Source organism: Rattus norvegicus, chromosome 3, assembly GCF_036323735.1.
Source record: "Rattus norvegicus strain BN/NHsdMcwi chromosome 3, GRCr8, whole genome shotgun sequence".
Taxonomy (NCBI): domain Eukaryota; kingdom Metazoa; phylum Chordata; class Mammalia; order Rodentia; family Muridae; genus Rattus; species Rattus norvegicus.
Window position 1 is genome coordinate 40,757,544 of NC_086021.1, and position 72,089 is coordinate 40,829,632.

The window sequence follows — 72,089 nt, forward strand, 5'->3', positions numbered from 1 at the left end:
ATAATTTGGTATACAAGTCAATTTATAAATACAAGTGCTCAGTGTCCTCAATTTAATCCTCGAGAACTTACCTTAATAAATAATATCTTTACTATATCTTAATAAATAAATAGGGGGAGTTATCCCTGTATGCTAAATAATGCTCCTTTTATTTCAATTTTAAAATTTGGATGCCAAAGTTTATGGCACCTTACAACTAGGCATACTTCTGCCTAGGTGAAATAGAGAGATCCACATATTGACATGATCCTGTCCAGATATTTTATATGGGGAAGAGGGAATGTTTGTGTTTTTTTCTACACGATGCTACAAGAGTGTGCCAGCTGCCTGAGTGGTTGCTGAGACTTGCTGATCCTGGTTACATGAAGATTCAGCTCTCGTGGTTTGGGTCCCTGGAGTCATTCCTCTGCCCTGAGAGGAAGATAGAAGATTCCCCTTCACCTTTTGTCATCACAGAGATTTTGCCGTTGCTGCAGTCAGTGTTACCGCTACGTGTGTCCCATCCCACTGTGGCCCACTCTCTGACCCTCTGTGCACTGCTGCTTTTCTGGAGAAGATTGGACTCCAGACGTTGCTGCCTCCCTCATTTCCCTGGTGACTCTTGCTGCCTTAACTGGTCATTTTACATGCTGTAACTTCACAAGAATGCTACCTGCGTAAAGCTGCTGTGGACTGGGGAACTCTGCCCTGGTTGTACAGATCTCAGAAATGGTTCCATTGTCTGCTGGTTGTTCCAGAGAAAAATGACTGATCCTGAACTGTCCTGGAAAAGACCTTGACACTTTCGCTGCTATTGTAGCAGCCATTACTGCTGCAGACACTGTGTCTACAGTGTCTGAAGTTATCCTCCCCCAATCTATTGTTAGACAAGCACAGTGGGTAAACTTTCTGGAGTAGTTACTAACAATTGGAAATTCTTAATTCTATTATAGGAGCAGCTTGACTACGGCCCTTGGTGGTAACAGCTGAGGTGAACCAGATGAGGTGCCCACTACTTATCGGGAGTGGCTCTGTTGGTGCAGCCCTATGCTGTGGATTAGTGTTCATACTATGGTTGGTTTACAAACTCAGATCTCAACAGAAACGTGACAAGGCTGTTATCACTCAAGCACTTGTGGCCATTGTACAAGGGGCCTCCCCTGGAATTTGGTTATTTATGCTCAGGAATTAGTCGGTATCTGAGTTCTCTGCTCTTGCACCCCATGGATCTGTGGATCCATTGCACTGGGATGAGAGAGACTCTCTCTCAGTATCTGAGTTCTCTGCTCTTGCACCCCATGGATCTGTGGATCCATTACACTGGGATGAGAGAGACTCAATGATCCTTTGATCAGCCCCTCCACATCGCTGAGGTTTCCTCATTGCACGCAATAGGGTGATCAGGACTGTTATAAAATAATATAAAATAAATCAGGACTGTTATAAAATAAATAAATAGGGGGAGATGTAGAAGGCCGCAATAACATTCACCACCACTAGATGGCGCTGGCTTCCACTGCGCCCCACGTGGAAGGCCAAGCTAGACAAGATGGCACTGGCCTCCGCTGCGCCAGTCGACTTCCTTTCAGGAAGTTAACTGTGTGCACATGTGCAAGAGTGCCTTCGTGCCAGGTCTTTGCCCATTCCGGGGCGTGCCTTATGAGATCATGGGTAAGCGACCAATCAGGTGTGGATGCGCTGCGCTAGGGTGTATATAGCCGCGCGGGCGCGCGGGAGCTTCTCCTTAAGATATTAATAAAGTTTGGTCGCAGCTAGGATTCCTATGTCCACACATGTTTTCTTGCTGGCGAGGTCGCGCGTGAGACAGAGTGTTCCTCTTTCTCCACATCCTCACCAGCATCCGCTGTCACCTGAGTTTTTATCTTAGCCATTCTGACTGGTGTGAGGTGGAATCTCATGGTTATTTTGATTTGCATTTCCCTGATGACTAAGAATGTTGAAAGTTTCTTTAGGTGCTTTTTTGGCCATTCAATAATCCTCAGCTGAGAATGTTTCATTTAGCTCTGTACCCCATTTTTAACAGGGTTATTTGGCACACTGGAGTCTACCTTCTTCAGTTCTTTGTATATTTTGGATGTTAGACCTCTATCAGATGTGGGATTGGTAAAGTTCTTTTTCCAATCTGTTGGTTGCTGTTTTGCCCTAATGACAGTGTTTTTTGCCTTACAGAAACTTTGCAGTTTTATAAGGTCCCATATGTTGATTCTTGGTCTTAGAGCATAAGCCGTTGGTGTTTTGTTCAGTAAATTTTCCCCAGTTCCCCGGTGTTCAAGACTCTTCCCCACTTTTTCTTCTATTTGTTTGAATGTATCTGGTTTGATATGGATGTCCTTGATCCACTTATACTTCAGCTTTGTACATGGTGATAAGAATGGATTGATTTGCATTCTTCTACATGCTGACCTCCAGTTGAATCAGCACCATTTCTTGAAAATACTATCTTTCTTCCATTGGATGGTTTTAGCCCCTTTTTCAAAGAGCAATTGACCCTTGATGTGTGGGTTCATTTCTGGGTCTTCACTTCTGTTCTACTGATCTATCTGCCTATCTCTGTACCAATACCACACAATTTTTATGGCTATTGCTCTGTAATACTGCTTGAGTTCAGGGTTGGTGATTTCCCCCGGATGTTCTTTTATTGTTGAGGATAGTATTAGCTATCCTTGGTTTTTTGTTATTTCAAATGAATTTGCAAATTGGTCTTTCTATCTCTATAAAGAATTGAGTAGGAATTTTGATGGGCATTGCACTGAATCTGTAGATTTATTTTGAAAAATGGCCATATTTACTTTATTAATCCTGCCAATCCATGAGCATGAAGATATTTCCATCTTCTGAGATCTTCAATTTCTTTCTTCAGAGACTTGAAGTTCTTGTTATACAGATCTTTCACTTGCTTGGTTAAAGTCACACTGATATATTTTATATTATTTGGCACTATTGTGAAGGGTGTCATTTCCTTAATTTCTCAGTCTGCTAATCCTTTGAGTAGAGGAAGGCTACTGATTTGTTTGAGTTAATTTTATACTCTGACTCTTTGCTGAAGTTGTTTATCAGGTTAAGCAGTTCTCTGGTAGACCTTTTGGGGTCACTATCATATCATCTGCAAATAGTGATATTTTGATTTCTTCCCTATCACTTTGTATACCTTTGGCCTCCTTTTGCTGTCTGATTGCTCTGTCTAAGACTTCGAGTACTATATTGAATAAGTAGGGAGAGAGTAGGAGGCCTTGTCTAGTCCCTGATTTAATGGGATTGCTTCATGTTTCTCTCCATTTGGTTTGATGTTAGTGACTGGTTTGCTATATATTGCTTTTACTATGCTTAGATATGGGTCTTGAATTCCTGATCATTCCAGGACTTTTATCATGAAGGGGTGTTGAATTTTCTCAAATGCTTTCTCAGCATCTAATGAAATGATCATGTGGCTCTTATCTTTGAGTTTTGTTATACAGTGGATTACATTGACGAATTTTCATACATTAAATCATCCCTGCATCCCTGGGATGAAGCCTACTTGATCATGATGGATGATGGTTTTGATGTGTTCTTGGATTCTGTTTGCAAGAATTTTATTGAGAATTTGTGTGTCAATATTCATAAGGGAAATTGGTGTGAAGTTCTCTTTCTTTGTTGGGTCTTTGTGTAGTTTTAGTTTAAGAGTAATTGTGGCTTTATAGAAGGAATTTGGTTGTGCTCCATCTGTTTCTATTTTGTGGAATAATTTGGACAGTATTGGTATGAGGTCTTCTATGAAGGTCAGATAGAATTCTGCACTGAACCCATCTAGACCTGGGCTCTTTTTGTTGCGAGACTTTTAATAATTGCTTCTATTTCTTTAGGAGTTATGGGGTTGTTTAGACGGTTTATTTGTTCCAGATTTAACTTTGGTACCTGGTATCTCTCTAGAAAATTGTCCATTTCCTCCAGATTTTTTCCAGTTTTGTTGAATATAAGCTTTTGTAGTAGGATCTGATGATTTTTTTTTAATTTCTCCAGATTCTGTTGTTACATCTCCCTTTTCAATTCTGATTTTGTTAATTTGGATATACTCTCTGTGACTTTTGGTTAGTCTGGCTAAGGGTTTATCTATCTTGTTAATTATCTCAAAGAACCAGGTCCTGGTTTTGCTGATTCTTTGTGTAGTCCTTTTCATTTCTATTTGGTTGATTCCAGCCCTGAGTTTGATTATTTCCTGCTTTCTACTCTTCTTGGGTTTATTTATTTCTTTTTGTACTAGAGCTTTTAGATGTGCTGTCAACTTGCTGACATATGTTCTCTCCTGTTTCTTTTTGCAGGCTCTCAGAGCTATGAGTTTTCCTCTTAATACCGCTTGTATTGTGTCCCATAAGTTTCAGAATGTTGTATATTCATTTTTATTAAATTCTAAGAAGTCTTTAATTTCTTTCTTTATTTTCTTCCTTGACTAAGTTGTCATTGTTCAACTTCCATGTATATGTGGGCTTTCTGTCATTATTGTTGATATTGAAGACCAGTCTTAGTGTGTGGTGATCTCTTAGGATGAATGGGATTATTTCTATCTTCCTGTCTCTGTTGAGGTCTGTTTTGTGACCAATTATATGGTCAATTTTGGAGACGGTTCCATGAGGTACTGAGAAAATGGTATGTCCTCTTGATTTAGGATGGGGTGTTCTATAAATATCTGTTAAATCCATTTGGTTCATAACTTCTGTTAATTTCTCTTTGTCTCTGTTTACTTTCTGTTTCCATGAGCTGGCCATTGACAAGAGTAGGATGTTGGAATCTTTACTACTATCCTGTGAGGTGCAATGTGTGTTTTGAGCTTTAGTAAGGTTTCTTTTATGATTGTAGATGCCATTGCATTTGGAGCATAGATATTTAAGACTGAGAGTTCATCTTGGTGTATTTTTCCTGTGATGAATATGAAGTGTCTTTCCTTATCTTTTTTAATGACTTTTGGCTGAAAGTCAATTTTATTTCATATTAGAATGGCAACTCCAGCTTTTTTCTCGGGCCATTTGCTCGGAAAGTTGTTTTCCAGCCATTGATTCTGAGCTAGTGTCTGTCTTTGTCTCTGAGGTGTGTTTCTTGTCTGCAGCAAAATGCTGAGTCCTCTTTACATATCTAGTCTGTTAGTCTCTGTCTTTTTATTGGGGAATTGAATCAGTTGATGTTGAGAGATATTAAAGAATAGTGACTGTCGCTTCCTATTATTTTCATTGTTAGAGGTGGAACTATGTTTGTGTGTCTCCCTTTTGGTTTCATTGCATGGAAATTATATTCTTGCTTTCTTTAAGGTGTAGTTTCTCTCCTTGAGCATTTCATACATGAATACAATGTATTGTGGGTATATCTACCTCAACTCGCCTCTCGATTTCTTCCTGGAGCCCTCACCAACATATCTCCTCCCAAATTTGTGATGATTTTTTAAAATTATTGAAATAGCATGAGCTTCAGAAACAAGACATTTAAGTCATCACAGTAAACTTGCAGCTTGTTTCATTACCAACTATGAACAACAGTTCCCACAGGAGAACTAAAAAGGAAAAATCTTCATGAGACACCATGTCTGTAATCATTGTCTGTGGTTATACTATAATTTCTCCAAGGACAAACTCTCCCATGTCTGTACCAACATGGACAGGTCCTGGAGGAGCCAAAGATATTATATCCTGCTTCCTCTAATTTGGGACAGTTTAATGGTATTGTCCTTCTGAGTTCTCTCAAGCTTTTGAAAATTTGGAACTCATACCAATTTCCCAGGAGCTTTTACCCAAAGCATATTGATATATTGACCTAGAGTTGCTTGTTTGTGAGGTTACTGCTCTTCTGATTGCCACAATGCATTATGGAGTTCTCTAGAGACACCTTTGGTTTTACTGTATTCTATTTATTCCAGAAAGAAACAGAAGATTCCTTGTATAGCATGTTGCTCAAGGCATTCATCATCTCAGACGACAAGAGAAAGTGGGTGTAAAATGTAGACTTGATGTTAAGGTTGTGTGTGTTTATTTCTTTGTCTTCAGTGTTAAAAAATCCCCAGCATCTCTTTCCTACAATATGACAATGTCTTTGTAGAGCACTTCTATCTTTTTTCCCTTTAATTGCAAACATTTTTCTTCATGTACATTATTTCCTAATATCTCTCTCTCTCTCTCTCTCTCTCTCTCTCTCTCTCTCTCTCTCTCTCTCTCTCCTCTTCCTCCCTCCCTTCCTTCCTCTCTCACTCTCTTCCTCTTTCTCCCTTTCTCTTTTCTTCTCTCTCTCCCTCCCTCCCTCCCTCCTTCCCTTCCTCTCTCCTCCTCCTCCTTCTATCCTCCTCCTGGTTCCTCCTCATTACTCCCACATCAGCATCCACTTTCTGTCTCTTATTAGAAAAGAACAGACTTCTAAGATACAACAGCAAAAATAATAAAATAAAATATAATAAGATCAAGAAAAACCAGCACAGCAAAGTTGGATGAGGCAAATCAACAGATGTAAAAGACACCTAAGAGAAGGCCCATGAATCATAGTGCTACTTGTTCACACCCTTAAGAATCCCAAAGATACTAAGCTGAAAAATATAAATATGTAAGCTCATGTATAGCACAGACCCATACAATGGCCTGTGCTTGCTGTTTCAGTCTCTGAATTCATATAAGCTTTGCTCTTTACATGTAGAAGTCCTTGTTCTCCTGGTGTGCTCCTTCCTCTCTTGTGCTCATTCTGCCCCATCTTCCAGTATTTCCTGAAGTTTGAGGATAAGAATTTAATGGAAATATCCCATTTAGCATTATGTTTCAAGGTTTCTTTCCTTGTCTTATGTCTGGCTATGTGCTTCCATAACTGTTCCCATTTCCTGCAAGAGGAAGCTTCTGTTATGATAGTTGAACAAAGCACTGATTTATGAGCATAGCAGAATATCATTAGAAGTTATTTTGCATTAATTTGTTCACTACATCACAGTCACAAGATAATAGTCTCCCTCTCTTTCTAGTTCTCTTTCACACAGTTCTTCCCTGATCACCACTCCCATCTCCTAGGAGAGGGGTGGCTTCACCCCCAGGCACCTCAACACTGCAAGATTTGGCACATCCTCTCCTACTAGGCCAGGCTTGGCTGATAAGTTAGGAGAACAGGAATCATATACAGGCAACAGTCTCAGGGACAGTCCCTGCTCCAATTGTTGGGGGACCCACATGAAGACCAAGCTGCATATCTGCTACATACACAGGCATGCTTATGTTCAGTCCATGTATGCTCTGTGGTAGTGGGTTCAGTCTCTGAGGGCCCCCAAGTGTTTGAGTTAGTGTACATTGTTAGTCTTCTTGTGGAGTATCTATCCCCTTTGGGATGCTTATTCTTCATTAGAGACTCTGAACTTTATCCAGTGTTAGGCTATGGGTACCTGAATCTGTTTCAGTCAAAATCTGGATGGTGCCTCTCAAGGAGTGTTATGCTAGGCTCCTTTCTGCAAGTATAACAGAATATCATTAATAGTATCAGGGATCAGTGCTTCCCCCGTGAGATGGGCCTCAAATTGGGCCAGTCACTGGTCAGTCTTTAGTCATTTTTGTCTCTGTATTTTTCTGTAGGCAGGACAAATTTTGGATCAAAGGTTTTGTGGATGGGTTGGTGTTCTTATTGCCTCCACTGGGAGTCCTGCCTGGTTACAGGAGGTGACCAGTTGGGCTCCAAATCCCTCACTGCTAGGAGTGTCAGCTAGAGTCACTCTTAGAGTCTCCTTAATTCTAGATTTCTGGAATGTCCTAGAATCCTCTGCCCACCACCAATTTTATTCACTCTCCCTGTTCTCCCTATACCTGATCTCTGTCCCTCCTTCCCCTCTGTATTCCCTATCCCACCCAGTGCTCTTCCTCCATTCATGTTTGATGACTATTTCTTTTCCCCATCTGAGTGAGATTGCAGCACCCTCTCTTCTGTTCTCATTGTTATTTAGCTTTCTTGGAACAGTGGATTGTTGCATGGGTATCCTATACTTTATGACTAATAACTACTTAGAAGTGAGTAATACTATGCATGTCCTTTTGGGTCTGAGTTACCTTACTTATGATATTTTCTAGTCCCATCCATCTGCCTCCAAAATTCATGATGTTATTTATTTATTTATTTATTTATTTATTTATTTATTTATTTTATTTTATTTATAATCCAGGCATTTTCACCCTAACTGGTCACCCCTCTCAGAGTTCATCATCCCATTCTTCCTCCCCCTATCTCTGAGAGCATAACCCCCCACTTGCAGGTCTCCCCCCTCCCTGCAGTTTCAAGTATCATGAGGATTAGGCATATCTTCATCCACTAGAAACAAACCACAAATTCTACTGCTGTATATGTGTAGGGAGCCTTGAACCAACCTGTGTTGCTGCCTGGCTGGTGGCATAGTGTCTGGGTGCTCTGAGTTAGTTGAGACTATTGCTCTTTGTATGGGGTTGCTCTCTTCTTCTACTTCTTCAATTCTTGCCCCAATTCAACCATAGGGTTCCTGATGTCAGTCTAATGGTTGGGTGCAAGTATCTGCATCTGTCTCAGTCAGCTGCTGGTTGAGTCTCTCAGAGGATAATCATGCTAAGATCCTATCTGTAAGACATCAAAGCATCAGTGATTGTGTCAGGCCTTGTTTCTCCCATGAGATGGATCCCAAATTTGGCCTGTCACTAGAATGCCTTTCTTCAGTCTCATCTGCATTTTTGTCCCTGCAGTTCTTTTAGACAGGAATACTTCTGGGCCAGTATTTTTGACTGTGGTTTGGTAACCCTCCTGTTGAAGTCCTATCTATCTACTGGAGTTAGATTCTTCGAGTTCGCACTCCCCAGTGTTGGGCATTTCATCTAAGGTCACTTCCACTGAGTCCTGAGAGTCTCATACCTACCTGATCCCTACCTAGTACTTTCTAGATACTCTCCCTACCTCCCACCTTCCAAGGCTGATATTTCCATTCATTCTGCTGGCCTTCTGGTTTTTTCTTTTGTCCCCCATACCTGATCGTGTTCCCCCTTTCCCCTCCTGCTCTCCTCTACTACCCATGTCACTCCCTTTTTATGCTTTCCATGATTATTTTCCTTCCCTACTAAGTGAGATTGAAGCATCACCACTTGGTATTTCTGCTTGTTAAACTTCTTAAATTCTATGGGTTGTATCCTACGTATTCTGTACTTCAGGAAAATATCCACTTATTAGTAAGTACATAAAAATGTCTATGTTGCCTCACTCAGAATGATATTTTCTAATTCCATCCATTTATCTGCAACACTAATAATGTCCTCATTCTTCCTTTTTTGATATTTTATTTACATTATAAATGATATTCCCTTTTCCAGTTTCCCATCTGCAAACTACCTATTCTATCCCCCTTTACCCTGCTTTTATGAAGGTGCTCCCCCCACCCAAGCCCAACTCACCATCCTAGTATTCCTATACTTTTGGGGCATCATGCCTTCACAGTACCAAGGGCCTCCCTTCCCATTTATGCCATGTAAGGCCCCCTCAGCTCTTTCAGTTCTTTCCCTAACTGTTCCACTGTGGTCCATGTGATCAATCTGATGGTTGACTTAAAGCATCTACATCTGTACCGGTAAGGCTCTGACAGAGTCCACTCTGGTGGGTGGCTAGAAGTGCAATCACCAACTGGGAACTCAGTGTGGATTAACAATTTACCACTATGATGGCATGCAATGTTGTAGGAAAGAACTCACTATTAAAAATTATTTAGAGATTCTTGGATTGAATACACTCACACCATGATGTAGGGTTAGGAAGTAGGGAGAATTTGCTTCTTAGCAGGCTACAGATTTTGCTCAAGCCATGTAGAGAATTCTTCCTGTGGTTCGAAACTGTGCACAGAGTTTGGGCTAAGAGATGTTGGAGCACCTACTGTGAAAAATGACAGGCTGCTTGAAAATTCAGTAGAGACAAACAGTAGAAGCTTCCTGTCTCCCACAACTAGATAAAGAAATATATATATATATATATATATATATAATTTGATTTAATTGTTTTTCAGGATAGAATGGAGTATAATGATAATTGTTTAAATAGTTTTAAGTATGCATGAAGTAAAGAAATCCAGGCCTTTGATCTTAAATGTAGGAAACAATAGCATACAGATAGAAGGGAAACTGAATGAAAAAATGCTTTAAAGAAAATTTGAAAAGGTCTATTCCAGGGCAAATACTCATATTCTCTTGAATGTGGTCTATACAATAATTCTGGGATTGTTCAGCCTGGTATGACAAATTTAAAGTCTGGAAATAAGTTTATACAATAAGTAGAATGGAATTTAATTAAATCATAGAGGAATATTTTGAGACTTTGGATCTCAAATTATAGGTCAAGAGCGTGGGTTGATAGAAAAACCTTATTACAGATAGTAGAAGCTTAAGTTAATTCAAACTATATGTAGAGAAAGGGAATATATGTACCTACAGATATAATAATCTCTGTAGAAAGGAGACTCTAAGTATACAGATGGGCCTTGGTCTCATGTAGGTTAGGCAGAAGACAGTGGGGGAGCACTATCTCAACAGATAGGTTCAGCTAACCTTTCAGTTATAACTTCAGTCAAGCTCTGAGCCCTCTAAGCATACAGAGACTAGATAACAGATGCTAAAGCTAGCTTTCTTAACTCTAACCAAATTTTCAAATTTTCCTACCGCTCCCCAACACTTTAATTTTTGGAACCCCTATTCAGCAGGAAGAAATTTTGGAGAGTTGACATCCTAATCCCTTGAGTTTGTGTGTCTCCTTGTGGTTATTTTATAAGCTGTAGATAGGTTGTCATTTTAAGGGATAATTTGAAATTGATCATAATTTTGGAATGGATTGCTAATTTTATTCTTAAGTAAAGCATTGTATAGTCACAATCTTATAGTGGCAGAAATCTTTATAATTAGTGCAAATTAAAGTTATAATTTTTACATTAGTAGAGAATTTATAGATTAATGCAGATTTAAAATTCTTATATTGATACAAAATTTGAAATTAATTCTGGCACTCTTATATAGGCATTGTGCCTATGTAACTCATTTAGTAATACAAGGTTTAGATCTAGTTCTTCTAATAATTGCTATTACAAATTGTTTAGGATGATTAAGCAACTCAAGTTAAGGCCCAGATAGGAAACTCAAGGTTGTATTAGATTCTGATATAATCATATTATGCTGCCTACTACAATATTCAAATAGAAATAGCTAAAATCATTCTAGGTTTAACAATTAAATACATAATATGAATATTCTTCAAAAACATCAGAAATATACAGATTATGACATTTAATATTAATTCATTATTAAAGATCATTTGACTAGAGACATGTCTGCTCTTGACAGTAGCCCGTTCATGGTTCAAAGGAGAAATTGAGCGTCAAAGCCTCCATATGCAGTTGCTCCAGTTATGGCAATATAGGTACTAGACAAGAATTGCCCTAATTAATCAACAGACAAAAAATACTGTCCAAGAAAGTACATTGGATAGGGGAGAGTCAACAGCTTAGCTTTGCCAATAGAAAGTAACCTAGTTCTTCATAGTTCCTGCTTCATTCAAGGTCTGTCAGATTATCCTGGGGCAGAAGGCTAAAAAGACAGAATGGTCCAACATTCTGTGGAATAGGGGACGGTCCAGGTAGTCAGCTGTCTCTACAATTTGGTTAAGTTTTTGAAGCAATGTTTTTATGTTTCCTATATATTCAGGTAATGTTTAATTCATTCTGAGGTGGTTGAAAACTAATTAGAGTCTCATAATCAAACTTAAGTTGTTTAGCATTGAGGAAGATGATACAGATTTGAAAGGATGGTTTTCAGATGATAATGCAAGTTAAAATCAAAACATAATTCAAGTTTAGAATAGTAAATTATTTAAGTTAGGGTAAATGGTAGAGTACCTAATCGAATTGACAAATATGATGGACTGAGTGTTATTTATATATCATATTTTATAGTTTTCATAATTGCAATGGGTATGCTCAATTGATGTCTGAGAGAAGAGCCTTTTTATTGGACAAAAGGGTAAGATGTTGGGGATTAGTCCTAATACTTTTTCTTAATTTGCATGACAAAGTCACATTGGAATCTGCATGTCCAGGTACTAAGGGTTCCTGTGCCCAGTTCATTTTTGATTGATAAATAAAGAGCCAGTGGCCAGTGGTTGGGCAGGGTGAAAGAGGCAGAACTCTTAGGCTTCTCAGGCAAGAAACACAGGTGAGAAGAAAAGAGGTTACTGCCATGAGAGGGGTGTAGGATGAACCACACCATGATGGAGAAGCAGAAAAATCAGAATGAAGATCCTATCAATGTGTAAGAATCATGGAAGGAGCCCCAGGGGCCACTTCCCAATTCAGGTCTGGAGCAGCAAAGGTAAAATATAGATTTAGAAAATATTAACCAAGGAATACCAGAGGGGAGTATGTGTGTGCTAGCTACAGGGAAATTTGGATGTGCCCAAACACTGAGAGAGTCAGGGCATACCAAAATTAAGCTGATAAATGTATTTTGTTCATTCACGAATCCAGAGAACTCTGGTGGGTGTTTAGAAGCATGAACACTCACCAGGAGCTCAGTTAAAATTAAGAATTCTCCACTACAGGCTGTACTTCACAATCTTATTCTCTGCACTCTGACTAGGTATGAGTCTCTATGTTAATCGTATCTATTGCAAAAAGGCAATTCTCTACATTTTTAAAAATATATGCTAATTTAAGCTTTCAAGAATACGAAAGTTAAAAGGCTTCTCCTTCCACATAACAGATTTTTATGTTTTTTTAAGTGTAGTGATTGGCAAATTATACACAGTTGTGTTTTAAGTTTCAAATTCTCTGATCATTAACAAAGTAAAACACTTTACCTCTGTTCAGTAAAGCTCCCATCAGAGATGACTGATCTTTCACTCAAAATTTATGATCTGCAAACCCTGACATCTGTTACCAAGAGAACCTGCTACTAATGAAGGGGTCCTTAGTGTTGTCCATAGACAAAGAGAATGCTCTTTTTCTGAAAAGTGGTTTTGTCCTAAAATATTTGCTATGTGTATATACGTGTACCTGAGTGTATATGTGTTCACAGAGACCAGAAGATGAGGGTGTTGAATTCTCATAAACTGAACACAGTTGAAGCATTTCCCACTCTGAGAAGTTATTAAAATTCATGCTCCCCTTTCATGTATGTGTGTGTGTGTGTGTGTGTGTGTGTGTGTGAGAGAGAGAGAGAGAGAGAGAGAGAGAGAGAGAGAGAGAGAGAGAGAGAAAACACACCGGTGAGTGTGTGTGTGTGTGTGTGTGTGTGTGTGTGTGTGTGTGTGTAAATATGTGTGCATGTATTGGTATGTAGGTTCCATAATGTATATTTGGAGGTCATAGGACATATTGTGGAAGGTAATTCTCCCCTCCACCTTGTGGAATGAACTCAGGCCCACAGGTTTGGTAACAACCTATTGACCTGTCTAGCAGGTTACTAAGATATATTTTTGTTTGTTTCTTTGTTTGTTGTAGGACTGGGTTTATTGTAGCCTTGACAGGCTTGGTACTTACTGCATATCTAGGCTGAGACTAAACTGGACCAATTTTCCTAAAAAATGGTATTATAAAATTGAGAAACTAGGCCTGGCTCTGAGTGGGATTTTAAGGAAATGGTGCTTTTTTACTGAAGCAAGTTATTTGATTCTCTGATAAAATTGAGATAGAACTCTGAATTTTCATAATGAAGAGCTGTCTACTCCCATGAAGACATACACTGAACCATCAGAACAATTACTTTATCTTTATTTCTGTAGAATTCATTTTTACTAAACCTGTCTTTTTCTTACTTTTGCTCTTTATTTATTGTGTTACAGGCAACCTGGAAATTTATCTCTATTTAATTGCATATATTTAACCTGCTCTACTATTTGGAGATTGTTATGGCTCTTACTTTCATGTTACTTTAAGTTTAAATTATTATTATATCTACTTGCAATTGATATTCTTTACATTAATGTGACTTTATAAGGAAATCATCTTGACAATGCCAAGTGTCGTATTTAGATAACAGAGAAGGAGTGGGGGACCTCACTAAAAATACCGAGTCTGAGAAAAGATGGAGTAGAGTTTCTTATGGGGAGAACCTTTATTATCCTAAGTGGAGGGGGATCCTATAGGTGGCTCAGAATCTGGAACTTCTTATGTGATGCCCAACAATGTCTCCATCACAGCTCTTTAGTCCAGTTCTAGACCCACAGGCTCCAAACCCATGCCTTGTGGTCAATAAATGAATGGCATGATACATATGTTCACAGGGGTTTACTACTTAGAGATCTGGTTGTTTACTCTTTATTCTTTTTTTTTGTTTTGTGGTGCTGCTATTCAAATCCTCAAATACAACACAAGCAACCCATCATTGAGCTATAGCCCCAGACTTTCTTAGTTGTTTTTCCCCTTAATTACATACATAAAGATTGCATTTGCATCACATGTACTTCTCTTTCTTAGTCTCTAGTTCTTTTGATGTTTCTGCTTTATTTCCATCTCAAATCCACAACATCTTATTTGATTAACAGTACACACACACACACACACACACACACACACACATACTCACACACATACATACTCACACACATATGCACATACATGTAAGTACACACATGCTTGTGTACTTGCACACACACACCTTAATTAATCCACTTAGTAATACTGTCACTATAGAAGCGAAGGGGAAGAAGTAAATACATTTAATAAGAAAATATAATCTACAACAATTAATACCTGGAGTTTTGACTATTTCTCAGGAGAATGGATTTTCTTTGTGATGTTCTTTCAATCTTTCCTTAAGTGGGGATATAGATCAGTCATGGAATACTTGCCTAGCTCATATAAAGACCAGTTAAAATTTCTAGCAGAGAAATGAGGAAAAAGACTTAATTTTAAAAGATAACATAAATTTTACTTTGTTGAGAAATGTCCTCTTATGCTGAATGAAATGTATTTATACATAACTTTATCTTTGATAATATGTACTATAAATATGTAATTAATATATATTAAACTCATCTAATTCTTGTGTGACTTTTAGAAATTAGAAAGAATGAAGGTTCATTTTTACCACAGTGTCTAGTCTAGATATTTCCTTTCTTCCCATTGGTTATCCCTCTCTAAAGGCAATGCTCAAAAATAGAGAAAGAAATCATGATATGATAACAGATCATTTCTGATTCCCTTACTTTTCTAAGGTCTAACTTCAGCTGAGAGTACAATTTCATGGCATGGAGCAGATCAAGGAATAAGAAGTGAAAAAGCAAGTGCCAGAATGTTCCTTTGATAACTACTGCATTAAAGAAAGCATTTACTTCTTAAGACTGATTGGTGGTTAATCTGGTTCAGGAAAGCTGTGGGTATAACTCTAGTAGAGTATTTGCCACAATATCTGAGACCCAAGATTCGGTCCCCAGTGCCACCTAAACCCAAATGAAAATAAACATTAACAAATGATTCTCTTCCCTGCACTACTTCTTGATTGTGGATGTTCGGCCTCCTAGAGTACCTCTTCATAGTCCTGTGATATGTTCCCATCAGTTTTCCTTACTGTGGTTATTTCCTTTAAGAGCTCCCAATGTCACTGTGCTAGATTCCACATCACCACTTCATGCTTTTTCTTGGAATATCGTTGACTTCCCAAAGGTCTTTGTTGACAAGCATTGGATATTCTCTGAGTATCTCACTCATGGCCTCCCTGTGCTCTGCTAGTGTGTTTTAAATTTTATTACTCTCAATCCAAAATAAAAGTGATGCTCGGACATAACTGCATTGTATTCTCTGCTATCCTCTTGACCTCTCTTGTTTGCCATTGCTCTTTCATTAAAAGAAAATAAAACAAATCAAGCTACTTAAGTCTTTCTTTTGAAGTCTCTGTTATTTAGCTTGGTATAAGGAGGAAAGCACCTTTTTCCATGTTGGAAGGATTTGGAAGCTCATAGCACAGCTTTATCTAGAGAAATCAGTTCACAAGAATATTTTTTCTTCAATGCTCAAGTATTTTTTAAAACATCCATTGGGTTGAGATAGTTGAGACTCAGATAATGGATTACCTCACATTTACAATCAATATATTCAATTTGAATACTACAATCTTGAGTCATGTTTGTATATAGGTCAACCTTGTCTTTTGAAGTTCTAGTCTGATCAGCACCAGAAAATGGAAATTAGTGTGTCTGAAAATGTCCTATTTAAAATACACATTCCTAAGAATGTGTTTGCATCCTCTTTTAACAGAGTATGTTAAAATTTTCTCCTTAGAATAGAATTCCATATAACTGTTATAGGCCTTGCTCTAAAGAATTGCTTTGGAATACCAAGGTTTAAGCCTTACTTTTAATAACTTTGTGGTCATGAGGTGTTTGCTACCTCTCTGAACTCAAGCTTTCCTAAACAACCACTGAATGTTGTTGTCTGGATAAAATATGATGATTTTATTGCATATTAAACTGTTAGACAAAACCAAAGACAACTGAAATGGCATTTGAGACTAGATATATGCATACTTGAGTGAAGAAGTGTTGACTGTTTTCCCAAGGGAAAAGAGCTGTGCACTATTTATTATGTAATTTGAACTAAAATTCTTGGAGAGTTGTAGAAAACTTCAAAGTTCTTAGGTATCTGGGTGCTTAAGTGCAAAGGAATCTATATTTCATAAAACTGGAAATTTTTCAATAATAGAAAATCCGGACACAATTTATAATAAATTTAAGATTGGAGGAAGAACTAATCACAACATCTCCCATTAAAGATACCAGCCCCAATACTTACCAATCCCAATATCCAATAAACTAATATAACAAAATCACAAAATATCCTGGTTTAGTATTCTCATAGGTGCAGAAATAATGTCAGTAAAGAAAAACTAGTGAGATATAGTTTTATTAATCCGAATTTATATTATTCAGGACATAATATAATACAGAAGCAAAAAATTATCAGTTGGAAAACTCTACCTTCTTACTCAAAAGTTTCCTTAAAGCCCCTTTCATGTCTTTATTTCTCAGGCTGTAAATGAAAGGGTTCAGCATGGGAGTGACCACTGTGTACATCACTGAAGCAACTATGTTATTGTTGATTGTACTGTTGGATGGGGGCAGAAAATAGAGACCAATAATGGACCCATAATAGAGAGCCACCACTGAGAGATGGGACCCGCAAGTGGACAAGGCTTTGCAGATACCCTTGGTTGAGGGAACCTGGAGGATGGTGAACCCAATATGTCCATAAGAGATAAGGATGCATAGAAATGGAAGCATAATGGCAGCCAAACCTGCTGTGAAGATTACTAATTGGTTGAGTGATGTGTCAGAGCAGGACAACTTGAGCAGGGCACCCAGGTCACAGAAGAAGTGTGGGATAGTGTGGTCAGCACAGAAGGAAAGTTGGTCTAAGAGAAGAGTGTGCAAAAGAGCACAAGCAGAAGCTATGATCCAGGATATAGCTACTAGAGTAGCACAACGGCTCTGATTCATGATGGTAGTGTAGTTTAGAGGGTGACAGATGGCCATGTATCTGTCATAGGCCATTGACGTGATAAGGAAACTGTCCAAATCAGCAAAGAATATGAAGAAGTAGGTCTGTGAAACACACCCCTCATAGGTAATGGGTATGTTCTGGTTCGGCACTTTGGTTAACATCTTGGGTACAGTGACAGATGAAAATGAAATGTCTGTGAAGGCCAAGTGACTGAGGAAGAAGTACATGGGGGTGTGGAGGTGAGAGTCCAGCCTGATGAGCAGGATGATGAGCAGGTTCCCCAGCACAGTTGTCAGGTACATGGCCAGGAACATGGAAAAGAAGATGCCACTCTGCTCTGCTCTGATGGGAAGTCCCAGGAGAAGGAACTCAGACACACTACTATGATTCTTGAGCCTCATAGTTGTGTATCAGCCGGATACACCTACTGATGGAGAAGGCTGAAAAAATAAACGATTGTGACATATGACAGTAAAGATGTATATTAGACCTAGGGGTTATCTTCCTTTACATGCTTTTCTTTTACATTTTCCATATGTTTTGTTCCAAATTTTGTAGAGGATAAAAAAATGTAGATTTGAATATGAAGCCACTTTCTTCCTCAGTCTGATTCTAGACTCTGTGAATAATAATAGTTACAGTCAACATTTACTAAATGTTTTACTTATATACAATTCTAAACTTATGTGTGCACTAACACACTCAATAATTAAAAATAGATGACCTAAATATATACTGTTACCATTTCTACTGTATAAAAGTTGTGGTTTAAGAAAAAGCAGTCTCATAGACACCAAAGTATGACAAGGAGAATAGGGATTGTGTACTCATGAGTTTTGACTCCAAGTTTGTTCTCTTAAAGCCAAATAATTTTCTAGTGTCAAAATCTACCCTTCATAATTCTGCATGTGATGTTTTTCTTACTTCTGTACATCCTGTGTTGCTATGCCTATAATTAGCAATTAGTTGTCACTAGCTGTGGTCCAAAACGGAGCACAATTAATGCATATATAATATCAATTGATTTACAATACAGCTATAACATCCAAGTAAAACCACCATTGTAGCTTCAGTTAAATGCTTATATCAGACCTAGTTCAGCAGTAGGCTTGACCTTCCTAACACTGCCTTCTCCCCCAATTTCAAAGAACTGCAGTAAAAAATCCAAAAGAATTTTTAAAACAAATTTTAGTACTTTAGTATCTCTAAAATAACCAAGATTTGTTTTCTAGCATATATAAATATAAAAATCTTTTTAAAGAAGAAAATCATTTATGATAGTATATAAAAGCACATTATTACACTACAATTATCATAAGAAACAAAGTTAATTACAAAGGTAAACCAGAAAAGCAGTGGAAGAGGGAGCCAAAGTCCAGATAGGCTTATAATAAAGAATTTGCAGTGGATAAAAATGGTGTTATGGGTCAGTGTATAAATAAAGAATGGACTTCTCTATAAGTGGTTCTGAGGCACTTGTCTATCCACACAACATAGAGACAGTATTTTTTTTATCTCACACCATATGAAAGTTACAAATGGGTTAAAACATTATATAGCAACATTTCAGAGGTCTAGAGGCCCTGCCATTACTTTGTCGTCTGGACTTAAAAGTAACCTGGTTCCCTAGGCTATGGCCAAATGAAAGGAAGAGTGTATTTATAAACCAACATAGTTCAGTCAGTGATAATTCATGTCAAAAGAATAAGTACCAATGACGGCAGTAAAGTAACCAATCATGTCTACATTCCATTTGGAAGCAGAGTCTCAGTATGTGTGAACACTCCCATTTAGTCTCCCAGAAACATGTGAATGACATGGTCCATCACTTCATTCTAAAGGCTAAAGACTTTCTGCACAAATTCTTACATCTAGGGTTCAAATCTGGCTGCAGATACTTAACTGATTGTAGAATGAGTAATGGAGCACTCTTTCTGTTGCTTTCAATTCTGTCTGTTTTCTCCCTCAAAGAAACATGAAAAATCACTCCCCTGTGTAGCATAATTTCCATTGCAGCTTTGAGACTTCCATATCCCAGCCCCAAATACCACCTTCAGTAGGATGTCATTATTCAAAATTCTTTTAACAACATAAAAATATTTTAAAGTTTCAAGTGAAGATTAAGTTTAATGTAAATATTCCTTGGATAGAAGGAGGCTTATAACCACACTGATTCTGAGATGGAATCGATGAGAGTCATGGGTGAGGAAGCCTGGAAGGAAGAACAGTGGAACTGCTTTTCTTAATGTAAGCAGAGTGGGGAGGAAGGCAGAGGTTACAGGCAGAAGGAATGCATTGGCTAAAAGCAGTGAGAAGAAATTTACCATTTTAATTTGGCTCAGATGATTGTCACAGAATTGACTGTAGAACAGTGGCACTGATGATGAAATATAACAAGCACTTAATTTACACAATTTCTATTAAAGTCCTACTCACTTATTCCCGAAAGAACACTGGGTCTTTCTTCTTGCATTACAGTAAGAGCTTGTAGTGAACCTGTGATTCAATTCCAGGACTGCCTATCTTCAAAAACTGTATTCTCACATCAAAAGCCTTCAGCAAGCACATCTACAAGTAAGGTTATTATTGCCACATACTAACACTAAAGAGTTCCAGGAAATGTTCAGAGAACTTAAGATTTAGCCACAAATCTATGGTTTCAAGACAGAGGCCTTGATGATATTAATAACACTAATAAATTAGGTTAGCAATCATTCATTAATTACATAATCTATTGATTAGTATAGACCAGCTTCTATGACATATAGTTTTTATCATAGCTTAACATGACTACAAATATATATGTGAGAACCAGAGGGTAAGAGCACTGGGGTTGCTCTTCCAGAGGACCTGGGTTTGAACCCCAGCAGCCACATAAATGTTTACAACTGTCTGTAACCCTAGTTTCAAGGGATCCAAAACTATTGTTTAGTCTCTTTAGGCACAAGGTAGGCAAATGGTACTTAGGCATACGTACAAGCAAAATACTCATAATATAAAATAAAATTTTAAATTTTAAAATACACAATTTTTGCTTAACCAATTGAAAAATAAGGCTGAGAGAATGTAAATAATTTATATAAGCCCATGTATCATGGAAAAGACTGGGGGGCATTTAATATAAAAATAGTCTAATTAAAAAAATTATGCTCCCAACCATTATTTATGTTTAATCACTTCTAGAACAGCATACACTGATAGAATAGAGATTCCTTTTTAATAAAGCCATTGCACTGATGCATTTTACAAATCTTTAGTAAGATCATTGAAGTAATCAGAGAGTTTAAAATGTCCACTACTTGACATAAATTTTTATGACTGAGAGCTGAAATTTCCTGGTATCCTGACCAAAGGAGATAATATTCTAGTCAATCAAAACCATTTTTATTCATTTTTGTTTGTATGTGTATGTATGTTTGTATGTATGTCACATAATCACAGTGCCTATGTGATCAGAAGAGGGTGTTTGGTCCTCTGGAGCTGGAGTTACAGATAGCTGTGAGCCACCTCATGTCGGTACTGGGAACCAGACTCAAGTCACCTGGAAAATCAATAAGAACTCTTAACTCCTGAACCACCCCTACATCCTCATGGCAAGTTTTTTAAATGGACTATCTAGTTAATAAGCTTAGGGCCAATATAAATTCACTGGACATAATATGTAGTCAATGAAGTATATATGTGAAAAGTTGCAGTAAATGTATGTCACAGTAAACCATATATTGATATGCTTTAACTATGCAAAAATGTAGATTATTAACTATTGATGTACTTACAACTGGGATGCAGATCAAATATTTAATAACGAGAGGAAAATGATAAAAAGTTATGACAGAAAAATATAAACTTCAAAAAATCATTATGTTTACTGAGGTTACTTGAGATTCAGAATATTTTTCTTGTTTGATTATATTAATCATGTGCTAGATTTTATAACTGATCATCAACTACCCACATATATTTTAAATATAATTTAAGTAGAATTACATATGACAATGACCTGAAATATTGATCTATCTTTTTAACCCCTACTTCTTCTTCCAACAGTCTTTATGACCAGTTATAGATCACATACACACACACACACACACACACACACACACACACACACACAAACACACACTGTAATGTTCTTGGGTAAAACCTTATGAATACTGCCCTTACCAAGCTTAGTGACAGATAATCAAACGTCATTTCCATGAATTTGTTAATGTTCTTCAAATGACTTAGAGGCAGAGTGAACAGAGAAATCATAATATCATGCCTATCAAGTGGCACACTCTTTTCACCAGCTCCAAGACAGTAACTGAAGGATTTGTCTTTTAGAGTTGGTTTGTAAACCCAGGAGAGCACTGACACAGTTTCTGGTGAGAGACAATTAGGGAACGATCACTGTGTTCTTCTAATATTCCCTATGGACTTGAGCATTTGCTAGATACAAAGACAGTCAGCCCCTTTGGGAATATAGATATGTATTTAATCATTTGCAGATTAATTTACTTGTTAAGTTTTTTATAACCATTTGCTTATTTAACCATATCCATTATAACAATTCTTGAGGTAGACATTTGTCCAAATTGTACTAATCTTGAAAATGGTTCAAAAATTTCTCAGGTGAGTTTTCAAATCCAGACACATCAACTTCAGAGTGAAAGGGTAGATACCTTCATAACGGAGTAACTCCCCTTTAATGGTGGGCACTATAGATTATGAGATCATACTTCCTACATTCAGTCTGGAACTGGGAGGAGAGCTGCTACTTGTCCATAGGGAGTCACAAACTCTTGACAAAAGACAGAAAATTTTCATACTAGAGAAACATTTGAATAAATGTAAAGACTTTAATTTTGCCTTCAATTGTTAACATATTTTAATTATATATATATATATATATAAATTATATATACACACATATATATCAATAATACATAGATATGCATATTGAGGACTACATGCTTAATTTTTCTCCATTGTTTATATTTTATTCATATTGCATCCCAATTGCAGCTCCCCTCCGTCCGCTCCTAATAGCACCACCCTTGCTAATCCCTTCCCCCCATCACCCCATTCACTTCTCAGAGAAGGGAAAACCCTGTTTTGGTACCACTGAACCCTAGGACGTTTAGTCCCAATAGGACTAAGCACCTACTGGCCTGCTGAGGCCCAAACAGCAGTCTGGGAAGGGAATGGGGTCCAATGGCCTACAACAGAGTCAGAGACAGCTCTAGCTCCAAATGTTAGGGGACCCCCGTGAAGATCAAGCTGCACATCTACAAAAGTGTGGAGCTTAGGTCCAGCCCTTGAAGACTCTTTGGTTCAGTCACTATGAGCCCCCACGGTCCCAAGTTAGTTTACTCTGTTGGTTTTCTTGTGATGTCCTTGACTCCTCTGGCTGGATCATCCACAAGACTGCCCCAGCTCTGCTTAATGGTTGGCTATGGGTCTCTGCATCTGTTTCCATCTGCCACTGGGTGAATGCTCTCAGGAAACAGTCATGCTAGAGTCCTGTCTGCAAGCATAGCACAGTATAATTAATATGGTCAGAAGTTGATTCTTTTCCATGGAATGGGTCTCAAAGTAGGGCCAGACATTGGTTGGCTGTCCCCTCAGATACTGTTTTATCTTTATCCATGCACATCTTATAAGCAAGACAAAGTTGGGGTTGGAGATTTTGTGTGTATGGGGGGCAATGTTCCCCTCCTTCCATTAGAAATCCTGCCTGGCTACAGGAGGTGGCCACTTCAGTCTCTATATCCCATGCTGGTAGGAATCTCAGCTAGTGTCATCCACATAGACACCACATAGCACCTCTCATCCCAGGTCAACAGATAGTCCCAGAGATATTCTCACTAACATCCATTTTCACTCTCAGCCTTCCCAATAGGCCCTCCTGCCGTGCCTGATTGCCATACTCACACCCCTCCTGACCCTCTACCAAGTTCCCTGTCCTTATCCACATCTCAGGATATTTATTCCTCCTTCTGAGCATAATTCACATATCCTCCCTTGAGACCTCATTATTACCCCATTTCTTCGGAATTATGGATTGTAGCATAGTTATCCTGAACTTTATGGTTAATGTCCAATTATAAGGATATATATATATATATATATATATATATATATATATATTAGGAGATATATATATGAATGACATGTATCTTTCTTGGTTACCTCACTCAGGATGTTCCATTGAGTTGCCTGCAAAATTCATGGTGTCTTTACTTTTAATAATTTAGTATTCCATTTTATATATGTACCACATTTTCTTTATTCATTCTTCAGTTGAGAGACATTTAGGTTGTTTCAAGTTTCTGGCCATTATGTATAAAGCTGCTATGAACACAAGTTGAGCAAGTTGTCCCTGTGATATAGTAAGCAATCTTTTGAGTATATTCCCAGGTGTGTTATAGTTTCCAGGTTAGAACTATTCCCCATTGTCTGAGAAACTGCCAAACTGATGTCCAAAGTAGTTGAACAAATTTGTAATCACACCAACCATGAAGGAATGTCCACCTTGTTCCACATACTTACTCGTCAGCATGTGTTCTCATTTGGGTTTTTGATCTTAGTCATTCTGATGGGCATAAGACGGAATCTCAGAGTGGGTTTGAATTTCATTTCCCTGATGTCTAAGAATGTTGAACATTTCTTTAAGTGTTTCTTTGACATTCCAGGTTCCGCTACTGAGAATTCAGTTTAACTTTTTATCTCATTTTTCACTATTTATTTGTTCATTTGTTTGCTTATTTATTTATTCATTCACTTCATATCCTGATTGCTAACTCCCGTTTGGTCCCACCTCAGGCAGATATTCTCTCTGAATCCCTTTCCCTGTCTCCTTTGAGAAGAGAGGTGACCTGGATTCTTAACCCACCTTAGTAAATCAAGTCACTAGAGGATAGGCACATCCTCTCCTACCGAGGCCAAATGAGGTGGCCAAATTAGGGGAACAGGATCCACAGGCAGGCCACAGAGTCAATGACAACCCACAACTCCAGTTGTTGGAAACCCACAGGAAGACCAAACCACCACATCTGCAACATACTGTGCAGGGAGCCTAGGTCCAACCCATGTGTGATATTTATTTGGTGGTTCAGTCTCTGAGAGTACCCAAGGGTCCAGGTTAATTGACTTTGTTGGTCGTCCTATGTTGACCCTGTCCTTTTTGGGGCTCCTCAATACTTCCCCCAACTTTACCTCAAGACACCCAGAGCTCCATCTAATGTTTGAGTGTAGGTCTCTTTCCACTGGCTGATGGGTGGAGCCTCTCACCTGTCTACAGGAATAACAGAGTATCATTAAAAGCTTTAGGGATTAGTTCTTGCACATGGGTTGACTGTCAACTTGGGGTGGTCATTGGCTGACCCCTCCCTCAGTTTCTCTTCTGTCTTAATCCTTGCATATCTTGTAGGCAAGACATATTTGGGCCAAAGATTTTGTGGATAGGTGGTTGTCCTCATCCCTCTACTGGGTGTCCTGTCTGGCTACAGGAAGTAACTACTTTAGAACCCATATTCTACAATGCTAGGAGTCTTGGCTAGTATTGCTCTGACAGAAACCTTGTTTCCATGACTATGTGGGCTTTCTGTTGTTTCTCTTGATGTTGAAGGCCAGCTTCAATCCATGGTACTCTGATACAAGCAGTTATTCTGATTTTCTTGGATCTGTTGAGGCTTGCTTTGTGACCAGATGTACGGTCAGTTTTAGAGGAGGTTCTATGAAGTGCTGAGAAAAATGTATTCTGTTTTGTGTTTAGATGAACATTTCTATAGTTATCTGTTAGGCCTGTTTGGTTCACAACATCTGTTGCTTTCATTATTTCTCTGTTTAATTTCTGTCTCAATGGCCTGTCTGTTGGTGATAGTTGGGTGTTGAAGTCTCTCTGGCTATTAAAGTGTGGGGTTCAATGTGAGATTTAAGCTTTACTAATGTTTCTTTTATGAATGTGAGTACACTTGCTTTTGGCATAAATGTTCAGAATTGAGATGTCAACTTGATGGATTTTTTTCTTTGATAAGCATGAGCATTCTTCCACATTGGTTTTGATTAATTTTGGTTGAAAATCAATTTTATTATATATTAGAATGGCTACTCCAGCTTGCTTTTGGGGTCTGTTTGCTTGAAAAAACTTTTTTCCAGCTCTTCTCTATCTATATCTTTTTTGTTTACTTCTTTGATTTTGTTTTTGTTTCTATGCAGCACAATGATGGAAACTATTTTGGCATTTACTCTATTAGTCTATGTCTTTTTACTGGTGAATTGATGTCCAGAGATACTAATGACTAATGATTGTGAATTCCAGTTATTTTGATGGTGGTTGTGGTGGTTTACATATGCTTTGCTTGTCAAGTGGCACTATTTGGAGGTGTAACCTTGTTGGAGTAGGTATGGCTTTGTTGGAGGAAGTGTGTAACTGTGGGCATGGGCTTTAAGACCATCATCTTAGTTGCCTAGAAGCCAGTCTTCTCTCAGCAACCTTCAGAAGAAGATGTAGAACTCTCAGTTCCTTAAGCCCCATGTCTGCCTGGCTGATTCCATGTTCCTGTCTTGATGATAATGGACTGAATCTCTGAAACTGTAAGCCAGCCCCAATTAAATGTTGTAATTATAAGAGTTGCCTTGGTAACTGTGTGTGTTCACAGTAGCAACACCCTTACACAGTCATGTTAGTGTGTGTGTGTGTGTGTGTGTGTGTGTGTGTGTTCTTCAAGTTTTCTGTTGTGCTGGATATTTTTTATAGATATTCTTAAATTTGGTATTGGTTTGGAATACTTTGTTTTCTCCATCTATAGTGATTGAAAGTTTTGCCAAGTATGGTAGGCTTGTTTGGCATTTGTGGTTTCTTAGAAGCTATAAGACAGAATCTATCCAGGCTTTTCTAGCTTTTACACTCTCTGTCGAGAAGTCAGGTATAATTTTTGATAGGTTTTTCTTTGTTCCTTGCAGCTTTTATTAACCTTCCTTTGTTCTGTAGTGCATTCACAAAAAGGGACCTACCATGCCTGCTCTCCAAAAGACCCAACAAGCATCTATCTGAAAGAGTCAGATGCAGATATGTGCACCCAACCAATGAACAGAAGCTGCTCACCCCCGGGTTGAATTAGGGAAAAGCTGGAGGAAGCTAACAGGGAAGGTAACCCTGTAGGAGGACCAGCAGTCTCAATTAACCTGGACCCCTGAAACCTCTTAGACACTGGATCACCAAGCAGGCAGCATACACCAGCTGGGATGAGGCCTCCCACACATATACAGCAGAGGATTCCTGGGTCTGGGTTCAGTCAGAAAAGATGCACCTAACCCTCAAGAGACTGGAAACCCCAGGAAGTTTAGAGGTCTGGTGGGGTGGGTGAAGTGGGGACATCTGACATCCTTGTGGAGACAAATGAGGGTGAGAGTATCAGGGAACAGGGAGGAGGTATAGGATGTGGAACTCTCAGGAGATGGACCAGGAGGGGAATCAAATCTGGAGTGTAAAAAATAAATAAATAAACAAAAAACCAGGGAAAATTATCTGTTTATATTTGATTTAAAATAAAAGTTTATATGACAATAAAAAATGTCTAGTTAGAAATCTTTTCTTGAAGAAATCTAGATAAGAAGTTTATAAGGCAAGGTATCCCTAGTAGGATTATGAAAAGGAGAATGGGAGTTAAGAAAGACAGTACCCAATTGCATACTGGACTGTTAATGATTCAACAACAATGAACTGTTGCTTAGATTTTTGTAGTTCCATTTGTAGTTGTCAGATCTTGTATCTAACTATACATGATTTGGTAACATAGAAGCAAAATTTCTCCCTGAGAAAAGGACAAAGTCTACCTTTTTCTGCTGTTTGTAAATCTAATCTTCACCAACTTTTATAGTACTATAGCATCCAGAAAGTCTACTTGTCCATGAATGGTCTGAGCCACCTGTTGGAGATCCTAGATAAACTGTGAGTTAGGGAGGTAGTCAATCCCGCTGCTCCAGTGGAACACTAGCAGCCACCTACCCCCCAGGATTGTAAGAAGGAATAAGATCTTAATCACTCATTTACACCACTATAGGCCCTTTGTTAGAAACCAGCAAGGATTCTACACCTGGTATCACTCTTAATTTTGGATAAAGGAACACTGGAGCACATGTCCCAGGCAACCCAGAAGGTATGCAGCAGTTCACTTGAGCACTATTGAGGTTTGAAGCATTGTGAACATTTGAATATAACATCTGAGAGGCAGGGCTCAAGGTCAAGGTATTCCTATAGTCCAAGGAATTCAGTATACCCATAAAGCATGTCCTTGAGGAGTTAAAACGATCAGCAATACCAAAGAGAGAGATGTAAGAGAGATAAGGGTGATAGTAGTATTTGTCTCAAAGTAATTAATGAGCAGAAAGAATAGAGAGTCTAATAATCCAATGGATGAGGTCACAAATGATAGTGACATCAACATTCCCCAAAGCAGCCAGGCAGAGTGTTATTAAGGCATTTAGGAGAGCCAAGACTTGTCCCACAGTATTTGCAGGGTAAATATGAGCAACCCCAATAAATTTCTAGTTACTTTTTACAGAAATTTTCCTTTAGTTATAGAGAAAAGAGGCATAGGAATAATCCCAGATGAAAAGGAGATGGATAAGGACCTTGATAGGGAACTGAATCAGTCTTTGACAGCCTGATTTAGAGCAATTTTCCAATCTTATTACAACAGGCTATGATCTCTTGAATGATAGATGTCCACATGTTAGAACTACCCTGAATATGTATAGATATGAAGAAATAGAGGGAGGAGAGTGCAAATTTAGGTATAAAAGATTTTCAGGGGTTGGGGATTTAGCTCAGTGGTAGAGCGCTTGCCTAGCAAGCTCAAGGCCCAGGGTTCGGTCCCCAGCTCCGGAAAAAAACAAAAAAAAAGAAAAGGAAAAAAAAAGATTTTCAGATCATTTGTTTGTGCAGGGAGAGAAAGTTGCCACCATTGAAAATTGAGAATGTCAGGTTTGGATATTGAGCAGTACCGAGGCCAAGCTTTTTATAGTAACAGAGCAAGGCTTTAGTAAAACATGAGTTCATGGAAGAAGAGAGGAAAGAGTTACAGAAATGAATGCAACTCCTAAGAAGTGAAGGCAAGGAAACAGAGAAGGTTTCAACAGAGGAAGAGGAGCAAGTATCTTAATAACTACAGCGATGCCTACATGGTAAAGACTTGGAGAGCTTAGCAGGATCAAGAAACCTTACCAAGTAGGTAAAGAGAGACAGATAGAACAGGTGGAAGGAAGAAGTGGTTGAAGAGTCATACCCTAGAATTTGGAACCAAATAGGGTGGTGTTGTGGTTTGCCCTGAAGTTGTTTGTATTTTGATGCTAATTCCACTGCCCCAAGGACAGCTGCCAAGTCACATACTCAGGAATCAGGTGACTTCACCAGAACCTCCCCATTGAATTTGTAAAGTGCAGGTGAAGGGCAGGTACAGGATAGAAGGAGGCCTGTCATTGGAGGAGAAGGAAGGATGGGCAGGAGAGAAGTTTGAAGGAAGAGGAGGAGACTAGAGGAGAAAAGAGAGATGAGACTGAGGAGAGGGTGAGAAGCCATGGCAGGTGATGTTAATATTCTGCTCTGTGTATTTACAGGTTGTTATTAATGTTCCTAAGCAATGGATGGTACCGGGCTTTGTATTTTTAAGTGGATAATTATATCTTATCAATTGGATCTAAGATTATTGTTTTGTATGTTCTTTTATGTGATGGTTTGAGTGTAGGAAAGTGTGCGGCGGCAGGAGACTGGGCCGCCAAGGAGTTCGGATGTGTTTCCGCCAAGATATCTAGCAGATATCTTGGGGCACTGTGGTGCTGGACCTAGTGTGGTAAAAGACCACAATACTTTTTTTTTTATTTTTATATTTTCACAACAACAGGGTGGGTGGAAGAAGCCAGCAAGAACAAACATCCATACACATCTTGAGAGAGAGTCAAGATCCTTTCAGTTGACCATAGCAGCTGCCCAGACTCCCAAAGCCTAGGAATCTCCAGGTCCCTGCTTCAAATGTGGTTAGGAGGGTCATTAGTCCCAGGTCTGTTCAAATCCTTACAAACCATTCTGCCCATTGTGCCATCAAGAGGGACTTTGCGGTATTGGTTGACCCTATGTCCCTTGCAGCAAGGAGATTCAGGCCCAGTCTCCCCTCTAGCCAACCCTCTAGGTCAGACCATTGATGACTGAGGGGCCCCCAGGTCCTCTTGGTCTAACTACCACTATCTCTGACAAGAAGCCCTAGGTAGCCATCACAGTATAAAGACAATCTAACTCCTTCCTTCTGGACATGGGGATTACTCTTTCAATCCAAATGGAGTTTTGGGTACCGACTCTTTTTCCTGTTCTTTCATTGCCTGAGTTGGGACAAGCTTACCTGACATACCAAACACCACCCCTTATCTGTATATTTTGTGGTATCCCTCTTAATCATTTCTTTCTTATAGTATCAACATAGATGTCCTGCTCTCTTACTAAGATGGGAGATGGAACTTCTTAGCTAAAATGGGATCCTCTATTTCCTTTCTTTCTCTATCTGCTTGTCCCCATGTTCATCATTCATAATCTTTTCCTTCTCCTCCACACCACACAGTCTGATACACCTTTACCCTTATTGATTTCCCAGGGGGATCTATGGATGTTGAAAACCCAAAAACCCTTCATAGCAAAACATCATTCCCCTCTCATTATTCAATTACAAAACCTCATGAGACACCTCATTTAGGCTCAATTAATACCCTCTCTCCAAAACCTTAAGAGATGTAAGCCTCTTACCTTCAACCTTTATAGAAAAATCTTTTACACCTCACATCTTTCACATATAACACTCCCATACTCTCAGTTGAACAACCTAATATAACCAATCACTTGATTCAGGATATCCAACTTATCAACTCAGCAGTGGCTCCTCATCACCCAGTTGTATCCAAGCCCTATACTCTGCTCTCTACAAAGGCCTCCAATTCCTCTGTCCTGGACCTCAGTGATGCCTTCTTTTCTATTCTTCTGGACTCCCAGTGACAAAATATCTTTGGCTTTACTTGGACTGACTTAGACATACTTTTTTACCTAACACATTTCTACCATCCTACCCCAGGGGTTCTAGAACAGCCTAAACCTACCTATCCAGGACTCTGATTTATTCTCTTTATCTTTTCTGAAATTTGAACTTCTCCTTTGCCCATCCCTGAAAATTACCAAGGCTGATACTCTTCCTTATTAAACTCTCAGTCCAACATGGGATATAAGGTTTTACCTAGTATGGTCCAACTGTCCACTCCTTGGGAAACTTATCTCAGTTTAAATATTAGTCTAACTCACAAGGCTATTACCCTAGATAGAAAACATCTAATCCAGTCAATTTCAAGCCCTACCACCAAACATGAAATTTTATTCTTCCTGGGGATAGGTGCTGGCTTCTTATGCTCTTGGATTTCTTTTTTCTCTCTTCTCGCCCACTTATATGAAGTAGCTCTTGGCTCCTCACATAAATTCTTCCTCGTACCATTCCTAATACCTGTCATAAGCTTCAGTAAACCCTTCTCCAGGCTCTGGCCCTACAACATCCAGACTTAATTCATCATTTCTCTGTGTGTTACGGAAAAGGATATAGCTTCTATATAGCTGTGATCTTCATTTGTGCCCACTGAGTACTTGTTGAAAAAAATTAGACTGTAGTATTCAAAGATGAGCAGCTTCTCTGCATGCTCTGGCTACAGCTAAAATTCCTAGCTATAAGTCAAAGAAGTTAACTTCTGGGTCACCTATTACTGTCTTCTCTCCCCATGCTTGTATAAGGCTCTCTTAGGGGTGGAGATTTCCAGGGTAGAGATCAGTAGAATTTCAAGACACACAGGGAATAATGAGATTTCAAACTCAGGGACATGCTCATCATCCTGTCCATTGACTGGACTCTCACCTCCACCCCCATGTATTTCTTTCTCAGCACTTGGTCTTCACAAGAATCTTTTTCTCTCATCTGTCACTGTACCTAAGTTGCTGACGGACATGTACACTAATCGTCATTTCCATTGGAGGATGATTTTTTTTTTATTTGCTACTGGCCTGAGTGGCTTCCCAGTTACATCAATGATGTATGTCCAAAACATCTCCACTCTACCACCATTATGAGAAAATTGGTGCATTATGAAAAGTTGTGTTTTAAATCCTGTATAGTGCCAGCCCCTCTCTTGCATCTTCTTAACATAGCTGCTGTTCTGTGCTGATGCCATGCTTCTTTTAAGACCTAACTGCCATGATTAAATTGGCCTGTTCAGATACCTTCCTCAAAGAATTGGTCATCTTCACAGTCAGGATGGCAGTCTTTATTTAAGATTTTTATGTATATTGGTATCTTATGGGTACACTGTGGCCACAATTCTGAGGGGCTCTTCAAATGTGGGAATTTGTAAAGCATTGTGTACATGTAGCTCCCATCTCTCTATGCTGTCTCTTTATTATGGGGCTATTTGAACACTACCTTTTCCCAACATCTAATAATATAATGGACAAGGACATCATTGTAGCTGTCATGTAAACAGCTGTCATACCCATGTTAAACCTCTACATTTGTAATTTTAGAAACAGGGATACAAAAGAAGCACTTGGGATATTCTTGTCACATAAGAGTCTTTTTATGGCAACATCTGAATATTTTCGTCAAAACTCTATCTTTATTTATAACATGAACTTGACTTCAAACTTGAATGTTTTTTAAAAATTATTTTTGTCCTCAAGCTCTTAGACAGTAATAAATTGGATGAAAATAATTGATGAGAATTCAATTAACAGTGCTACACTGTATAAATGTTTTTTAATAGTTTCATTTTTATTTTTATTAATAAGTGGTAACTGTATTTATATATGTAGTATACTGATATTTCAATACATGAATGCAATGTGCACTATCAAGTCAGTAATTATTAGCTCCTTATCATTTCTTTTTGTTTGTGAGTTTTCATAGACTACATAAAGGCTATTTATGTTGTGAAACTTACTATTCCCATATGACTGTACATGGCATGTATAATCCTTCCTCCTTTGAAACACTTCCCATATTTTTAGCAATTATTGGATTGTTAGTTTATAAAAGAAATCTTTTGACCAGCAAATCTAAACTAAATTTACTTTTATTTCAACTCTGGATATCAAGTTTTTGCCAACTATACTTCAGACACAATTTAATATTTAGAATACATGAAGAGATTTGCAAAAATGAAACAACACAAACCAAAAGTATCGCTCAGTAAAACACACCATTCAAAAGAACACATATAAATGGTAATTAAATATTCTTAAAAGTGTAATGCTATATAGAAACATGGAAATAAAAATAAGCACATTAATTTTTTATAGAAAACACGTGCTATAAAATAAATTCCACTTATATATACATATTTGTTTATTAACAAAAATATTTAGATGGATTAGTAAACCAATGATAGAAAGGTTAACCCCATGTTTATATTATCTAGAGTTCTGGTACAAAAGGGAAATTAACTTTCTAAGTAACAATCAAACACATAGAAAAGAGCCTTTCCATTTGAAAAAGTTTTTCCAAGTATGACCTTGCAGGGGAAATCTGACTGTAGCTGAGAAGGTCTCCCCACCTCTCCTTCTGCTCACATTCACAAGCAAGCTGGATTTTTTTCCTAAGGACAGTATTTTCTCAAAGTCTTTTCTTAGAAATTCATGTTTAAGAGTGACCTGACCAACTCTCTTGAATAAGGTTTTCTGGAACTGCACTGCTTAACAAGTTCCCTGGGTAATTCTCTTGAATATCAAACTTTAGATGCCCTAGGGCATCTGTCCTGGAGGGAGTCAGAAGGAAACTCAGAAGTCAGTACATCTTTAACAGCTTAAAGCTTGGTTTCCTAGTTCATTGTGTCTTTTCTCTGAAATACAGAGTGGAGTCTTCACACCTGTAGGTTTGACATATTTCTCTTTGTTGTCAGGGAGGGGCTTGGGCCATGAGGTTGTACTGGATCTCCTAGAGGTGAACTTAGAAGTTGTTCCTGAGAGCTGGGTAGCCTCAACATGAAGTTCAGAGCAGAGATGTAGCTGAGGGGTGTGTGTGTGTGTGTGTGTGTGTGTGTGTGTGTGTCCACGTGCTCTTAATGAAGTAATTTCTGACTTCTAGTTCATAGAAACAGGGATTAGTAGTCATCACTGGCCAATAACTCCATTGAATTTCACCTCAAAAGGCGTGGGAATTGAAGAAAAAAGACTGAGATAGTTGACTACATAGCCTTTTTGGAAGCTTGATATCATTGTTTATGTTTTTAGGTATCACAATGTGTGTTTATTTAGAGTAGGTAGTAAATGGCCAATCTAGCATAATCTCTCTTTCAACATCTTAAGTTTAGATGGCACTGAATTTTTATTTGGAGAATATAATTAGTTAGAAAGCTCAACGTACTAAACACAGCCCTCATTTCTCAGCTTCTTGATACAATCCATTGATTTCTTGCCTCCATTCCCTAGTACAATCTGATACTTATTGATTTATTAGGGTGTTCTAGAGTATTTTTAGAATGGGGAAACTGTTTTTAGGCAATAAAATAAAAAAGCATTTACAGAGAAAATGGTAAAATGGTTTTTGTGATTTTTTTTAAGGATAGACAAAAATAGTGACTATATGCAATCAATTACCAAGATATTAACATCAACACCTTGGTATATTTCAGATCAAACTTTCCTTTTAACTGAGGTTTTAATTTCATATTATATTTCTAAATTTTAAGTTTGTTATTGTATGTTCATCAATACATGTTATTTTCCTTTTAAAATGTTTATTGAAATATTTATTAGTTTTTAAGCAGGGGAAATAATACTGGGAATGGAGGATCTAGTCAGGGTGTATGTGAGAGAAGCCAATCAAAATGGAGTATGCATGAAGATGCCATAAGGGAATCTGTTTTTGTAAGTGAAAATTTTAAAAATATTAAATTTTAAAAATGACTCCTTCACAAATTTAAAAATTATCACACTGAAGTGATAAAATATAACCAAGCCTCGTGTACATTCTTCATTTCTTTTCTTTTCCTTTTTCCCTTTTTAGCCTGCTGATCTAAATGTACCATGCTGCACTCAGCCATAGAGCTTTATCCTTCAGAACATGGAGCCTAGCAGCCGCAAAACACTTGAAAGCAGTGGAAAACCTGGGGACCAGGCCAGGCATTTTTTCCCTTTTGACCACTCAAGATTCTCCTTAATATTTTTGTCTACTCTTTGGTAAGGGCCAAAGGGAAATGGTGTGCTGATACAGGATCAGAGGATGATCAAACTAGAAAGAAGTGTAAAGTAAAAGAAAAATTTGACACTTAAGTCAGCTCTTCTAGCAATTGCTGTCCTTGAGAACTACGATGAGATCCTGATGTCTCACCTCACTCACTCTGTCCATATGTGTAGCAGGCTCTGGGCATTAATTTGAGCTTAACATGAGCTTTCTTTCTTCCGTTCTTTTCCTTCTTTCCTTCTTTCCTTCCTTCCTTCCTTTTTCTCTTCCTTTTTCCCTTCCTTCCTCCCTTCCTTCCTCCCTTCCTTCCTCCCTTCCTTCCTTCCTCCATTTCTTCATTCCTCCCTTCTTCCTTTCTTTCTTTCCATCCCAAGCAGTGCCTGCTCCTAATACCCTCCCCATGCAGAAATCCTCCTACATCTTCTTCTCTTCTGAGAGGGTGTCCTTCCCAAGTATCCCCCCACCCTGGAGCATAAAGTCTCTGCAGTGTTAGGCCCATCCTCTCCCACTGTGGCTAGACAAGGTAGATAATTGGAAATGGATACTGTGGCCAGGCTATAGCTTTAGGGACAGCCTCTTCTCCAGTTGTCAGGGGACCAACATGGAGACTAAGTTGCACATCTGGTAGATATGTGCTGACAGCCTCATTTTTAGCCTATGTATGTTCTTTGGTTGGTAGCTTGGTTTCTGAGATCTCCCAGATGTCAGGTTACAAGATGTCTGACCCCATACAAGTCCCTGATCTCTGTTCAATATTTGACTGTGGGTACATGTGTCATTTTAGTCAGCTGCTGGTAGATCACCTCAGAGGACAGCTATGCTAAGTTCCTGTTTATAAACATAACAGAACAGGGAGTAGTGCTTAACCATGGGATGGGTTTCAAGTTGGGCAGTTATTGGTTGGCCATTCCTTCAGTCTCTGCTCTGTCTTTGTCCTACATTTCTTTTAGGAAGAATTTTGAGCCAAAAAGTTTTTGGGTGGGTTGGTATCCTCATCCGTCCACTGGAGTTCCTGCCTGGCTACAGGAGGTGGCCTCTTAAGGTTCTATGTCCCCACTGTTGAGCATCCTGGCTATGGTCAACACATTGACTCCTGGGAGGCTCCCTTGGGAGAGGGTAGAGAGAAGGGAATGTGGGGGCAGATTCAGTTGTGAGGAGAGACAGGAGAGAGGACCAGCAGAATGAGTGGAATTTTGCAGTTGCAGAGTGTGTGGGATCTTTAAAATGAGCTTTTAAAAAATCAGGAACTAGGTCATCAACTCTATTTCCAACATCCCTACAGCATTTCTAGATAATGCTTTAGAGCATTTCCAAGAGAAGACAATAGTTTTAGGGGAAGAAGCTACACACACACATACACACACATGTATACATATATACATTCCTGATAAGAGGGTTGCTCAGTAAATGGGTAGGTCCACTTGCTTGAGCCCAAAGAATCTAGAAAGGACAAAGGAGAACAGCAGTGGTTATTGTTTGTTTGTATGTTTGTTTGTTTTGATTTTTGGGGGGGGAGTTCTTCATTAGAAATAAAACAAACAAAAACAGTCTTTCTACATTGAGGTCATTGAATCTGGATGAGATTAGAAAATTATACAAAAATAACAGTAAGTGAAATAGTTCTACTTGATATCATAGTTAACAGATTTGTCTCTTTTCTAACCAACTTCATGAATAACTGAAACATTGGCCGTACATATTTGGCAGTGGCCATTTGCTTTTGCCTTGTTGGGTATTGAACTCAGAGCCTCATGCATGCAGAATGAATGATTTTTCCAGTGTATTACATCTCCAGAAGTTTATTTTTGAGCCAGGCTTATTGAAGTATTTATTATTGAACACATTGAAATATCCACCTTAGACTTTAAATATTAATAAAAATTAGGTCGCATTTCCTCTTTCAATTTTATTTTTCTGGGATAGTTTATGTATTTATATTTCAATTGTTATCCTCTTTCTCCCCTCTTCCATACCCCTTCCCCATACCCCTGCTTCCATGAGGACTCTCTTGTTCCAACCCACTCTAAACACAATACCCTGGCATTACCCTACGTTGGAGAAATGAGCCTTCACAGAACCACAGGCTTTTCCTCCCATTGATGCTGGACAATGCCATCCTCTGTGTTGATGGTTCAGTCCATAGGAGCTCTGATAGGGTTTGGTTGATTGATGTTGTTGTTCTTCCTTTAGTGTTGCAAACCCCTTCACTCTTTTCTCTAACTCCTCTGTTGGGGTCCCTTTGTTAAGTGCAATGGTTAGCCACAACCATCCTCATCTGTATCATTAGGGCTCTGGCAGAACCTCTCAGGAGACACCTATATCTGGCTCCTGTCAGCAAGCACTTCTTGGCATCAGTAAGAGTGACTGGGCTTGGTGGCAGCATATAGGATAGAACTACATGTGGGGCAGTCTCTGGATGACCTTTTCTTCAGTTCCTGCTCCTCTCTTTGTCCCTGAATTTCCTCCCATGAGTATTTTATTCTCCCTTCCAATAAGGAATTAAGCATCCACATTTGGGTCTTTCTTCTTGTTGGGCTTCATATGATCTATGAATGTTTTTTGTTTGTTTGTTTGGTTGGTTAATGGGTTGTTTTGTTTTTTTTAAGGTATTCTAAGCTTTTGGACTAATATCCACTTATCAGTGAGTGCATACCATTTGTGTTCTTTTGTGACTGGGTTACATCACTCAGGATGATGTTTTCTAGTTCCTTCCATTTGCCTAAGAATTTCATGCAGTCATTGTTTTTAATATCTGAGTAGTACTCCATTGTGTAAATGCACCACATTTTCTGTATTCATTCCTCTGTTGAAGGGCATCTGAGTACTTTCTAACTTTTTGCTATTATAAAAAATGCTGCTATAAACATAGTAGAGCATGTGTCCTTCTTATATGCTTGAGCATCTTTTGGGTGTATGCCCAGGAATGGTATAGCAAGGGTTCTCAGGTAGTACTATGTCCAAATTTCTGAGGAACCACCAGACTGATTTTCAGAGTGGTTGTAATACCATCAATCATGGAGAAGTGTTCATATTTCTCCACATCCTCAAGAGCATCTACAGTCACCTGAGTTTTTTATCTTAGGCATTCTGACTGGTGTGAGGTGCTACCTCAGGGTTGTTTGGATTTGCATGTCCCTGATGACTAAAGATGTTGAACATTTCTTTAGGTGCTTCTCAGTCACTAGGTATTCCTCAGTTAAAATGTTTTTGTTTAGCTCTGTACTCCATTTTTAATAAGATTATTTGAATCTCTGGACTCTACCTTCTTGATATCTTTGTATATACTGAATATTAGCCCTGTACTTGATATAGGATTGCTAAAGATCTTTTCCCAATCTGTTGATTGCTATTTTGTAATAATGACAGTGTACTTTGAATTACAGATCCTTTGCAATTTTATGAGATTTTTGTCGCATCTTGATCTTAGAGTATATGCCATTAATGTTCTGTTCAGAAAAATTTCTCCTGTGTTTATGAGTTCAAGGCTCTTCCACACTTTCTCTTCTATTAGTTTCAATGTATCTAGGTTTATGTGAAGGGCTTTTGAGCTTTGTAAAAGGAGATAAGAATGGGTCAATTTGCATACTTCTACATGCTGATCTCCAGTTCATCCAGCACAATTTGTTGAAAATGCTGTCTTTTTTCCATTGGATAGTTTTAGCTCCTTTTTCAAAGATCAAGTGACCATTGATGTGTGGGTTCATTTCCACCGATCTACCTGCCTGACTCTGTGCCTCAACCATGTAGGTTTTATCATGAGTGCTCTGTAATTCAACTTGAAGTCAGGCATTGTAATGCACCTAGAAGTTTTTATTGTTGAGAATAGTTTTTGTTGTACTGGGTCTTTTTATTTTCCAAATGAATCTACAAATTGCTCTTTCTAATCCTATGAAGAATTGAGTTGGAATTTTGATGGGGATTACATTGAATTTGTAGATTGCTTTCGGCAAGATGGCCATTTTTACTATATTAATCCTGCCAATCTATGAGCATGGGAGATATTTCCAACTTATGAGAACCTCTTCAAGTTCTCTCTTCAAAGACTTGAGTTACTCGTGATACAGATCGTTCACTTGGTTGGTTAGAGTCACACCAAGGGATTTTGTATAATTTGTGGTTATTGTGAAGGGTGTCATTTCCATAAATTCTTTCTCATCCTGTTTATCCTTTGAGTAGAGGAAGTCTACTGATTTGTTTGAGTTAATTTTATATCCAGCCACTTCACTGAAGTTATTTAAGAGCTATAGGTGCTCTCTGGTAGAATTTTTGACATTACTTCAGTATACTATCATATCGTCTGCAAATAGTGATATTTTGACTTCTTCCTTTATAATTTGTATCCCCTTCACCTCTTCTTGTTGTCTAATTGCTATGGCTAGGACTTCACATGCTGTATTTAATAGGTAGAGAGAGAGAGTGGGCAGCCTTCTCTAGTCCCAATTTTAGTTGGATTGCTTCAAGTTTCCTTTCATTTAGTTTGATGTTGGCTACTAGTTTGCTGTATATTGCTTTTACTACGTTTATATATGGGACTTGAATTGCTGATCTTTCCAAGACTTTTACCATAAAAGGGTGTTGAGTTTTGTCCAATGCTTTCTCAATATCTAATGAAACGATCATGTAATTTTTTTCCTTGAGTTTGTTATAGTGAGTTATATTGATTGATTTCCATACAATGAATCATCCTTGCATGTCTGGAATGAAGCCTGATCATGGTGAAGAATCGTCTTGATGTGTTCTTGGATTCGGTTTGTGAGAATTTTATTGAGTATTTCTGTATAGATATTCATGAGGAAAATTGGTCTGAAGTTCTCTTTCTTTGTAAGGTCTTTTTGTAGTTTAGGTACAAGCATAATTATGGATTCATAGAAGGAATTAGGTAGTGTTCCTTCTGTTTCTATTTTGTGGAATACTTTGAAGAGAATTGGTATTAAGGTCTTCTTTGAAGACGTGATAGAATTCTACACTAAACCCATCTGGTCCAGGGCTTTTTTTGGTTGGGAGACTTTTAATGACTGCTTCAATTTCTTTGGGGGTTACATGACTGTTTATATGGTTTATCTGATCCTGATTTAACTTTGGTACCTGGTGTGTGTATAGAAATTTGTCCATTTCATTCAGATTTTCCAGTTCTGCTGACTATAGGCTTTTGCGGTAGGATCTGATCATTTTTTTAATTTCTTCAGTTTCTGTTGTTATATCTCCCTTTTCATTTATGATTTTGTTGATTTGGATTCTGTTTCTCTAACCTCTGGTTAGTCTGGCTAAGGGTTTATTTATCTTGTTGAAAGAACCAGCTCCTGCTTTTGTCGATTCTTGGTATCGTTCTCTTCATTTCTACTTGGTTGATTCCAGACATGAGTTTGATTATTTCCTGCTGTCTACTCTTCTTGGCTATATTTGATAGTATTTGTTCTAGAGTTTTCAGGTCTGCTTTCAAGCTGCTAGTATATGCTCTCTCTAGTTTCTTTTGAGAGGAACTCAGAGCTATGAGCTTTCCTCTTAGTACTGCTTTTATTGTGTTCCACAACTTTGGGTATATTTTACCTCCATTTTCACTAAATTCTAAAAAGTTTTTAATTTCTTTCTTTATTTCTTCCTTGACCAAGTTGTCATCGAAGAGTGCATTGATCTGCTCCCATGTGTATGTGGGCTTTGTGGTGAAGACAAGCCTTAGTCCATGGTGATCTGATAGAATGCATAGAACTATTTCAATCTCCTTGTATCAAGTGAGGCCTGTTTTGTGACCAAGTATGTGGTCAAATTTGGAGAAGGTACCATGAGGTGCTAAGAAGAAGGTATATTCTTCTGTTTTAGGATAAATGTTACATAGATATCTGTTAAATCCATTTGGTTCATAACTTCAATTAATTTCATTGTGTCTCTGTTTAGTTTCTGTTTCTGTGATCTATTCATTGATGAGAGTTGTGGGTTGAAGACTCCTACCATTATTGTGTGTGGTGTAATATATGTTTTGAAATTTAGTAAAATTTCTTTTCTCAGTGTGGGTACCTTTGCATTTGGAGCATAGAGGTTCAGAATTGAGAGTTCATCTTGGTATATCTTCCTTTGATGAATATACAGTACCCTTCCTTATATTTTTTTATAACTTTTGATTTAAATTCAGTTTTATTTCATATTAGAATGGCTAGTCCAGCTTGTTTCTTGGGACTATTTGCTTGAAATTTTTTTCTCAGCCTTTTATTCTTAGGTAGTATCAGTCTTTGTGACTGAGGTGCATTTCCTATATACAGCAAGATGCTGGGTCCTCTTTATGTATCCAGTCTGTTAGTCTATATCTTTTTATTGGGGACTTGAGTCTATTGATGTTAGGAGATATTAAGGGATAGTAATTGTTGTTTTCTGTTATTTTTGTTGGTAGAGGTGGAATTATGTTTGTGTGTCTCTCCTTTTTTGCATTTCTTAGAAGAACATTACTTTCTTGCCTTTTCTAGGGTATAGTTTCCCTCATTGTGTTGGAATTTTTCAATCTATTATCCTTCATAGGGATGGATTAGTGGAAAGATGTTGTATAAATTTTGCTTTGTCATGTAATATCTTAGTTTCTCCATTTATGTTAATTGAGAGTTTTGCTAGATATAGTAGCCTGGACTGGCATTTGTGTTCTCTTAGGGTCTGTATGACTATTGTCCGGGATATTCTAGCTTTTATATTTTTTGTTGGAAGTCTGCTTCAATTCTGATAAGTCTGCCTTTATATGTTACTTGACCTTTTTCTCTTACTGCTTTTAATATCCTTTCTTTGTTTTGTGCATTTAATGTTTTGACTATTAGGTGACGGGATGAATTTCTTTTCTGGTTCAAACTGTTTGGAGTTCTGTAGGCTGCTTGTATGCTCGTAGGCATCTCCTTCTTTAGGTTAGCAAAATTTTTTTTCTATAATTTTGTTGAAGATTTTTACTGGCCCTTTAAGTTGGAAAGTTTCATTCTCTTCTCTGCCTATTATCCTTAGGTTTGGTGTTCTCATTGTGTCCTGGATTTCCTGGATGTTTTGGGATAGGAGCTTTTTGCTCTTTGCATTTTCTTTGTCTATTGTGTCTAATGTTTTCTTTGTCTAATGTTTTCTATGGAATCTTCTGCCCCTGAGATTCTCTCTTCAATCTCTTGTATTCTGTTGATGATGCTTGAATCTATAACTCCTGTTGTCTTTCCTATGTTTTCTATATCCAGAGTTCTATCTCCCTCTGTGTTTTCTTTATTGTTTCTATTTCCATTTTTAGCTCCTGGATAGTTTTGTTCAATCCCTTCACCTGTTTTATTGTGTTTTCTGTAATTCTTTAAGGGATATTTTTGTTTCCTCTTAAAGACTTCTAGTTTTTTACCTGTGTTGTCTTATGGGTAGTAACAGGGAGTTACTTATGTCCTTCTTAAAGTCTTCTATCATCATCATGAGATCCGATTTTAAATCCAAACATAGTTTTACTGATGTGTTGGGATAGTGAGTATTTGCTATGGAGGGAGAACTGAGTTCTGATGATTCCAAGTAGCCTTGTTTTCTGTTGCTTAGGTTCCCGTGCTTGCTTTTTGCCATCTGGTTATCTCTGATTTTAGTTGGTCTTGTTGTCTCTAAATTGAGTTTGTCTTGCCTGTGAGCCTGTGAGCCTGTCATCTTTGAAGTGAAAGAGCTGCTGGTCAACAAGTTCTATCACAGGTTTTTTTGTCAGAGAGCTGTGGGACAGTCCCTGCTCTGGGCATAGATGGATAGTGGAAGGGTCCTATCCTAGGCAGCCCTGTGGCTCCCATGCCCGGCATGTTCCCAGTGGGTCTCTCTTTGGACAGTCAATAGGGAGAAAGTGGGGTCTCACCTGAGGGCTGAGGGTTTAGGAGGCAGAGTGCTCCTGGCAGAACAGATCTTTGTGGGCAGGTTTTGTGTCCAAGGGCTGTGGGAAAGCCCCAGCTCTGGGAGTAGATGGGAACTAGAAGAGATTTTAAAACATTTCAAATGTTCACACTGTAATTTGAAGGTCCAAAAACCTCTCCTAAAACAGTGTAGGTACTTCCTGGTTTTGCAGCTGCAAGTCATCATGTGGTTCACTTGCTTTGTCCCCAGATGCTGTTGAATGCCAATGATGCTAATTATTAAACTCTAATACTTTGGCAAATTCTCACATTTCAGTTGCAACCCATTTTAAATGGCTGAGTATTACCAGCATATAACATTCATAAAAATATGAATGGTGCATTTATTGCCTTGCTGTAAATCAACATCTGCTTGTTTCTACATTCTTTGATATCATCTGTTCACAGCAAATAGAAGAATAACATGAGAAAAGATAACCAGAGTACTGTGTCTGAGTTCATCCTCCTGGGGCTCCCCATCAAGCCAGAAGAACAAGGCATGTACTCTGCCCTCTTCCTGGCCATGTACCTGACCACAGTGCTGGGGAACCTGCTCATCATCCTCCTCATCAGGCTGGACTCTCACCTCCACACCCCCATGTACTTCTTTCTCAGCCACTTGGCCCTCACTGACATCTCCTTTTCATCTGTCACTGTACCCAAGATGCTGAGGAACATGCATACTCAGGATTCATCCATTCCCTATACAGAGTGTATAGCACAGATGTATTTTTTCATATTATTCACTGACCTGGACAACTTTCTTCTCACTTCAATGGCATATGATCGGTATGTGGCCATCTGTCATCCCCTGCACTACACGGCCATCATGAGAGAGGAACTCTGTATCTTACTGGTAGCAATGTCCTGGATCCTATCCTGTGTTAGTGCCCTATCTCACACCCTCCTCCTGGCCCGCCTGTCCTTCTGTGCTGACAACACCATTCCTCATTTCTTTTGCGACCTCGCTGCCTTACTGAAGCTCTCATGCTCAGACATCTCCCTCAATGAACTGGTCATTTTTACAGCAGGCACAATAGTCATTACTCTGCCATTAATATGCATCTTGATCTCCTATGGCCACATTGGGGCCACCATTCTGAAAGTTTCATCTAACAAAGGGATCTATAAAGCTTTGTCCACATGTGGCTCCCACCTCTCTGTGGTATCTCTGTATTATGGTGCAATTATTGGACTTTACCTTATACCTTCATCCAGCACTTCTAGTGACAAGGGTGTAATTGCTTCTGTGATGTACACAGTGGTCACTCCATTGCTGAACCCCTTCATTTATAGCATAAGGAACAGAGACATGAAGGAAGCTTTGAAGAAGCTCGTCAACAGGGCAGCAATCTCAACATAATGACATATTTCACATCCTTATAATAAACCTACATATCCACATATCTCCAAATATTACACCTATGATTGTCATCTCATTATGGATCATGTAATCAGTAAATATTTAATTTCTCAAAGTACATTCTGGCACACTTCTTTTCTGTTTTCCTTGTATCCCATTAATATAAAAAGTGAATTCTGTGTTAATGTTGTCAATTTATTTTGCCTCTATATTTGGAAAATTCAGTGTTAGAATTTTGAAGGGTGGGCAGGATTGATATGCAGCAAGGCAAATGAAAGTCTAGACATAGGGATAGAATAAACCAGGGATTACAATAGCACGCTAAGATCAAAGAAATTTAAAAGGTTTTGTGTTGCTAGAGCACAGATGTGTGAGATTATCATATTTGAATCTTGGTAGGTCAGTAAATGTTAGAATAATTTCAATCACTCCTTTTATTTCCTGGAAATATTTTTGTTCATAAGAATTTTTAAAAGATCCCAACATTGGTGCAGCAAGTGCATAGAACTGGGACAATATGCACTTTAAAGTAAGTATCATATCATTCCTTTGCCTCCAATTCAATACTTTCCTCATTTACAAAAATAGATATAATAAAGGTGAGCTGGGAGAAGAAAATATTTTGTGCCTTCTCTAACACCTTTTCTAACAACTCATTGTTGTGAGTTCAGTTGCTCCACTTCAGCAGTCAAGGTTTCTTGATTTGAGAACAGTAACAAAGAAAACTTCTCTGTAATTTCCCTGATTAGCATCATGTTAACAGAAAACTCAGTCCCAGCCAATTCCATGTGCATATATGATTCATATATATATATATGTGTGTGTGTGTGTGTGTGTATTCATATATAAATATATATGAATGACATAAGATTATCACATAGATACATTAATGTATCTATAATTAAGTCAAAAGATAGTGTTACTTCACTCATCTCATAGCTAGCAGCGGCCATTTAGCACATTACCTATTTTATAGCAAGCATTGAGTCTATGTCTAACCATATAGAATAAGAAAAAGACAAAACTTGGGCAACACCTTACTATAAAAATAAAATGATCATATTTTTTGCATGATTCTGTGTTACAGAACATGTGTTCATAGCTTCTTGTATCTGTTCTATCTCTGTTGATCTTCACAATAATGATATAAAAAACAGACCATTACATGTATTTTGTAGTTAAGGTTTAGTTCAATAGCATAATTACAAGAAGTATCACAAGAGGGGACTTAGGAAATGCTGTTTAGATTAGGGAAAAATATAATGATGAAGGAAATTTTCAACTCTTTTAAAGGGTGTGCAGGAGTGATATGCATGGGACAAATGACAGTCTAGACAGATTAATAGAATAAACTAAAGGTGTTATAAAAACATAAGTCCAAGAAAATTAAAAAGGGGTTGTGTTTCTAAAACACAGATATATATATATATATAGATAGATAGATATAGATATAGATATATATGTATATATGTCAAGAGGGCATCACATATTAATCTAGTAGGTTCATAAGTAATTTTTTATCCAGGAGGCAAAATGCCATATTAAGTAATATAGGCACTTGGATAATCAATGTATATATTTGGAAATTGAAAAAATTGGTCATTGTACATTGGGTAACAGACAATAAGTGGGTGAATATCATGATATGAAGATGGAAAGAGTATAATTTGGAGGCATACCGCACAGGTCATAGTAATGAAGGGAAGCTTCATTACATCTGAGGAAAGCTCTCATTTTTGGCTTTGTGAACAGATATTAAGAATGGAAACCTAGGTGGCTGGGATGATTTTGATTATGTTGAATAACCTTAGGGAATTTGGGGAGTAACTTGAAGACTGGCAGCTTTAACACTATGAGTTCTAAGCAAATAAAAGTAGATACCTTAAATAGGGATGATGAGCAAGCAAACTTATCACTCATATTTGATCCCAGAGAAAAATCTCTTTGCATAATCAAGGTGCGAACACTTAGCAATAATTTGTACTGCTGTATAAATCATTGCCTTATCAACAACACATTAGGAATGGGTGACTTTAAGGAGGTAGAAGTTTAAACTTTACAGCCCGGGATAAAGTTTATGTATCAAGAAAGAAATATATTTAGAATTTTTAATACAGTAGTAGCTAGCTTGCCTGTGTGGAAGAGTGTTAGACAGTTGACCATGGAGAAATAATCAGCCCTTGGTGGTTCTCTATATCCTGAGCTGACAGAATCATCGGGGAAACCAAAGTGAGCACACAATCTGATCCCCTTGGTTTGGCATCTACTACATTGGTTATTGCATCTGATACATTTTTCCAGCTTATCATATTCAATCTTCCAACTCATCTTATTAAATAGAACCACTGAACTGAGTGTTTATGTTCAGTCTGAGAATCTAACACTCAGAGACTGAGAATTGTGTGTTAAAGGCCAACTTAGGCTACAACGAATATAAAGTTAGCCTGGGTTGTATATCAAGGCCTATCTTAAATAAAAAAGACAGAATAGAGAAAAGAAAAAGTAAACAAGACATTAAATTAGTAAATATTATTTTCTATAGTCTTTATACAAGGGAAGACTAAAGTTCAATGAGGATAAGTAACTTGACATCAATCTTGTACTTAATATGTATGAAACCTTAAATGAGAAGAAAGTTGTTTGATACAGACTGTGTTTCTTCACTGAACATTACTCTTGTATTTAAGAAGATAAAATTCTCCTATGAAAAAGGAGCCTCTTTAGGGCCCCTTTCATGTCCTTATTTCTTAGGCTGTAGATGAAGGGGTTCAACATGGGAGTTACCACAGTATACATTGCAGCAGCTGCAATATCTTTTTCTGTAGAGACTACAGAGGGAGGGGACAGGTAGGCACTGAAGAGTGTTCCATAGAAAACACAGACCACACAAAGGTGGGAGCTACAGGTAGAAAATGCCTTTGTACCCCCACCAGGGGTTCGAACCCTCAGGATGGCAAATACAATGTGGATATAGGAGATAACAATACATATAAAAGGGAGCATGAGCACTGTACCTCCTAAGGCAAAAACCATGAGTTCATTGACATAAGTGTCAGAGCATGAGAGTTTCAGAACAGGAGTAATGTCACAAAAAAAGTGAGCTATTTCCCCAACAACACAGAAGGACAGTCGAGCCATGAGGAGAGTATGAGTTAGGGCAACTATGTTAGTGAGAACCCAGCACAGGGCAAGCATCAGGACACAGACTCTGGCCCTCATGATTGTGGAATAGTGGAGGGGGTGACAGATAGCTACATAGCGATCATAGGCCATCACAGCCAGGAAGAAGCTGTCCAGATCACCAAACATCAGGAAGAAATACATCTGTGTGAGACAACCAGTATAGGAGATGGTATGGCGCTGAGTCTGAACATTAAACAACATCTTGGTCACTGTAGATGATATTAAACCCATGTCAGCAAAGGACAGGTTGGCCAAAAAGAAGTACATAGGAGTGTGAAGGTGTGGGTCTGAGCCAATGGCCATGATGATGAGTACATTCCCAGTCAAGGTGACAAGATACATACATAGAAAAAGTCCATAGAGTAGCTGCTGTTGCTCTGGAAATCCTGATATTCCTTGTAGGAAAAATTCAGAGACACTGGACTGGTTTTCCATGAGTATAGAGCATCTGTAGGTCAGAAAAGACAGTCAGAATGTAGAGTTGAGTCTCAAGATACAGGCACTGGCCTCTGATCCATCAACATCCACATCTGTATTTCAATTCACTACTCCTAGTGCAAATGTTTCCTACTATTTGGATTTAATGCCTTTCATTTTCTCCTGAAGAATTCCTTACTTTCTACTGTCCCTCTCTCTTCCCCGGTGCAGTCTGTGATACAAGGAGCATTCATCCAATGAGGGTCATCTTCCAGAGGCATGGTCATCTCTATGACTACCCAGCCTTAGTCAAATCAAGCCCTATTAGTTCTTCTATCATGCTAGAATATGCTAATGTGAACAAAATTATATATTCTTTCTTGAGATTATCTGAAAATGTGCAAAAGAAAGTCCTTCATGATGACCCATTTTATAATAAATGGCAGTTGAATGATTCATTCTCTCAATCTTTGATCCTTTTTTCAGATAAAAATAACAAGGCCTTAGAGCTTTTCTTCAACAACATCGCCATGTTCCTAAAACGCTTTTTAATCAGAGTTCACTTCTAAAGAGAAATCTATCTGGAAACCAAAGGATTCTCTGAAGTAGTGTTTAGATTTCTAAGTCAAAATTTCAAACTTTCCCAAGAGGAGAATCTGAGAATGATTACAGGCCTGTGAACCTATAAAATTTACACACACCGAATTGACTATCACATCTCCAAATTTCACAACTTTTACAAGAGATAAGGAGTTACCACCAATGTTGTCTCTGGTTTAATTAATCAATTATAATTAATCACAACAGAAGCGTGATTCCTCAAAAAGATTAGACTCCAGTGACTGAACACATTCAAATAACCACATTCTCAGAGGAAAAGATTCTCCTAAGAGCCAATGCATTTTAAATTTCTTCAAGACAAAGAATGCAGGCTCTCTGATAATTCCATGAATCCTTGACTTACAGAACCCCTATTTCCATATAAATATTTGTTTCCTTTCTTTATTTCAAAGGGCTTGTGTGTTATTTTAGAGAAAACATAAAATGAATCCATCATTTTATCACTATATAAAAGAGTGGGAGACTCCATGAAGGGGGACACCATTTGGAATATAAGTAGATAAAATAATTTATTTTTAAAAGGGACATTTAAAATATTTATTTATTTATTTATTTATTAGGGGTTGTATTATGCATGTGTGCATGTGCATACATGCCTACTTCTACCTGCACCAGTGTAAAGATCAGAGGACAACTTACAACAGCCTGTTCTCTCCTTCTACCATGTGGATTCTAAGGATCCAACCCGGATAAGCAAGCTTGGCAGTAGGGGCTCTTACCTACAAGCTACTTTTACCACTATAAGTCCACATGTTTTTGCATTCTGTCTTTTTGATATTCAGATTAATACTTTGGATTTGCACCTCTTGCTCTATTTCCTAGTTTTACTTTTCCCTGAAAATCTTTGTCATCCTTTTTGGAATCTTCCTCTCAGAAATGTCTGCATGTCTTTGAGACATCAGTGACGTGTTTCCATGAATTGGTTTACCTCCTGTCATCCAAGTCAAGCAGTCCCTTCACTTACCACCACTGCCTCTTCATCTATTGCATCAGTCAACAAGTGTGAGACAGGTGAGCCTTATGGTAAACGTACTTCAGGACATGGACCTGGTATGCTGTAACAGTTTACGTCAAGTTCCCATGCTCGCTGCTACCCTGTACACTGAGAAGAAAGCCACACAAAAGTATTTATACAGAAAGAGAGACTCATAATCCTCCTGACAAGGTTTTTAACAGGATTGACAGTAATCAGGGTTCTGAGGATAGAATATCAAAATCAAATAGCAAATAGACCAAAGCAAAAGTCAAATCATTCAATGTATATGAGATACTATGTAGAAGAACTAGAAACTTGAAGGAAAGAATGCCAGGGTTCTAGATGAAGAGGAGTTCACAAAGTGAAGAAATGATCACAAAGACAATTCAAGGTCATAGTTGAATGCAAAGCTGCAAGAGACATAGTTTCATTTATCTGCTTTAAGAGGAAAATCCAGAAAAATGAGTTTCTTTGCTGAAAACTCTTTTTTTTTCAAGTTTGACTCATTTATTGTATTTGTTTATTTCTGCAGAGGAAGGGTCTGATCAAGTCACTGATGTGTAATCAAACCCTCAGTTCCAGGTTAGCCAAGAATTGAGACTCAGACTCCATCTCCACAGAGTCACAGTGAATGGCCAGTTACCAGCATCACAAGGACAGAGTGCCAGTGTGAGACAGAACTTCTGATTCCACTTGAACAAAGTTTCGAGAAATTTTCATGTATTTTATGTTTTCAGTTGGAAGCCTTATCTGACAGACACAGAGCTGCTGTTTCATCAGACTAATAAGTCCTAGAAAAGAGTTGAACAAACTCTGCTTTCAGTGCCAATAGATATAGGAAGTCATAAAACAGAGTTCCCCAGAGCCTTGTTAGTGAATAGTTATGATACCCAAATCCGCTGTCCCTATTAGAACTGACAAAATTAGTGCAGCACGGGGTGACATTGAAATTGAGATGTTTTACTGTTTTCTTTATACATATCATTAAGCGCTTTAACCACTATATTGGTTGATAATAACGATCTATAGTAGCAGTTCTCAAACTGTGTATTGCATGTCAAATACTTATACTACAATTCACAACTAGCAAAATTACAGTTGTGTAGCAGTAACAAAATAATTTTATGGCTGGGGTCACCACAACATGAGGAACTATCTTAAATGGCCACAGCATTGGGAAGGCTGAGAACCATTGATCTATAGTAAAACATGCTTTCTAGGAAGACACACCTGGATTTTGGCAACAAGGTCCCTTTGATTACAAGCTCCTTCACAAATGAAATTTAAAAAGCTTCTACCACTTTTCTTGAAAGTTTCTCATGTTTTTGAGTAAAGCACCTATTTCGTTTATCTCATCCAATTATGTTTTGTAAGAGATTTTTAAAAGACAAAATTCACGAAGAGAAGAGTAATAAAAATAACAAAATGTTTGAAGTCAGAAGCTAGATGGACCTGTGAACCAGAATATTTCCATAATTGGTAATAAATTTTAGATGCTTTCCCCAGCTATGGACTTTTGAACTCCTCTCTGTTTACTTTAGGACCCTTAAAAAAACCTTAAACATCAAAATGGTAATTTGGTACTGGGGAGATGACTCTCAGTGGTTAGGAGCATTTGGTGCTCTTAAAGAGGACCCAGATTTAGTTCCCAATACCCATGTGATATCTCAAATCCTCCTCAAATCTGACTCCAGGATCATCAATACTGTCTTCTGAATTCCACTTATTCTGCATATATGTAAAGGTTAGCTTGTTTGCTGTCATCCATAGTCTCTAGTTCTTTGTGAAAACAATAGGTCAACTACAGCAATTGAGATGTCATGCACAGGACTTCTGTAAACTTAAGCTATACAAAATTCCAGTCTTGGGGATGGGGATAGATGTCAAGTCTCATTTGGAACTGTTGGGAAATGATAGGTTCTAAAAGAGGAAGAATTTTGTTTTCTTCCAGAGTGGAGTCAACCCATGCCAGTGAATGGTAAAATCTAAGATTATATAAGCAGCACCAAAACTTGTGTATTTTTTTAAAATGCAGACATTGAAATTGTCTTTCATTGTTGAATTTTTGTATGGTTTAGGTATCAGAGTGACTGTGACCTCATAGAATAAATTTGGCAATATTGTGGAACAGTTTGAGAAATGTTGGTATTAGTGCTTTTTTAAAAATATGGTAGAATTCCTCACTAAAACCATCTGGTTCTGAGCTTTTATTGGATAGGGAGACTTTTAATGACTGCTTCTATTTCATTGGGGATTATGGTTCTATTTAAATTGTTTATCTGATCTTTACCAACCCTACATGAATCAGAGAACTGATACCTAAAATATATAAAGAATTCAAGGCATTAAACATCAATATACCAAATAACCCAGTTAATAAGTGGGATACAAAACTAAACACAATTCTTCACAGAGGACTCTCTAATATCTGGGAAGCACTTAAAGAAATGTCCAATTTCCTTAGTCATCAGGAAAATGCAAATCAAAATTAGATTCCTGAGATTCCATCTTCCAGAAGGAGTCAGAGCAAAGAGTTCATGTGGGCAAAACAGTGGAGCAAGGGGAACATTCCTCCTTTGATGGTAGGAATGCAAACTTGTATAATCACTTTGGAAAACAATTTGATTTTGTTGTTGTTGTTGTTGGAGGGTCCTACTGCTAAAGGTTGCAGTTCACCATGTCTGGACAGCTTTCTGAGTTCTACATAAAATGGAGGAATCCTTTCCGCCATTGGGGCTCCCTACTCTCTGCCTGGCCTTATTTGGTAGATGTCCCTAGGCATTGTTGCAGGACTTACCTTAATTATGACCTTCAATGTAATTCCCTAAAAGAACATTCCCCATGCTTCCTGTATTATAATGGGGTTATTGTGCTCCCATGCAGATGATAGAAATGTGATGCCTAATGCAAATGAAGCATAACAGAACCTCTCACCACCTAGTTGCTGCCCTCTGCCTATATGTTCCCCTCACCCTGGAAGAAAAAGTTGAACTTCCTTGTTGAAGCTGATTCCTGTAATTTACCATTCAACTGTACTCACAGACTGTCAGAACCTGGTTCTTTGACTCTGCTCCCATTGGCCAACAACCCCCAAGGAAAAGGGAAAACCACGCTTTCTCAGAAAATTGAGAATAGGTCTACCTCAAGACCCAGCTATACTACTCCTGACATATACTCAAATGATGTTGAACAATACCCAAGGTCACTTGCTCAACTGTGTTCATATCAGCTTGTGAAAGCTAGAAAGTGGAAATAATATAGATGTCCTTCAGCTGAAGAATAAAGAAAATACTTACATAATAGAATTTTACCCAGGTATTAAAAACAAAGACATCATGAAAATCCTGAGTGAGGTAACCCAGACCCAGAAAAATAAACATGATATGTACTAATTAAAAGTAGATAGTAGCCATAAAGCACAGGATAACCATGCTATAATCCACACACCCAAAGGAGCTAAGTAATGAGGAGGGACTAATTGAGAATGCTTGAGTCAAACTGAGAAGGGGAAATGAAATAGACATTATAGGTGGAGAGAGAGATAAAATTTGGTGGAGGAAATTTTGAGGGTAACAAGAAGACCGAGTGTTAGGAGGACTGACAGAGAGAGAACTGGAATCATATTGGGGGCATCTCTGGGATGAGCTAGAAACCTAGGACAATGGAAACTCCCAATATTAGGGTGAACCCACTTCTTAAGACTCCTAAAAATAGAGGATATGGAACTGAAATGGCCACTTCCTGTAGCCAGGCAAGATTTCCAATGGAAGGATGGGGTCCACAACCCAACCATTTAATCTTCAAACCAAAATTTGCCCTGCCTACAAGTAGTGCAGAAATAAAGATTGAGCACTTCAATATCTGGCACAATTTGAGACCCATCCCATGGGCAAGAACCAATCTCTGACACTATTAATGATATGCTGTTATACTTGCAGACAGGAACCTAGCATACTTGTCCTTTTAAAGCCTCCACCCAAGGAACTAACAAAGACAGATGCAAATATCCACAGCCAAACATAAGACAGAGTTCCTGGAGTTTTGTGAAAGAGTTGGGGGAAGTATTAAGGGACCCATGAGGATAGGGACTCCACAAGAAGAGCAACAGAGGCAACTAATATGGACCCTTTGGGGCTCCCAGAGACTGAGTAATCAACTAAATAGCGTACATAGGTTGGACTTAGCTTACATTCACATATGTAGCAGATGTGCAGCTTTGTCTTCATGTAGGTCCACAAATAAATGAACCAGGGCTGTCCCTGACTCTGTTGCCTGCCTGTGGATCCTGTTCCCCTAACTAGGATGCCTTGCCTGTCCTCAGTGGAAAAGGATATTCCTAGTACAGCTGTGACTTGATGTACCAGAGTGGGTTGTCAGAGGAGAAGGGGAGGGGAGTTGGGAGAATGGCTATGTAAGGGAGTACTGGGAGGAAAGGAGTGGCTGCAATTGAGATATAAATAAATAATAAATAAATGGAAAAATATGTGCATCCATGAAGATGGAGCAGAAATGAGGGAATGTCCAAACAATGACTGGTCCACCTTGAGATCCATACTGTAAGAGAGAGCCCACCCCTGACACTGTTAGTAATTTTCTGCTGTACTTGAAGACAGGAACATAGCATAACTCTCATCTGAGATGGAAAAAGATGCAAAGACCCACAGCTAAACATTAGGCAGAGCTTAGGGGATATTGTGGAAGAAGGAGAAAAATGACTGAAGAAGCCAGAAAGGTCAAGGACAGTACTAGAAAACCTAAAGAATCAAGTAACCTGGGACCATAGGGTCTCACTGAGATTGAACCACCAACCAGAGAGCATGCATGGGACAGACCTAGGCCCTCTACACATACTGAACAGATGTGCAGCTTGGTCTTCATTTTGGGCAACTAACAGCAGGAGGCGGGGCTGTCTCTGACTGTGCTGTCTGGATTCCTTTCTCCTAACTGGACTGTCTTGACTAACCTCAGTAGAAGATATACCTAGTCCTACTGTAGCTTGATATGCCAAGGGCAGTTGATATGCATAGGAGGCCTCCCCTAATCTGAGGGGAAAGCGATGGGAAGATGAAGGGAGGAGACGTAAGAGAGAAGGGGAAGAAGAAAAAGGAAGGGACCCTGGGATCAGGATGTAAAATAAACAAATTAATTAATGAATTAAAAAACACAAGTTGTATAAATATATATATAATGGAAGGTGTGGATCTGTGATGAAATGGAGAGAATACTGAAGGTACCATATATGAAAGTCTAAAAAATTAATACCTTTTTAAAAACTATTGAGCATAGTATGGTTTGTCTATAATCTCAGTATGGAGAAGGTGGGAAAAGAGTATCTTTGGGGCTAACAGACCAACCAATCTAGTCAATCAATGATCTCAAGTTTCAGTGAGAGACCCTGTATGTTGAATATGTTCTTCTAGCTAGACTGCCTTGCCTAGCATCAGTGGAAGATGAAGTGCCTAGCCTCAGTGATGCTTGAAGTGCCAAGGTGGAGTATACCCAGGGGAAAACCACACACTCAGAAAAGGGAAGGTTGGGGGGTAGGGAAAGGATTGTGGGGTAATGAACAGGAGGGAGACACTGTGGAGAATGTAAAGTGAATAATTAAAAAATGAATTAAAAATATAAGGCAGAAAAATAACTGAGGATGAAAATACCCTTAAATTGAATTCTGACCCTCATACTCATATTCATATATCATGTGCACCTACTCACACACATATACAAACACATATAAGCACATAAACACACACACACACACACACACACACACACACACAGACATACACACACCAAAAAAAGTCATAGAGTTCAGAAGCAAGAGATTTTGCTTATCACTCTTAGCATTCAGTTTGGTCCATTATTGACTCTGAATCACATTTTCTTCAAGGAAACCAAGAAAGCGAAACTCTTTGTAGCCACCAAGTTCCTACTGGTTATTTGTCATTAATAGCATGCATTCTCCAAGGGTTTATTCTTATGTGTGCTGCAACAAGTAGTTCCATTCCCAGAAGAGCACCAAGGAATAAAGCAATTATATTTCACTCTCTCTAATTTGAGCTGGGAATGGGTACATTGCCCCTTAGGTGATCTTGGAAGTTTGAAAGCTTATAACCCATTCCAGTTTTTCAGCAGTTCTGACCAAAAGTATATTGATATATCTATCTTGCTTGAGTATTAGTTTGTAATTCTTTTGCCCACTGAAGTGTGATATGGATGTCCTAAGAGATTCAATCTGTTTTAACAACTTCTATGTCATCTTGAAATGAATGGAAGGATTTTACCATCATTTTATTTTTGGCTGGAAGTATCTATTCCCATCACCTAAGAGATCACACAGAAGAAGGTATGGAGATGTATGTTGTCATACTCAAAGTATCTGTGTGTTTCAGTGTATGCCAAGGTGTATTATTAGCTGTGATTTCTATGTTTAATGTAGTATGCCAGTAAGCTAAACTGGAAATTTGTATTGAACATTCTGTCTAAATTTTTAGATGATACCATAAAAAGAAATGTATATATAACAATTTCATTGACAATGAGTCATATTTACTTCCTGAAAAAAGAGTGGAAAATACCCCTTTTTGCTTACCTTTATTTCTCAGTACATGTTGCTGGGTTTTCTTCCAAATTTACTGCACATCCTTTCAATTTTATTTGTCTTTATTTAATTTTTGCTGCCACAATCCAAGCATAAGCAAATGAGTTATGTCTAAGTTATTGAAGCAACTATAGGTTCTTATGGACAACACCACTCTACAATTTTGCTCTCCACATTAGCAGACAGAAGATATTTAGAAATGTGGTTACTTCTTTTGTTAAACATGTTCTTTGGTGAACCAATATTTTTTTACTTTGCAGAGACTAGAAGTAGAATATTCTAAACTGGAAAGAACTTTCATAAACTAGCTTCCCAGTAATTCTTCAACCTTATACATTTCCAGGATGAACATGAGCTCAAATTTCGTAGCTTTTTTTATTGGATATTTTATGTATTTACATTTCAAATGTTATTTCCTTTTCCCCTGTCCCATTCCCACTCCTCTCCTTCTATGAAGATGCTCCCACTCTCACCCACCCACTCCCAACTCAACACAGTGGAATTCCCCATACATTGGGGAAGCAAGCCTTCACAAGACAAAGGGCTTCTCCTCCTATTGATGTCAAACAATGCCATCCTCCACTACATATCCAGCTAGAGATGGCAGCCCCTCCATGTATGCTCTTTGGTTGGTGATTTAATTCCTGGGATCTCTGGATAGGGGGTATACTTACTTGATATTGTTTTTCTTTCTATGGGATTGCAAACTCCTTCAGCTTCTTTAGTTCTTTCTCTAACTCCTCCATTGGGGTCCCCATGCTCATTCCGATGGTTAGCTACAAGCATCCTCATCTGTATCAGTAAGGCTCTGGCAGAGTCTCTCAGGAGACATCCATATAAGGCTCCTGTCAGCAAGCACTTGTTGGCATCAGCAAGTAACTGGGTTAGGTGGCTGCATATGGGATGCCATGTGTGGCAGTCTTTGGATTGCTTTTCCTTCGATCTCTACTTCATTCTTTGTCCTGTTATTTCCTCCTGTGTATATTTTTAAGAAGGACTTAGCAACCACATTTTTGGTTTTGCTTCTTCTTGAGCTTTATATGTATGCTCTGTGAATTGTTTCTTGGGTATTCTGAGCTTTAGGGCTAATATCCACTTATCAGTGAATACATAACATATGTGTTCTTTTGTGATTGGATTACCCCACTTAGGATAGTATTTTCTGGTTCCATTCATTCGTCTAAGGATTTCATGTAGTCATTGTTTTTAATAACTGAGTAGTACTCCATTGTGTGGATGTACCACATTTTCTGTATCCATTCCTCTGTTGAAGGACATCTGGGTTCTTTCTAGCTTCTGGCTATTATAAATAAAGCTACTATTAACATAGTGGAACATGTGTACTTATTATATGTCAGAGCAGCATTTGGGTATATGCCCAGGAGTTGTATAGCTGGGTTCTTAGGTAGTGCTATGTCCAAATTTCTGAGAAACCACCAGACTGCTTTCAAGAGTGGTTGTATCCCCCTGTCAGCAGACACTAGTGATTCTCTTGGCCTTATATCTTAAGTACTTAATCTTGGATTTCCATAATGAATACCCAAAACAGTACTTTCCAGCATCTCCAAAAATTATGGGGTTGATGTGCCTTGACCAGATGATCATTACTATGCTGGTATTGCCAAACACTGTTGAGTTGGGGTTAAATGAACAGAGAGGCTGGTTTTAAAATGTGGGGAATGTTACATAACAGCCACAGCACTTCTTTTTCACTTTTCTATTTTGTTCATTTCTAGAAAAGGAGAAAATGAGCTGCATCAGAAGGAATAATCATAGTATCACATCTGAGTTCATCCTCCTGGGGCTCCCTATCAATCCAGAATTGAATGACATGTACTCTGCCCTCTTCCTGGCCATGTACCTGACCACAGTGCTGGGGAACCTGCTCATCATCCTGCTCATCAGGCTGGACTCTCATCTCCACACCCCCATGTACTTCTTCCTCAGTCACTTGGCCTTCACAGACATCTCTTTCTCCTCAGTCACAGCTCCAAAGATGCTTGTGAATATGTTGACGCACAGTCAGTCCATCTCATACACTGGGTGCATTTCCCAGATGTATTTTTTCCTATTTTTTGGAGATCTCGATAGCTTTCTTCTGACCTCCATGGCCTATGACAGATATGTAGCTATCTGCCACCCTCTGCACTATACCACTATCATGAGTCAGAGCCTTTGTGTCCTACTGTTAATTATGTGCTGGGTCTTGTCCTTTGCCAGTGCCATTTTGCATACCCTTCTACTTACCTGTCTCTCTTTCTGTGGGGACAATACTCTGCCCCACTTCTTCTGTGATCTCTCTGCTCTGCTTAAGCTGTTGAGCTCAGATACCACCATCAATGAACTGGTTATCTTCACTGTAGGAGTGGTGATCATAACTGTGCCATTGATATGTATTCTGGTTTCTTATGGATACATTGGGGCCACTATCCTAAGAACTCCCTCCACCAAGGGAATCTTCAAAGCCTTGTCCACATGTGGCTCTCACCTCTCTGTGGTTTCTCTGTACTATGGAGCCATTATTGGGCTATACTCTTTTCCTTCACCTAAGGACAATAATAACAAGGATGTAATTGTGGCTGTGATGTACACTGTGGTCACACCCATGCTGAATCCCTTTATCTACAGTCTAAGGAATCGAGACATAAAAGGAGCACTGAGAAATATGCTCAGTAAGAGAGCAAGTTCACAGTGATGGGTGTGATCTTTCCTATTGACTGACATAAGGCCTTTCACACCCACTTATGCATCTTTCCCTTTCTGAATTACTATAGCAGGGGTTTTTGATGAAGCTTTTTATATTTTTGGAGTCTGTGTTTTTCAGAATAGTTTTGCTCCTATATAATTGATGTCAGTTTTTAAAGTCTTAAAAGAAATTTTTCTAAACATACAAGTATATCATTTTTCCTTTGCACGGTACACATTTTACAGACATTTAAAATCCTAATGTAATCCCAGCTTTTGTTCATTTTTCATGAGTAGTTTGTAATCTCTTAAAACAAAGATTTTTCTTTCCCAAGGTATCACAAAGTGTATGCTGAGAGGTTCACAGTTTCATTTTTATTTTCTTTTATAATAAACTTGGGAACGAAAGCTTCATTTTATTATTTATTGTTTTTGTAGATTTATTTACTTTACATTTGTGAATCCTTTGTCTACCTGTATATATGTATGTGCATATACATTCCTGGTCAGAGGAGCATTGGATCCCCTAAAACTGGTGTTCCAAATGGTTTTGAGCTACCATCTGGGTGCTGGAAATTGAACTTGGGTTCTGTGGAAGAACAGCCTCTGCTCTTAACTTCTGAGCCATCTCTCTAGCTCCATTTTTTTTTTGCTTTTTAATTCCTCTGTTATTTTCTAATTTAATTTTATATCTATTAACACATGAAACAACATTTGCAAAATTCCACATGATGTTTACCTAAGTACACACAATTTGAGATGCTCAAATCAGGGAAAGTGTAGTTTCTCAAATACTTATCATTTCACTTTGAGGTAAAATATCCAAAATGTCTCTTGTTCTCTTAAAATATGTAGTAAGTTTTCACTGCTTTTATTACACTATTAAATAATATAACAGGAAACTTTTCCCTCCATAACTAGATTCATTGACTAACATTTTCCTTCTCATATGTCCTATGTTCTCCCAAGTTATTCAAATTGTTTTTGCTCAGTACAAGAAAACATTATCCCATGCATATTTCTTTCTTTTTTTAAATTTTTCCATCTTTATTAAATTGGGTATTTCTTATTTACATTTCTAATGTTATTCCCTTTCTTGGTTTCCAGTCCAACATCCCCCTAGCCCCACCCTCTCCCCTTCTATATGATTGTTCCCCTCCCCATCCTCCCCCCATTACTGCCCTCCCCACAAGAATCCCATTCACTGGGGGTCCAGCCTTGGCAAGACCAAGAATTTCTCCTTCCACTGGTGCTCTTACTAGGCTATTAGCCCAAATGCTTGAATTACCCTAGATGCACAGAACACATGAAACTTAGGTAGGATGGCCATGCATATTTCTAATGTCTATACTAAATCCTTTCACTACAGTCTAAAGATTATGGAAAGGCACAGATTTCTCTTCCTCAAATTTAATTATCTTGTCAGAAAGGAGTTGCTAAAAAGGCCAAGGTAAGGTTCCAAGTGTGGATATTGAATAGGCTGGGAAAGATACAGGATCCTAGACAACCTGGAAAGAATTTAAGGAGGCCTTGGGTTTGGTTTAGTCTGACTATATTTTATATGCAGTAAGGGAAATGTACTTATATGCTCAGCCACCATAATGTAGCTGCTTCTTTCCATCAAAACTGGTAAAAAAATTGTCTCAATTTCTTTAGAAAATATCTATGTAGAAGAAAAATTTCTTAAATTCACTGTTGTTCGAAAGTTCAGTGACAGACTTCTCTATATCTATTATTTTATCTAGTTCTAGAAGCTTCTATAGTACAAAACATTAATACTGAGAGGTTTCTAACTAGCCCCATCCTACTAAGCTAGCGATATATGGTAGGAGTGGAATTCAAACCACTGTGTGTATAAGTTAAAGCCCAGTCTATGAATATTTTCAAAATTGTCCCAATTGCTCATTTTACCCATACTTTTACTTCAATTTTTATAAAAGAAAACCTAAAAAGAAAATAATACCCATAGCACATGCAGTTAAGTGTGTGCATTATGGATGATATTAGACTGCTCCACTATTTATACATTTGTATTTGTAACTGATGACCACACTTTAAATACCATAATTGAGTAGTATATTCATGTAACAATCTCTAGACTTGAGTGATCAAAAGCTAACAAAAATTACAATGCTGGCCATGGGCAGAAAGAAAGGCATGTATGCATGCTGTCTGCTCAAATTTTTTCAGTTAGTCTAAAACCATTCTAAAATATCTATGACTTTTGATGAGATATTCATATTCTAATATAAGCTTCTCATATATGCTCATGTGTATTATTCTGTCTGTTACACAGCACTTAATAATTAAAGAACTTAATTAAGTATTTGCAAGTGAAATGAACCACAAATTGTATCTCATTGCAATTTTACTTTAAATTTCCCTGCTGACTAATAAAAGAAGACATTTTAGCTCATGTTTATTTCTTCCTAGTACATAGCTAGTGAGTAAAACTCTCTGAATTCCAGTTCCTTCATTGTTAGAAATCTTTGGCTTTCACCCCACATGGCATGGTGTCAGATGACCTCAGAATGCACCCCCAATATCTTCTAACAGTAGACCATTATCTAAGTGTCATAAACTGGTAAGAAGTGGATGTTATTTCATGAGAAGTATTTTGTTTATTTTATATTTTTTGAGTTGGACCTTGCTGTATAACCACAGAAAATCTGCTTCTTACTATGTAGCTAAGGCTGGCTTTGAACTTAGGACAGTCTCCCTGCCTCAGTCTTCCAAGTCCTGGGATTGCAGGATTGTGCAACCATGACTGGCTATTATCAGAACTTCAAGGAAACATTGATCTCTTCTACCAATAGGTTCAAGTTATATGAATCTCTGGAAAAAGTTATTCCAGTCTTCTGAATTATCATGTAATGAAAGCCACAGTGAGACGATAACTGGTCCTGAGTAGCCCCATTATAGCCCTTCTTGCTACAAAATCTTTTTCTATGACACACATGGCCATAACCTTTTGTAAAACTGTTGTCTTTTTTCTCAGTTGTCTCCTCACAATATGCAAATCTGCTGTCTATAAACATAGAAGAGTATAATTAATAGTATCAGTAGTCATTTTTGTTGTATGGGGTGGCGCTCAACTTGGGCCAGTCATTGGTTGGTAATTCCTTCAAACTCTGCTCCATCTTTATATCTACATATCTTATATGCAGAGAAAATTTGGGGCTGTGGGGTTTGTGGTTGGGTTGGTGAACCCCTCACTCAACTGGAAGTCCTGCCTGGTGACAGGAATGGTCATTCAGGCTCCATATCCTCAGCTGCTAGGGGTCTCAGAGAGAGTCATGCTCATATTCTCCAAGGAACTTCCCACAAGGAGCTTGTCTCAGAGATAAGCCCTCACTGACTTCCCTTCTCTCTTCCAGCCTTATCAACAACCCCCATGCCCTTATTCCTCGTTCTTTCCTTATCTCCTCTCCTACACAGTTCCCTCTCTCCATCCACTTCCAATGTCTATTTTATTTCCCCTTCTAGGTGAGATTCATAATTCTCCCTTGAGCATTCCTTGTTACATAGCTTTTTTGGGTCTGTGAATTGTAACATGATTATCCTGTACTTTATGATTAATATCTGCTGATAAATGAGTATAGATCATGCATGTCTTTCTGGATTAGGGTTAGTTCACTTATGATGATATTTTCTAGTTCCATCCATTTGCCTACAAATTTCATGATGTCCTTGTTTTTAATAGCTAAGTAGTATTGCATTATGTAAATGTACCATACTTTCCTGTCTGTTCTTCAGTTGAGGAACTTCTAGGTTGTTTCCAGGTTCTGACTTTTATACTATGAACATAATGGAGCAAGAGTTCTTGTGGTGGGATGGGGCATCTTTTGGGTATATGCTCAGAAGTAGTATAGCTGGACCCTATGATAGAACTATTTTTAATTTTCTGAGAAACTGCCAAACACATTTCCAAAGATGTTATATATATATATATATATATATATATATATATAATTTGCACACCCACCAGCAGAGGAGTGTTCTCCTTCCTCCACATCCTTGTCAGCATGTGCTTTTATTTGGTTGTTCATCTTTGACATTCTGAGTGGTATAAAATGGAATCTGAGTCATTTTAATTTACATTTCTCAGATGACTAAGGACATTGAACATTTTTCCAAGTCTTCTCAGCCATTAGCAATTTGTCTGTTGAGAAATCTCTATTTAGCTCTATACCCAATTTTTATTAGAATTCCATTTTCATAAGAAATCACCTATTTTATTTAGATTTTCCAATTATGTGGATTATAAGCTCTTGAAGTAAAACCTAATGATTCTTTGGATTTCCTCAATGTCTGTTGTTATGTCCCTTTCATTTATGATTTTATTAGTTAAATATTCTTGCTCTCCCTTTTAGTTAGTTTGACTAAGAATCTATCTTGTTGATTTTCTCAAAGAACCAGCTCTTGCCTTCATTTATTCTTTGTATTGTTCTATTTCTTATCATTTATTTATATCAACTCTGAGTTTGATTATTTCTTGAGGTGTTCTTTTTTAAATTCTGGAGCTTTTAGGTGTGCTTTTAAAATTCTTAGTTATGCAATCTCTCCAAGTTCTTTATAAATGCATTTTGTCTTATGAACTTTCCTCTTAGAACTGTTTTTATTGTGTCCCATAAGTTTGAGTATGTTGTGCCTTCATTTTCATTGAATCCTAGGAAGACTTTAATTTCATTATTTCTTCCTTGAACCAGTAGTCATTGAGTACATAGTTGCTCGGTTTCCATTAGTTTGTAGGCTTTCTGTTGTTTTTGTTGTTGAAGTGTCCTTCCCCCATTTCTTTTGATTAATTTTGGTTGGAAGTTTATTTTAGTAGATATTAGAATGACTACCACAGCTTGCCTATGGGGTCTAGTTGCTTAGAAAACTCTTCTCTAGAACTCCTCTGGTAATGTCTATCTTTGTTGCTTAGGCATGTTTCTTGTATGCAGCCAAATGGTCAATCTTATTTTTCCATTCTGTTAACTTTGTCTTTTTATTGGATAGTTTATTGAGCTCACGAATGTTAAAAGATATTAATGATCAATGATTGTTAATTCTTGTTACTTTAATATTGGTAGTAGGAAAGAGAGAGAAGGAGAGCTTCTTGTTCTAATGTTCTTTTAAGTTATTTCTTATGTCTTCTTGAGTACAGCCAACCCCATTGGGTTGTAGTTTTCTTTCTACTATCTTGTATAGGATTGGATTTGTAGATATATATTGTTTAAATTCAGATTTGTCTTAAAATATCTTGTTTTCTCCATCTATGGTGATTGAAAGTTTTGCTGTGTACAGTCCTCTTGCTAACATCTGATCTCTTAGGATCTCTAGGGTCAGGCCCATCCTGGCTGGCTGTTAGAGTCTGCTTTGGAAAAGTCAGGTGTAATTCTGATAAGTCTGCCTTTATATGTTACTGGTTCTTTTTATTATATAGCTTTTAATATTTTTCTTTTTTCTGCACATTTAATGTATGTGGCAGGAGAACTTTCTTTTCTGTTTCAATGTATTTTGTGTTCTGTAAGCTTCTTGTATGTTTATAGGTGTCTATTTCTTTAGGTTGTGAGTTATGGCAATTTTCTATGATTTTCTTGAAAATATTTTCTAGGCCATGGAGCTTTGGGGGTCTTCCTATTGTATACCTTTTATTCTTATGTTTGGTCTTTTCATAGTATTCAAGAATTCTTAGATATTTTGTATTAGAAGTTTTTGGATTTAACATTTTCTTTGACTGATGTACTGATTTCTGCAATCATATCTTCTATGAGATTCATTCTTCTAGCTCTTATATTCTGTTGTGGATGCTTGAGTCTGTAGTTCTTGTTCTCTTCCTTTGGTTTTGCATCTCAGTTTGTAGCTTCTTTGTTGCTTCTACTGTCATTTTCAGATCTTGAAAAGTTTTATTCATTTCCTTCACCTGTTTGATTATGTTTCTCTTTATCTCTTTAAGGCATTTCCCCTTTAAAGGTCTTTATTGTCCTTATAAGACTGAATTTAAGGTCAAATTCTTGTGATCCAACTGTTTTAAGATATCAAGAATTTTCTATAGTGGATAGCTGGGCTCTATTGGTATCATATTACCTTATGTTTCCTCGATTGTGTTCCTACCCTGTCCTTTAGCCATCTGCCTGTCCCTGGTGTTGGCTGGATATTCCTCATGCTTCTTGGAGAGGCAGGCAGAGCTTGGAGCCTAACAATAAATTTCATGAAATGGCACATGGATCACTTCTGCTATCTGTTCCTTAGTTGTGAATGGTAAAACATGGGTGTTCCTGGGGCCCCAAAGGTCTGGGTTTTCCTGGGGCTCAGCAAGCCTTTTGAGGAGAGAAGACCTTTGAAGCTAGGGGGCAGGGGAAGCATACAGCACACTTCTGCTGACTGTGCCCCAGGCCTAGCAGGCAGGAGATAGGTGGGGCAGAGTATAATCTAGATGTTTCTGGATGTTAGTGGACCCAAAAGGTGCCATCAGGAGGGAAGGTGGTAAAACTCTAGAAAGGCGGTGGACAATGTTCCATAACATTTTGTTAATATTACATTTTTTATTGTTTTCATATACAGTTAAATAGAAATTGCTTTTTTCTTTCATTTACTGCACTGTAGATAATTTTTACAAATTTTAAAAACTTGCTTAGTTTATTCTATATGTGGCAAATGGATCCATTATTTGAAGATTGTTACTTTATTACTATCAATACGTAAGTCTGCTGCCTGCACCCAGAGCTGAAAGCCAGTTGCCAAGGAGTGCTGACATCTCAGAGCAGCAGTAAGACCAAATCTTCTTCTCTGAGAAACCCACCTGTAGGCCTCAGGTCACACAAACTCCCAAGCAGTCTGGGAAAGGACCCTTTAGGTTTCTGCCTGTGCCTGAAGGTGAACCAATCTGACAGTTCTCTGTACCCAAATACCATGAGAAAGAGCTGGACTCTCAGAAGTGTAGACAATTCTAAGAGCACAGGGGAAACCTCCATTTTTTCTCACATTCCTGGCCCAAGAGGAACAAGTCTAGCGCCCTTTGGGCACAGAAACCTAGGAGCAGGCAGGGGCAGGACACTTCTAATTTCTGTCTGCAGTCAGAACTGAAGGCCACTTACCAGGAGTGCTGAAAGACCTGAGAGCAGAGGTAAGACCAAGTCTTCTGCTTCAAGTGATCCACCTGCAGGCCTCAGGACACACAAAGCCAAGAGCAGTATGGGATAGGACCCTTCCAGTTTCTGCCTGCTCCTAGAGCTGAACCAGTCCCACAGCTCTCTGTACCCAGAACTGGCTGTAAGAAAACAGATCTACAGGAGTACTGAAATGCAGGATTACAGGAGAGTCAAGCCACTGCCAGAGACAGCAAGACAACACCAGAGACAATCTGATGGTGAGAGGTAAGCATAGGAACCTAAGCAACAGAAACCAAGATTGCTTGGCATCATCAGAGCCCAGTTCTCCCACCAAAGCAAATACTGGATACCCAAACATACCAGAAAAGCAAGATTCAGATTTAAAATCACATCTCATGATGATGATAGAGGACTTTAAGGACATAAAGAAATGCAGGACAACACAGGTAAAAAAAAAAAAAGAAACCCTTAAAGAGGAAACACAAAAATCCCTTAAAAAATAACCAAACAGGTGAAAATATTGAATAAAACCATCCAAAACTGAAAAATGGAAATAGAAACAATAAAGAAAGCACAAAGGGAGACAACCCTAGAGATAGAAAACCTAGGAAAGAGATCAGAGTCAAGGATCACCAACCGAATACAAGAGAGAGAAGAGAGAATCTCAGAGGCAGAAGATACTATAGAAAACATTGACTCAACCATCAAAGAAAATGGAAAATGCAAAAAAGCTCTGAAATCAAAAATCCAGGAAATTTAGGACACAAGAAGCCTACAGAACTCCAAATAGTTTGGACCAGAAAAAAAATTCCTCCTATCACGTAATAGTCAAAATAGCAAATACACAAAACAAAGAAAGAATATTAAAAGCAGTAAGGGGAAAAAGATCAAGTAACATGAACAGGCAGACCTATCAGAATTACACCAGACTTCTCACCAGAGACTATAAAAGCCAGAAGATCCTGAGCAGATGTCATACAGATCCTAAGAGAACATGAAAGCGAGCCTAGGCTACTATATCCAGCAAAACTCTCAATTACCACAGATGGTTAAGCCAAGATATTCCATGACAAAACAAATTTCATAATATCTTTTCGCTAATCAGCACTACAAAAAATAATAGATGGAAAACTCCAACACAAGGAAGGAAACTACACCCTGGAAAAAACAAGCAAGTAATCTTCTTGGGATAAACCCATTAGAAGAGAGACACATAAAAATAATTCCACCTCTAACAGAACTACCAGGAAACAACAATCACTATTCCTTAATATCTCTTAGCATCAACGGACTCAATTCTGCAATAAAAAAGACATAGACTAGCATATTGGATACAGAAGGAGGACCCAGCATTTTGCTGCACACAGGAAACACACCTTAGTGACAGAGAAAGACACTACCTTACAGTAAAAGGCCATAAAACAATTTTCCAAGTAAATAGTCCCAAGAAACAAGCTGGAGTAGCCATTCTAATTTCGAATAAAATCAACTTTCAGCCAAAAGTTATCAAAAAAGATGAGGAAATAAGTTAAAAAATCCTCCAAGATGAACTTTCAATACTGAATATCTATGCTCCAAATGCAAGGGCACCTACATTCATAAAAGAAACCTTACTAAAGCTCAAAACACACACTGCACCTCATACAATAATAATGGGAGATTTCAACACCCCACTCTCATCAGTGGACAGTTCATGGAAACAGAAAGTAAACAGGGAAACTAACAGAAGTTCTGAACCAAATGGATTTAACAAACATTTATTGAATATTTCATACTAAAACAAATGAATATACCTACTTCTCAGCACCTCATGGTACCTTCTCCAAAATTGACCATATAATCAATCACAAAACAGGACTCAAAACATACAAGAAGATTGAACGACTCCCATGCCTCCTATTAGATCACCGGGAACTAAGGATGGCCTTCAATATGCTCTACTCAATGATCACTTGGACAAGGAAGAAATAAAGAAATTAAAGACTTTTATAATTTAATGACAATGAAGGCACAACATACTCAAACTTATGAGACACAATGAAAGCAGTGCTAAGAGGAAAACTCATAGCTCTGAGTCCCCCCAAAAATAAACAGAAGAGAGCATACATTAGCAGCTTGACAGCACACCTAAAAGCTCTAAAACAAAAAGAAACAAATATACCCAAGAGGAGTAGATGGCAGTAAGTAATCAAACTCAGAGCTGAAATCAACCAAATAGAGACCTAATAACTATATAAAGAATCAACAAAACCAGGAACTGGTTCATTGAGAAAATCCACAAATAGATAAACCCTTAGCCAGAGTAAGCAGAGGGCACAAAGAGTATATCCAATTTAACCAAATCAGAAATGAAATGGGAGACGTAACAACAAATATATGGAAATTAAAAAAATCATCAAAACCAACTACAAAAGCATATATTCAACAAAACTGGAAAAATCTGAAGGAAATGTACAATTTTCTAGACAGATACCATGTACCAACGTTAAATCAGAATCAGATAAGTCATCTAAACTGTAGCATAACTCATAAAGAAATAGCAGGTATTATAATCTTCCAACCAAAAAATGCTCAGGAACACATAGGTTTAGGGCAGAATTCTATCAGACCTTCATAGAATACCTCATAACAAAACTGTCCAAACTATTCCACAAAATAGAAACAGAAAGAACACTGCACAATTGTTTACTGAAGCCACAGTTATGCTTACACCTAAAACAAAGACGCAACAAAGACAGAGAATTTCAGACCAACTTCCGTTATGAATATCAGTGCAAAAATAATAAAGAAAATCCATCAAAGTAACCCACTATGTAAACAAATTCAAAGAAAAAAAACCATAATAGTCTCTTTAGATGCTGAGAAAACATTGGACAAAATTCAACACCCCTTCATGATAAAAGTCTTGGAAAAATCAGGAATTCAAGTCCCATATCTAAACAGAGTAAAAGCAATATACATCAAACCAGTAGACAACATCAAAGTAAACAGCAAGAAACTTGAAGCAATCCCACTAAAATTCAAGGCTGGACAGGGCTGCCCACTCTCTCCCTACTTATTCAGTATAGTACTCAAAGTCCTAGCCAGAGTAATCAGACAACAAAAGGAGGACAAAAGGATAAAAACGGAAAAGGGAGAAGTCAAAATATGACTATATGCAGATGATATAATAATATACTTAAGTAACTCCAAAAGTTCCATCAGAGAATGACTAAGCCTGATAAACAACTTCAGCAAAGTGACTGGATATAAAATTAATTCAAACGAATCAGTAGCCTTCCTCTACTCAAAGGATAAACAGGCTGAGAAATAAATTAGGGAAGTTACAACCTTCACAATAGTCACAAATAACATGAAATAACTTGGTGTGACTCTAACCAAGCAAGTAAAAGATCTGTATGACAAGAACTTCAAGTTTCTAAAGAAGGAAATTGAAGAGGTTCTCAGAATATGGAAATATCTTCCATGCTCATGAATTGTAAAGATTAACACAGTAAAAATAGCCATTTTGCAAACATTGATTTACATATTCAATGCAACCCCCAACAAAATTCCAACTCACTTCTTCATAGAATTACAAAGAGCAATTTGCAAATTCATTTGGAATAAGGCAAAACCCTAGATAGCAAAAACTATCCTCAACAATAAAAGAACTTCTGGGGGAATCACCATCTCTGACCTCAAGCTGTATTACAGAGCAATAGTGATAAAAACTGTATAGTATTGGTTCATAAACAGGTGAGTAGATCAGTGGAATAGAATTGAAGAACCAGAAATGTACCTACACACCTATGATCACTTGATCTTTGACAAAGGAGCTAAAACCATCCAGAGGAAAAAAGACAGTATTTTCTTTTTTTTTTCTCCATCTTTATTAACTTCAGTATTTCTTATTTACATTTCGATTGTTATTCCCTTTCCTGGTTTCTGGGACAACATCTCCCTAACCCCCCTCCCCTTCTCTATCGGTGTTCCCCTCCCCATCCTCCCCCCATTACTGCCCTCCCCCCAACAATCATGTTCACAGGGGGTTCAGTCTTGGCAGGACCAAGGGCTTCCCCTTCCACTGGTGCTCTTAAAAGGCTCTTCATTGCTACCTATGCGGTTGGAGCCCAGGGTCAGTCCATGTATAGTCTTTGGGTAGTGGCTTATTCCCTAGAAGCTCTAGCTTGCTGGCATTGTTTTTCATATAGGGTCTCGAGACCCTTCAAGCTCTTTCAGTCCTTTCTCTGATTCCTTCAACAGGGGTCCCTTTCTCAGTTCAGTGGTTTGCTGCTGGCATTCACCTATGTATTTGCTATATTCTGGCTGTGTCTCTCAGGAGAGATCTACATCCAGTTCCTGTCAGCCTACACTTCTTTGCTTCATCCATCTTATCTAGTTTGAGAGCTGTATATGTATGGGCCACATGAGGGGCTGGTTCTGAATGGGTGTTCCTTCTGCCTCTGTTCTACACTTTGCCTCCCTATTCCCTCCCAAAGGTATTCTTGTTTCCGTTTTAAAGAAGGAGAGAAGCATTCACATTTTGGTCTTCCTTCTTGAGTCTCACGTGTTCTGTGCATCTAGGATAATTCGAGCATTTGGGCTAATATTCACTGATCAATGAGTAAATATCATGTGTGCTTTTCTGTGATTGGGTTACCTCACTCAGGATATTTTCCAATTCCATCCATTTGCCTATAAATTTAGTAAAGTCATTGTTTTTTATACCCGAGTAATATTCCATTGTGTAGATGTACCACATTTTCTGTATACATTCCTCTCTTGAAGGGCATCTGGGTTCTTTCCAGCTTCTGACTATTATAAATAAGGCTGCTATGAACACAGTGGAGCATGTGTCTTTGTTATAAGTTGAGGCATCTTTTGGGTATATGCCCAAGAGAGGTATAGCTGGGTCCTCAGGTAGTGCAATGTCTAATTTTCTGGGGAACCTCCAGACTGATTTCCAGAATGGTTGTACCAGTCTGAAAAGCCACCAACAATGGAGGAGTGTTCCTCTTTCTCTACATCCTTGCCAGCATCTGCTGTCACCTGAGTTTTTGATCTTAGCCATTCTCACTGGTGTGAGGTGAAATCTCAGGGTTCTTTTGATTTGCATTTCCCTTATGACTAAAGATGTTGAACATTTCTTTAGGTATTTCTCAGCCATTCGGCATTCCTCAGCTGTGAATTTCTTGTTTAGCTCTGAATGCCATTTTTAAATAGAGTTATTTGTCTCCCTGCAGTCTAACTTCTTGAGTTCGTTGTATATTTTGGATATAAGCCCTCTATCAGTTGTAGGATAGGTAAAGATCTTTTTTCCAATCTGTTGGCTGCTGTTTTGTCCAAACAACAGTGTCCTTTGCCTTACAGAAACTTTGCAGTTTTATGAGATCCGATTTGTCGAGTCTTGATCTTAGAGCATAAGCCATTGGTGTTTTGTTCAGGAAATTTTTTCCAGTGCCCATGTGTTCCAGATGCTGTCCTAGTTTTTCTTCTATTAGCTTGAGTGTATCTGGTTTGATGTGGAGGTCCTTGATCCACTTGGACTTAAGCTTTGTACAGGGTGATAAGTATGGCTCAATCTGCATTCTTCTACATGTTGACCTCCAGTTGAACCAGCACCATTTGCTGAAAATGCTGTCTCTTTTCCATTGGATGGTTTTGGCTCCTTTGTCAAAAATCAAGTGACCATAGGTGTGTGGGTTCATTTCTGGGTCTTCAATTCTATTCCACTGGTCTACCTGTCTGTCGCTGTACCAATACCATGCAGTTTTCATCACTATTGCTCTGTAATACTGCTTGAGTTCAGGGATAGTGATTCCCCCGGAAGTCCTTTTATTGTTGAGGATAGTTTTAGCTATCCTGGGTTTTTTGTTATTCCAGATAAATTTGTAAATTGTTCTGTCTAACTCTATGAAGAATTGGTTTGGAATTTTGATGGGGATTGCATTGTATCTGTAGAATGCTTTTGGTAAAATGGCCCTTTTTACCATATTAATCTTGCCAATTCATGAGCATGGGAGATCTTTCCATCTTCTGAGATCATCTTCAATTTCTTTCTTCAGAGGCTTGAAGTTTTTATCATACAGATCTTTCACTTGCTTGGTTAAAGTCACACCAAGGTATTTTATATCATTTGGGACTATTAAGAAGGGTGTTGTGTTCCTAATTTCTTTCTTGGCTTGTTTTTCTTTTGTGTAGAGGAAGGCTACTGATTTATTTGAGTTAATTTTATACCCAGCCACTTTGTTGAAGATGTTTATCAGCTTTAGTAGTTCTCTCATCAAACTTTTGGGATTACTTAAGTATACAATCACATCATCTGCAAATAGTGATATTCAACAAATGGTGCTGGTTCAACTGGAGGTCAACATGAAGAAGAATGCAAATCTATCCTTTCTTATCACCTTGTACAAAGCTTAAGTCCATGTGGCTCAAGGAGTTCCACATAAAAACAGATGCACTCAAACTAATAGAAGAAAAAGTGGGAGTCTCAAACACAAAACTGAACATAGTACTACCTTAGGATCCAGCTATATCACTCCTGGGCATATTACCAAAAGATGCTCCAACATATAACAAGGACACATACTTTATTATGCTC

The 72,089-nt window shown here is 38.1% G+C and overlaps 4 protein-coding genes and 1 pseudogene across 4 annotated transcripts; 3 read left to right on the top strand and 2 right to left on the bottom strand.

The window, feature by feature from the left end:
• Positions 1-16,920: 16,920 nt before the first annotated feature.
• Positions 16,921-17,862, bottom strand: Or1j1 (olfactory receptor family 1 subfamily J member 1). The gene has a single exon (NM_001000385.1). The coding sequence runs from the start codon at positions 17,860-17,862 to the stop codon at positions 16,921-16,923; it is 942 nt and encodes a 313-aa protein (NP_001000385.1).
• On the top strand, positions 31,349-32,112 carry Or1v2-ps1 (olfactory receptor family 1 subfamily V member 2, pseudogene 1; annotated as a pseudogene).
• Positions 42,985-43,923, top strand: Or1j4 (olfactory receptor family 1 subfamily J member 4). The gene has a single exon (NM_001000826.1). The coding sequence runs from the start codon at positions 42,985-42,987 to the stop codon at positions 43,921-43,923; it is 939 nt and encodes a 312-aa protein (NP_001000826.1).
• A 2,682-nt stretch (positions 43,924-46,605) lies between these two features.
• Or1n1 (olfactory receptor family 1 subfamily N member 1) lies at positions 46,606-47,541 on the bottom strand. The gene is given in 1 exon segment (NM_020106.1): positions 46,606-47,541. A coding segment is annotated over 1 exon segment (936 nt).
• Positions 47,542-57,468: 9,927 nt separating this feature from the next.
• Or1j20 (olfactory receptor family 1 subfamily J member 20) lies at positions 57,469-58,416 on the top strand. The gene has a single exon (NM_001000386.1). The coding sequence runs from the start codon at positions 57,469-57,471 to the stop codon at positions 58,414-58,416; it is 948 nt and encodes a 315-aa protein (NP_001000386.1).
• The last annotated feature ends 13,673 nt before the right edge of the window (positions 58,417-72,089 follow it).

What these genes read in the sequence shown, in the direction of transcription:
- Or1j4 (NM_001000826.1), top strand. Translation starts at nt 42,985, where the DNA reads ATGAGAAAAGATAACCAGAGTACTGTGTCTGAGTTCATCCTCCTGGGG.
- Or1j20 (NM_001000386.1), top strand. Translation starts at nt 57,469, where the DNA reads ATGAGCTGCATCAGAAGGAATAATCATAGTATCACATCTGAGTTCATC.
- Or1j1 (NM_001000385.1), bottom strand. Translation starts at nt 17,862, where the DNA reads ATGAGGCTCAAGAATCATAGTAGTGTGTCTGAGTTCCTTCTCCTGGGA.